Raw genomic sequence first — 64,897 nt, 5'->3', positions numbered from 1 at the left:
CGTACACACACACACACACACACACACACACACACACACACACACACACCTATTCACCCATACACATACATCTATACCCTGTGCCCCCAGAAGTCATTTCCTGCTATTTAGTGGGAAAGTGAGAGACATAGTACGAACAAGAGCAGACATTTCAGACACACAGAGCCAATGAGCTGGAAAGAGTCTCTGGAAAGACTCCATCACTGCAGGTGAAGCCACATCTAAGCCAGCCAGACTCGAGCCAAGACCTTCACTCACATATGGCTCTTTCATTTATACCAGAGCATCACAAGCTCTTCATTGCTGGGTAAAATTCTGCCTTATATAAGACTCTACAGGGTCCCAAAGAACCCAGGGACAAGACTCTACAAGGTCCCTAGGAGCCCAAGGACACACAAACCCTGAGACACATAGGGTTTGTTCTTCAAGCACAGTAGGTCCTCAAATCCTTGTAAACACCACTCAGTATTTTAGAGTCATTACCTTTCCTGATGAGTAGCATATAGACCTGACTCGGTCACTCAGTTCAGTTTCCTGCCACTCAGCAGCTTTTTCTTTTCCAGGCTACATAGACTCAATCCTGTTTGTGCTTCCTTATAAAAATGTCCTCTTTTAGTCATTTTGAGGAGTAGCAAAGATTCTGAGAGAAAAAAATTAGGAATTGAAACCCAGATTTAGTTTTGACTATGCTATTCTCCAGCCATGTACCTTTGGGGAGGGGGAGGGGAAGTTACTCAATCACTATGAGTCCTGGATTCTTCATCTTTAAATTCAAACTGAAAAAGTACTTCAGAGGACTGTGGTATGGATGAAATAAAAGGATATATGGGAAAACAGAAAGTTAGGGGCTGTGAAATACAGGAGGGAGCTTCCAACAAATCTGTGCCTTCCTCTTTTCCAGATCCTTTGCTAAACTATGTGTAAAGCTGGTGAGTACGACACCGTGTAGTGACTAGGAGCTCAAGCTTTGCATCGGAATTGGATTTAACTCCCAATGCCTCCATTGATTTGCTGTGAGACTTCAAACAAGTTACTTAACCTCTCAAGTGAAGTATCACTTTTTGTTCAATGTGCCTACAATAATAGATAGCTCTGTAAGAATAAATAAGATAAAATACTGTAGTGGCATGTGCTAGATGCTTAATGAAATATAAATGAATGCATTTATTAATAATGCATCTAAGTAGAGCTCTTATCAAAGTGTCTGCACATAGTAACTGTTCAATTAAACGTTGTTTTCCAAGTAGTTTAAAAGAGCATAGCAGAAGAGCTACTTCCCAGGCTGTTCAGGGTCTACATATTTTTCAAATTATTATTCTCTTTAAGTAGTTGTACAAGGAAGTGTCATTTAAACAAGTAGTATATAATATAAGGCAACCTGATCTATGTCACACCTTCAACAATCTCATCCCCCTTTGACCCACCGTTTCCCTTCCATTTCTCAATTTTGCAGTATATACAACGAATTCTTGAATACATTCTCCCCCACCCCTCATTTTCTACCTCTCCCTCCTCAGCACCACCTCCCCTTGCAAGTCGCCATTTCTTATTTTGTCCAACTTTGGCTTGGTCTTTCTAAAACATTGTACTATTTAAGCACTCCCTAGTGTCTATTATAATTCAGTTAATTCACCCAGTATGTTTGCTTACAGATTTATAGGCACATTCTATCTACTACTAATAAAAGAAACCATGCTATGAAACTTTGTTGGGTACAATCTTTGTTTCTCTGGGTAGGGTCTATATTCTTACTGAACTTTTATCTTAGGAGTTCATACTGAGTTTTTACCTTAGCTACACTTTTTCTCCCACTAGTACTGGTGTTTGAACTCAGAATTTGTACTTCCACTGGGCTTTCTTGCTCACAACTGGCACTCTGCCACTTGAGACACACCTCCAGACACACAGCTGTATTTTCTTATTAGCTCGTAATCTAAACTGATGTTGTTGTTTCTAATATCTGTTCTGTTCTCTCACTAATAATCGGCTGCAATCATAGTCTAGTCTTCTCCAGATTCTTGTCCTTGGCTCCTTAGTTTTATCTCACTCAGTGATATTAGTAGAGTATGGCCACTTTAGAAGCAATAAAAGCAAGAACAGAAAGGGTAGGAGATTTCTCCAAATTTACTCAGCGCATCAGTTATTAGTCATCAAATTGAGAAAAATCAACCTCAGGACTTCCAGCCCGATACTTTTGTTCAAAAAAAGCATACTGTTTGGTAATCACCATGTAATATATTTGACACAAAAAATGATATTTAAAAATACATTAGGTATACAATGGATTACAACCTTTAATTCTATGTGAATACAATGATTATAGCCTTCAAAGTTCTCATCCTATATAAACAGATTCATTCAACTTCATGACAGACAGGTAGGTAGGTAGATAGATAGCTATTTAATGATAAAAATAAGAACTGAAAGATAAATTTTTGTATTTTCTCCTTATCCCATTTGTCAGCCAATAAAATTTCACAGCACTTTCTGGTGTTCTATTCCTCTGCCCACTGTTCCATGTACAGAAATAGCCTCTGTGTGTGTGTGTGTGTGTGTGTGTGTGTGTGTGTGTGTGTGTGGTGCAAATGTAGACTCGTGGTTTAGTGCCACCGAGTCCCTTGTTCTCTCAGTTTGGAACAAGTGCCTGCAGACAGAGCCACGCTCAGCAGGAGTGCTGTTCTAATGCTGAATTTAGCACATCAGGGCAATTTCGGTAGGAGCCATTTATGGTGCCAAAAAGCAAAGTTCAAACTCCAGCTTCTAGAGGACAGGGAAAGGCATGACAAAATGTTGGAGACGTTTCTTTCCTAAGCATACATGTCTGCTGGCCTCAGAAAGGGGATTGCTGAAGTTCACTGCTTCCTGGGAACATCCCAGAATGAATGCTGTGGGTTCTCAGCATGCTGAGTGAATCTCGCCATCCCTGACATCGTGTCTGTGGGATCGCTTCTGCCCAAGTGTACTGCAACTATTCTCTTCTACATTAAGGTCCTACTCACATGCCCTGTGACATTAATGACATGACACTAGCCGCTGGTAAATAGCAGGTGCTATTTACTGAATAAACAATGTCACCAACTGACTCTAACCGAGGTAGAACTTGATCTCTGAGAGAATGAAAAAAATTCTTTCAATAAATATTTTAATTCACTTACTCATTGTAATAAAATGATTTTCCATAGTTTCTGGAATTGATTGTTTTCTTTTGTGCTGGACTGGGGCTTGAACTCTGGACGTAGGCACTGTCCCTTAGCTTTCTTACTCAAAGCTACTTGAGCCACAGGCCCCATTTCCTTTTGGTTATTAGTTTGAGACTAGGATTACAGGCAAGAGCCACTGGAACCTAGCACTTATAATAGATTCTAAGCTCCAAACTATATAGAAGAAACCCAGAACAATCCAGGCTCCCATTTAAAAACCAAGAAATGGGTAAGAACAACAGCATACTTCACTCACTGGGCATCTACTGAGTGTCTATGTGCCGAACAGCATTTTATGTGTTAAGTTCAACAAATAAGGTGAAGTTGTTCCTTTCATTCTTAAGAGTTTGCTTTCTAATGAGGACACAGACAAGGTAACAGGCAATTCCAGTGGCACATGCCAGAAGAGGATGACAGTAAGAAGCAGCTGAAATGCATCACAAACACGTCAAACCTAGTCTGGAAAGGCTTGCAGCAGAAAAGTAGCCCCAGCTGACACCTGCAAGATAAGAGCGCATGGTGCTGGAATGATGGGAAGGAGAACAAGAGAGATTGTGCTTTGGGTAGAAAGGAGGATGTGATACAAGCTCAGGGTAAAAGACTTGCTCTATGCACAGGATCACCAATGGATTAAGTGGTTTAAGTCTAGAACACAAAGAGCAGTATTGAGACTTGAGATTGAAGAGACCATCTTAGCTGCTTTGCTAGTCCCAGAGAAAGGAATGCTCTTCCCAATACCTAGGTTGCTTTCACATACATATATGGTGAATATGTGTTATTTCTTTTTGCATCTAGGAATAAATTATCCATTTTTTCTTTGATGCACTGTCCTATCCCTCTCTGGCTGTAGGTCATGTGTGGGACCTTTGTTCTAAGAATGTACACAAAATTCAGACTGGATAGTAAGAGTTGCCAATTCCCTGGCCACAACAATGCATTCTTCAGTCAACATGTGTCCAGAGGTAAATCCATGAAGCATGCACCTAGAACTTATTCTCAGAGTATTAGAAATGAAGAATGCTCGCCACCGGATTGACGGAGACCCCAGGATGTCACCATGGTGCTGCAAAGAGCCATATGTCATTCATGTACTTAATAATAATCAATCATTATGTCCCTCATGTTGTGGTAGGAGCACAGAACTTTTAAAAAAAAACAAGCTTAAGTCTGTTTCATAAATTATCACCATCAACTGAAAAGACAAAGTAATGAAAGTCTGTAGTAAAAGGTGTTAGGATAGAGATTACACAGGTTATTAAACTTTCAGAGAAGGCACAACTGGGCTTCCTGGGGGAGAAAGCACTCACTGAAGCTTATTCAATAATTAGGATTTAACTGGTTATATTAGGGAAAGGGATGAGTCCAGCAGACAAATCAGGCCATCCTCAGACAAGTAGAAAGTAGAGTAAGTTAGCGGGCAGGTACCAGTGAGCCGTCCTCTTGTCAGCCTAGAGGATAGTGCCTATTCAGTGGTAAGGAAAAGAAAAGGCCAATCAAGCTGAGCCTGAAACATGGTTGATTTGAATCTTTGCTGAAGACGATGAGAGGCTTCTAAAAGCAGATGGATCACATCATCAAACTGGCATTTTAGGAAATCACACATGTCACAATGTAAAAGTAATAGTTTTGAATATAGCAGAAACAAACAGGGGAGAATCTTAAAGGCATGGCTGTCAACCTCCTTAGTCCATGAAGACCAAACTAAAGCACAGGAGGAGAAGGGTAAGCAGGATGGGTATCAAATTCAAGAGACAGAAAAGAGGCAGAATAGCTAGGATGTACAGATTACTTAAATTTACTTAGCCCCACCCTGGTGACTGTGAATGGTACTGTCTCTGATCCGGATTGGAATGCACTGGGTGAAGCAGGTTTGTTTTTTTTTTCTTTGAAGCACATTTTGTGAAGAGAGTTAAATTCAGGTTAGTCCATTTCCAGCTGAGTTGCCTATAGGACCATGTACTGCAGGTGTGTGAGAGACCAGGTACTGGAGAGGGGTCAGGAGCAGACACACATTGGGAGTGGGTGGCATTCATCCGTTGATCCATTGCTTCCTTCCTGAAAGTTTAATTTAGGCATTATTGACCCATATGTCATCATTTAAATCAAGGCTATGAATGAGATTGTCAAAGATGAGCACACACTCCAAGATGAAAATAGCAAGGTAAACAGAAGCTGGGTGTCTGTGACTCCCAGCTATATCTTAGCTACTCAGATGGCTGAGATCTGAAGATTGTAAATTTGATTGTAGTTCAGGTTAACCCTGGCCAGACAAATCCATAAAACTCTTTTTTTTAATTGCCCATTAAAAATCTAGAACTAGAGGTCTGACTCAAGTGGTAGAGTATGAACCATAAGCAAAAAGTTTAGCTAGAGCACAAAACACCCTGTGTTCAAGTTCCATGCACACACACACACATATACACGCATACATGCATGCATGTACACGCACACACAAGTGAGCATACATACACACATGGTAAAAAGCAGAAAGAGAAAAGTCCATGAAGACTGAGAAAGTATAGTCAGAATAGCATCAAGGTGGCCAGGGAAGAAATAGTGTGAAGAAAGAAATCAGACACAATGAAAAATCAAGTTATATATGAACTTATATGTAGGTGAAAAGGTCAGGAAAAGGGGGAAAAATAATGTGGATGGTGTGTTCCCATTGGCTGATTTGCTGATTGGCTAGAAATGACATGGAAGACATTCTGATGTTTTTATTTCACGTAGAAACAAAGAGGAAGGAGGGCTGAAGGTTCATGGTAATAAGGGAACAGGTGGGATGAGGTTGGCTCTGAGGATCCTGACAGGGATGGATGGATGGATGGGCGGGCCAAGAGAAGTGATAGTCATGGACGGGGAAGCATGTCCCTGCCTTGACAGAGAGGGAGACAGGAGAAGCTGTGTGAAGGCCCATATTGGTAATTTCCCCTACAAAGTCGGCAGGGGAAATATAAATACATAAGACTTATTTTTAAAGAATTCTACTTTATCCATTATTCTATCAACACATATTATGAACCCAGGCACCAGAAGCTCACATCTATAAGCCTACTAACTCAGAAGGCTGAGAGCTAGAAGATGACAGTTCAAGGCCAGCCCAAGTAGAAAAGTCCAGGAGACTCCATTTCTGAAATAACCAGCAAAAAGCTGTGCTGGAGGAGTGACTCGTGGTAGAGTACGAGACAATCAAATATAAAGCCCTGAGTTCCTGTCCTGGTACCAAAAAAAAAATTTAGTAAAAACCATGGTCGATACTCCCACATGATCCCAGTGTCAGCAATGCTGGAACTGATGGGAATGCATTTCAGGAAGCTAACTAGGATGTACTGCATCATCATAAACGATGGGTATTTCCTATTCTATTTGAAATCATAGCCTCAGTTAAACTTCCTTCATACTTCAGCTCAGAGGCCACCCTTATTTTAAGCAATTTCATTTTCCTTAGTCATTTATTCCCTAAAAGTCAGCAATAGCGAGAGGACTTCGTCTAACCACTAACCAGGAAAAAATAAAACCCAGTATTTGAGAGCTTTTTTATGGAAGACCTCTTTTTTATGTAAGACTTCTTTCTCAGAAGCAACTTTTCTTCCTACCCGTATCATACTGCAAGTGGGTTCCTTCCAATTTGTTCCAGAATATCACAATCTGATGAGGCTTGGTTGGTGAGCTCCATTACATAACTGAAGCACCCATCTCTGAACTAGATGTGGAGACAATCCAGCACTGTGTGAGAAGCTATTTAGCAAGCAGAAACTCACACTAGGTGAGGAATCAATTACTGAAATGGTTCTCCATCCCAGTTCATTCATTTTACAGCACATAAGCTGAAGCCCAGAGTGCCATATGGTTCATTGGGATCTATGCCAAGGACCCAAATCCAGGTCTCCAGTCTCATAGCCTAGTGTTCACTCCTCTCTCAAAACATGTGTTTCTCCTTCTGGGCCTCAGCCTCCATGGGGCCCGCAACCTCTTTCATCTTATTCAGTTAGGTAGTCCCAGGATAAAGGTGACAATTAAAAATACCTGTTTGTTAGTGAGTTAACCATACTCAGAGTGGTTATTTGTGAAGTTTCCTGCAGAGCTAAACATGAGTGAAGAGTCAGAAAGAAAGAAAAAAAATCACCAACCCATGAATGCATGGTTTACGAACTATGCAATATCAGGGACTCTGAACATGATTTCCAGGGTGTAAGCCTTGAGAACATCAGCCAGAGAACTATCTCTTTACCAGAGGGATCTGTGCCAGGGTTTCATCTGACACAGAGCTGGCAGGCACTATGGTCCTGGTCATCTGTATAGCTTGAGAACACAAGTTTCCACATTGCCTGAAAGTCAGTTTTAGCCAACTTGAATCTTCCTTGAAATATTTAACTGGCTCTCTCTTTTGCCCCTGTAATTGCTAAGCCTCCTTTCATCTTCCCATCATCAGACCTATCTTAATTTCTATGTGCGTTGAAGTCACATGTAAATTAGCTATACATTCCTTCCCCACAGGGGACAGCTCCTGCTATAGTATGCAGGAACTCTACAGAGTGAGGGTATAAAAAAAAAAAAAGCAGCATTGGCCACAGCTGAAGTTAGTTTTTACAAACGAGTTTGTTAAGTTCTTCGTTTTGCTGAAACCATGTGCTGGCATAATGCCTTTCTCCTCTGGTTAAGACCAAATGCTTCTCAAATGAATCTACTAGAAGGGTCTCTAGTGGGAACGGTATAGTCTCTCTCAGCATTCTTCAGTTTGGGTTTGGTTTGCGTTAAATGGTTAATGGTGAAAATAAGTACTTACATCGTTTGCCCCTAAATCAGGAGCTGCTGCTGCTGCTGCTGCTGCTGCTGCTCCATCCCATCATGACAGCCTGCTGTTGGCACTGTACACTGTGATGCCACGTCAGCCACACAGAACCTTTCTGATTGAGCAACAGTTTCTCAACGGCTGATTTAGGATGTTGCTCCTGGGCTGGTAACTTGATCTAACCACCATCTTGAGAAGGTCTTATTGAAAGAGAACACAACTTAAAATTACAGGAAAAAAAAAAACTACACATATCCCTCCAGTGCTGGAGGAATATAATTCCAATATTATATTGACTTTCTAAACAATTATGGCACCAGGTTAATAAATGACCAAAATTGATACTTGGTTTTAAAAAAAAATACATTTAGAATGGCAAAAAAATGAAAAAGGTTTTGGGAAATGACTGAATATTAGAAACATTGAAAAATAGAATATATTAATACATGAAATATATTATAATTTGAATATATACAAATATTTTCTGAATATATGAAAAACTATGTGAAACATTAAGCTATCCAATAACTAATAATGAATTAGAGCTATATCCATTTATATATTTGCTTATGTAAGTTGTATATTAATGTGTATAAAAGTAATAGATAAAACTACAGTAAAGATTCGTGTCCAGTGGTTTATAATACTTCCTTGGTTGGGGGGAGAAAGTATGAAAGGGAGTATTGATAGAGGTGGAAGTAACTTTTACCATAGGTTTTGAAAGGAGCCCTTCACATTCATTCCACAGGAGCATGTGGAGGCAAGTAGGCACAGGAGAAAAATTATAAGGCTTATTAGAGGGGCCATGTTTCCCAGGAGAGGGAGCACATGGCACCTGTTCCTATCCAGGTAGCAGGAGGGGCTGGGGGCAGGAAGTGAGGTAGGTGTGTGCGCAGGTGGGTCTGGGTGGAGAGAGGGAGGGGCCAGCTGTACAGTGGGAACTCCAGAGCTGGAGGAGCTCCGGTATGAGTGGAGCTGAGGACCAATGGTGGGCATAAGCTAACAGGTTTTATAACGGAATAGCACTTATTATATCCTACTTCTGTGAATTTGGTTCTTTGTGAGTGGGGTGTATGCAAAAGTGTTCATTCAATATCTCAAAGTGGATGGACTTTTAGTCTCAATATTTCTAAATGCATTCCCATTTTTTTCCCCACAGTAAACTAGGAACTCAGAAGAAAACACAGAGGTGTTTTTATGCGAAAATCATTCACAAGTGGTAGCTTGCCTGAACTCAAGCTCTGAGTCCTATGCTGAATCTTAAATAGATCCCCCACCCACACCCCTTCTCTGTTCCAAACACACTCACGAATTCTAAAGATGTTCTTGTGCTTATCTGGAACAGATAAGCCATTCCAAAGAGAATGTAAAACACTCAGCCTGCGCAGACCTCACACAGCTGCACCCTCCCTAGAGATAGTTGTCAGAGGTGGCCATGTCTTCCATGTCTTACGTGATGTGTACCCGGGTAGAGGGCAGCACAGACCCACAGAGATACAACTGATGGAGGTATTCCACCCATCCTGCCTCAGATGTACTGCCAGTGATGACCCAAAAATTACTTATGAAAAATTGGTGATTGAGGAAAGAAGGGGTTTGAAATTGAACAACCAATCCCTTAATGTCAGCAACAAAGCCAAGAGTCCGAAAATAAAAGCTCTTCTTATTAATAACCAAATAACAGACACAGTTTGTATAATTAGATAACAGGAGAGGTCTATTTGTATTTCCTAACTATATTTTTTTCATTAAAAGGAAGGGAGGTCAGTAGAATTTTATACAGCCATTAGAAAGAATAATATGTCATTTTCAGGGAAAAGAATGGACCTAGAACCAAGTGAGGGAAGCCAAGTTCAGAGAGACAAAAGGTGCATGTTTTCTCTCATATGTGGAAGCTAGTTCTAAAAAACACCAGGACAGTATAAATTAGGCATTCACACAGAGTGAGACCAAGAGAGGAAACTCTTAGGGGAGAAACACAAAGTGCAATGCCTCTGTGCCCCTGATCAGATAAAATAATATTTACCAAAATAAACTCCAAGAAATGGAAACAAAAATATGAAGGGAGGTATATGAAAATACTTGGACACTAAACAATCTTGTATATATGAATCATGCAGAGTTGTCTTAATAAAGGAAACTTAGAAAACTCAAGATGTTCTATCAGCATAGGAAATAGGTATCAAGTGGATTCCTGTATGAAACAGAAGGCGTGTGTTGTATGTGGGGATGTATTACCTAAAATAGAGGAAGCCTTCATTTCAGAGTTATATAGGGAGAGGCCTTATTTCAATAAAATTGTTAAATTATAGAATTGTTCTTAAATAGATTTTTTGAAAATGTGTTGTTACTTGCAGCTACAAAAAAAAGTAACTGAAATAGCTGGGTGTGGTAGTTCACACCTATAATCCCAGAACAAGAAGGCAGAAGAATGAAGCAATTGAGACCAGTCTATACTATATAATGAGGCCCTATTTTAAAAAGGGGAAGGAAGAATAATGAAAGGAGTGACACTGACTAAGAGTCATTGTACTTATAAATATGTTGAACAGTAACCCCTTTGTATATCTAGAAATTTTTAAATACAAAAAATCAGAGTTATTGAGATTGATTCAATAAAAGAAATCAGAAAATGCTACAGTCTATGGTCCACGCTGTAACCTAATAATAATTATTCTATTACTTAGCATTTGTTGTGTGCTTGCAGTGTGCAGCTTTGCATTGTGTTTTACATACCGTCTTTTTTGGCAGTACTAAGGATTGAATTTAGAGCCTGTTGCTTGCTAAGCAGATGCTTGCCTACTTGAGCCACACCACCAACTCTTTTTGTTTTGATTATTTTTCAGATAGGGTCTTGAATATTTGCCCAGCATGGCCTGGAACTGAATGCCTCCTACCTATATGTTCCAAAAGCTGGGAACATAGGCATATGCCACCACATTCGACCTGTGTTGTATGAATAATTATTACATCATCTATACTGCAGCCCTAGGGAATAGCTCCTATTGTCTAGCTCTTTTTATTACAAGTGAGGAAACTGAAACTCAGAGAGAGTTAGTACTTTGTTCATAGTCTTAACAGCTCGCAAAGAGAAAACCAGTTTGAATCCAGGTCCTAGCATGGATCAAGAACTTGACATTTGAGTCACTGTTTACACTCCCTTCCAAGTCGACAGTTCGAAAGCACACAGTGTATATCCACTCCTTTGTTCATTCATTCTCTCATTCATTCACTGAGAACTTGCTGTGTGCCAAGCACTGAAGTTGGTGTCAGGCAGAAAGGAAATAAATCAGTCAGAGGAGGAGGGAATCTTCGCAGAGCCTACATAGTAGTGAAGGAGATAGAAAAACCAGCACAAATCAACCCGCTGGGCAATACCAGGTGGCGTGAGTGCTATGAGTCTCATGATGCATGTCATGGCCTCAATAGGAGACTGTCATAGGGAGAAGAGTCAGGGAATAGTTCTAGAAGATGAAATCCATTCAAGGTCAGATGTTCCTGGCTCACCTGAAGAGTATCCCCCAGGTTCTCAGGAACAAGCCAAGCATCCCTCAGAGCAGAAAGATGAGAAACATATTCACAAAGAAGTTAGGATAGCCATATTACTCCTGGACATCTACCCCGAACATCATGAGCCTGGATATGATAAAGACACCTGCACATTCTTGCTCATTGCTGCACTAATCATAATAGCCAAGGTATGGGAACGGCTCAGATGCCCCACAATAGATGAGTGGATCCAAAAACTGTGGTACCTATACACAATGGAACTTCACACAGCCATGATAAAGAATAAAATAATGCCATTTGAAGGGAAATAGATGGAACTAAAATAAATCGTGTTAAATAAGGTAAGCCAACCTCTGAGAGACAAAGGACACATGTTCTGATATGTGGAAATTAGATCAAAAATACACTGGGATAAGATAAATTATACAGGATTCTAGATAGTCACACACAGTGAGAACAAAAGAGAATACTCTTAGGAAAGAAACACAAAGGTGCAATGCCTAAATACCTCTTCATCTTTACATAAAATAATATACATATTGAAACAAACTCCAAGATATGGAAACAAGAGACCTCTCTCTTTTTTCTTTTTTTAGTTTTCAGTTTTTGATGATTCTGTCTTCCTTACCTTATGTATGGTGTATTCAAGTGTACATCTTTGGAAAGGTTGGGGGGAGGGTATTGAACTCGAGGGGAAAAGGGTGAAAAAAGTACAGCAGTAGAGCTTACTGGACACGGATGCTAGTACACTCGTGGGTGGAGATGGGAAGGAGGGAATGGGAGAGAGTCAGAGAACAGAAGACACCGTACAAAAGGAAAGGTACTCATTACCTGACTCATGTAATTACAATCCCTCTGTACATCACCTCTATAATAACAATCAAGTAATAATAAAAAAAGAAGTTGAGGATATCGAGGTGAGAACAATAGGAATGAAATTAAATAAAGGGCTAGACAGATCTGTGCAGGGAGCAGGGCCTGGAAGCCTTCTACTTAGATAATCAGCAGATAACAATGAAAGGATCAACACACAGCCCTGGAGGGAAGTTAGAAGAATGGATTTAACTAGAGCTTCCTTTTTGTAAGCTATGTGTTGCTTAATGATGAGGATATGCTCTGAGAAATGCATTGTTAGCTGATTTTGCTGTTGTGAAAACATCAGTGTCTGAACTTCTATGAACCTGTATGGTGTAAGACTGTCCCTTGGAGAGACCTCCTGTTGTAATCTAGAGCTACAGCAAACAGATGTGTGAGGTAGTTGCCCATGGAACCCGGCATGTTGTTTACAGGAAACTCCTCTTGTAAGTAGGAGTAGATTCTAGAATAAAAATAAAAGTATAGTTGCCAGGTACCAGTGGTTTAAGCCTATAATCCTAGCTACTCAGGAGGCTGAGATCTGAGGTTCACAGTTCAAAGCCAGTGCAGGTGGGAAAGTCTTTAAGACTTTTACCTCCAATTAACTTCCAAAAAGCTAGAAAGGGAACTGTGACTCAAATAGTAGAGTGCTAGTCTTGAGAGAAAGAAAGAAAGAAAAAGCAAGCAAGGAAGGAGAAAGAGAAAGAGAGAGAGAGAGAGAGAGAGAGAGAGAAAGAAAGAAAGAAAGAAAGAAAGAAAGAAAGAAAGAAAGAAAGAAAGAAAGAAAGAAAGAAAGAAAGAAAGAAAGAAAGCGTGCTCAAAGATGTTGCCTAGGCCCTAAGTTCCAGTCCCAGGACCAGCACCAAAAATAAACAAACAAATACATAGTGCAGTGACTGTATGAACTAGTCACACAGATAATGCACTGTGTTACCAAGTATTATGTGCTGTGCTTAATTGTATTGCTGTCCTTTTAGTCAGCAAGCAGCACAGTGGGCATCACCACAAACACATGAGTAATATACATTACCCTGTGATGACATCATAATGGTACAAAGTCCCTAGGCAGAAGGAAATTTTTTAGCTCCATTCTAATCTTATGGAATAGTTATGGCTTCTGTGGTCTGCTGTTGGGCTGACAGTGTGATGTGGCATTTGGCATGTTTTATGTAGACTCAGGCAGCATGTCATTTTCCTGCGGCTGCCATAACAAATCTCCACCAACTTGGTGCCTTAAAACTGTAATAATTTATTCTCTTACCTTTCAAGAGGCTAGAAATCCAAATGGAATGTCGACATCTGAAGGGCCTGGGAACCAATCCTTCCTACCTCTCCCTTGCTTCTGCAGGCTCCCCACAATCCTAGCATTTCATGACTTCTAGCTGTATCTCTCCAACCTCTGTCTTCCCTCTGTGAGGGTTCAAATCTCTCTCTCCTTAGAATGACACCAGATATTGGACTTAGCATTTAGCACATACGCGTGCATACAGACACACAGAGACAGAGACAGACAGACAGACAGACACACACACACACACACACACACACAGAGTGTTATTTTATACTAATTGATTGTCTCTGCAAAAGACTCCCATGTTCAAACAAGGTTGTATCAATAGGTATCAAGAGCTATGGCATCAACATATCTACCTTTTAGGGGACACAATATTATGGCACTTGTGGTGGTGATATCAGGCTCTTTGGGTCACTATCAAATCCACTCAATACTTTGGGTCACCATTGCCAGTCAGAAGAGAGTTTGTAACAGCTTTCTTTTTAGACCTCCATGCTCAAGCAGAAGAAAGAGTGATCCAAACAGAGGTACACACAACTTAGTGGGCTTCCTCAAGCATGCCTGAGGGAGAGAACAGAGCTGATTCAGGGCAAACCCTGAATGATGGGTAAAAAAAAACTCAAACAAACTTTCTTTTCATGACAGGTCAGCATTCTTCAAATACATATATAGTACATATTTGATGAGAAGCTGCAAATTGACAAGATAATGAAAGCCTGAAAGATTTTCTGCTGTCTCACCATTAGCAGAAAGCAATGCAACTGGAGAGATAAAGGCAGAGAAAAATGACCTATGCTATGCTACAGATCCCAAATTCAGTTAAACGGATAATGTACTCTACTAATCAATGCTCAAGGATTAAGTGCCCATTATTACAATGTTGACACAGGAAAAAAAATAAAATGGACAGTATATCCTGCAAAAAATAAATTTAGCCACCAGGTGGAGAAGTGAAAGTCTAGAGGCACATTCTAAACATGAAGTACTTAATTATTAAGTTATCTAATGTAGATAGATTCACCAATGCATAAACTTCCAAAATAGCAGAGAGTAATTATTCCAACATTATCTGAATTAGACTTTCTGAACTTAGGTATGCCTTTGGCTCCTGTTCTCTGTATTCTAATCATGAGGTTGGCTGGACACAAATCCCTCCGCTCTCACTCCTTGAAATCTCAGCATCTCTGTCTTGACAAACCAAGTACACGGGCATGAAGTGACTCACCCAAGGCCAAAAAGCTTTTAAGTTAGGAGTTGAGCCCAAGTATTTTTCCCTAAGTCCATGGATGAAGCATGGGTAGGATCTGAAAAGGTAAGAAAAAAAGCTAGAAGAGTGATTTGCATGTGGCAAACAGGATTAATATTTTATCATTACATTTAGCTCCTTGGCTTTTGAGAATCAGCCTCTGTGCCCAGATGCGAATCTGTTGTCTGTCTCTTAAAATATCTGCTCTTAAACTATCTGGGTCAGTGAGAAGAGGATCAGAAGGTCTCCTTGTGGTTATTTTTAACTTAAAAAATAGCCTTTCAAGGAGAGGATAAAAATTAGATAAATTAATAAGTCAGGAAGTTTATCATCTGAAAGGGGAACTGATCAATAAGTAGCTCTAGGCTGCTGATGCAGGTGAGGAATTGCAGGGAGGGTCTTGGTGGGGGAAGGGCATTCTGGGGGGGGGGCTCCCAGCTCCATCAGAACTGAGAACTGGCCAGGAACGTACATCATACAGCAAACCTGAGATAAGAGCAAGAATGGAAGGCAGGGGTCATGTGGATGCTGTCGTCTCTTCCCCACATCAGCCTGCAGAAAGGCATGGCCCTTGATACAATAAGAAAAGCAGAAGGTAACTCAGCAAACTTGTCTCAACTTCTAAGGGCACCTTGAGACCTTCAGAACCAAAAAGAAAGCACGAGGCAATTTTATATGCCATCACCCTGTGCTAGTTGAAAGTGACACCAGTTAACATATGAATGCTGCTTTTCTTCCTTGAGAAAAAAAATATATTCTGAGTGCTACAGTTTTGAGACATCATCAGCAATGATACAAACCTCCTGCACAGTTTTTAAAAGCAACACTAAGATACTCGGAATGAGGAAGGAATCCTACCATTTACAAATATGCTTCCTGGGACCCAAAGTAGGAAGCATAGCAGCCTACTGTCATGTGTCAGCTGAGAGCAGGTCATTTCCCCCAGCTCTGAGCCAAGACACACACCTGGAAACAATAACAGATATGGGCCCTGAGTCTGTGGATTTGACTACCCTAGGAGCTGGGTTGGTGTTCACAATGTGTGTGTCGATCATCACTGAAGGATTAAGCTGACACCAGGCAACACGACAACGATGCAGGTGTATGGCTGTCTGAGGGCTGAATTGGGTGCTATGGGAATTCTGAGGAGAGCAAGATTAGTAGGAGCACTTCACTGAGGAAATGAGCCTTCACAACGCAAGTGACCCAGAAAGGAACAGATCTGGGACAGAGAAATCTTGTCCTCAGTGATGTGATTGCACCACAGATACAGTGGTAATCAGAGCACATCTGGCCTCTTTCCTATCCATCCCAGAGTTGTACCTCTCTAGGGCAGACAGCACTGAAGGGTCGGTCTTGACAAAGCTGGCACTTACTTAGAGTCTACAGTGTGCATAGCACTATGCTAAGTACTTCACAAATCCACTTTGTGGTCTGATGCTCACTGCAGCTCAATGGTGGAGGTAGGGGGCAGCTATTACTGCAGCTTCATAGATTAGAAATGGAAATCACACAGTGAATTAGTGGTGCAGCCAAAATTCAAATCCAGGACTGCCTGACTTGCCGTTATCTTTCTATTATTACAACACATGGGAAATAAGGCCTAATGGGGTTGTGGGAAATAATGTTTGAAAGCCAAATAGAATGCCTTCTGTTTGCTATAGGATGGTATTTGCAATCAATCCTTTACCAGAATCAAGAGTCCCAAAAGATAACATGTGGATTTTAGACCTTCCAGGCAAGACATGCTCTCTCTTCCAAAATCCATATTAGCTGTTCCACCATAGCAATCTACAATGGCCATCCCTAAAGGAAATTTCATGGCCAAACCTTTCCCCTCTCCCCTCAATCCTAAACCTGCAAAAAACCATAAGAAACTGATCTCCACGGTTTTTCCTACCTGACCACTATACTGGCCATTTGAGCATTTCTAAAATTTATAAAAAATCTCAAATCATCAAAAAAAAATATCTCCAGGTTTTAGGTGGCATCTTACTACCCCCAAACATCTGAAGGAGAGGAAAGATGTTTGCAGATATTAATGTTACTATCCTTTTCTTCCTTCATTTTTTTAACAGATGTATAAACTGCAGTACATGGGAGACAAATGGTTCCCAAAGGTCCTGTCCCTGGAGACAGATTCTCTGAGACCCAATTCTGTGCTTCTACTTGGAGCACATCTACTCAGGAATTCTGATTTGGACAAGAAAGCTTAATGGTCAATCTCTATGGTAACCTTTCACAAGTAGGGAGATTTCACTAAATCACTATCTTTTCATTTTATAGTCTGCTGTGAATATATCCTCTAACAATATAAATCTTTCTCATAATTCTTTTATTTTAGTCTCAGCAAATTTTAAGAGTAATAAATTCAATGTTCTTACTAGTCCTATGTAAAAAAAAAGTGCTATTTTTACTTTGCCCTAACATGGTTTCTTTAAAATGATAAAGCTGTCCCTAATTCTTGTATTTTCCAACTTTAATAAGTTCACATTTTATCCTACGATTTTCATTATTTTATAAATTTCGATCAGATTTCTCTCTCAGCCTGTGGCTTTCCAGAATGAAAAGCCTAATTCTTTTATCATCCCTCAAGAAAAAAAAAATCCCTCTACCCTCGATCAAATGAGCTGCCCTTCTCCAGACCTTGTCTGGCTCGCTCTACGTATCTTTGAAGTCCATCAGATCATCAAGTGCCATCACTTTGTCTATTATTCTGAACAAAAGAGCACAAGGACTTCATTGAAAATGTAAAAAAAAAATTGAGACTTAAAAAAATCAAATAAATCTTTTGCTCTGTGTCAGCACAGCACATACTGAATAAAAGTATTATATATTTTCATTTCAACTCTGAAATGAATTTAAACACACGGGCACGAGGCAACATTGTAATCCTTTATGAAAATGGCAATTTGCGAAGCACCTTCACCTACATATCTCATTTGACTCTCACGTGAAGCATCTGAGGAAGAAAACCATACTATTATTCTTCTGCTTTGCATGCAAAAAGCAAAGAGATAAATCCAGCTCAGGATCAAAGAGCTGGAATTAGAGCACCAGCCTCTGACCCTTCAGCCAGAGAATGATACCTGAGGCCCTGAACAGTACAACCTTTCATAAAACCACTTGTCACTGACTGTTTTCTAGTACTAGGGTTTGAATTCAGGGCGTCTAACCCTGACTTGGCTTTTTCTCTCAAGGCTACCACTCTGCCACTTGAGCCACACTTTCATTTCTGGCTTTTTGCTGGTTAATTGGAGATAATAGTCTCACAGACTTTTCTTCCATAATTGGCTTTGAAACACAATCCTCAGATCTCAGCCTCGAGGAGCTAGGATTACAAACATAAGCCATCAGCTCACAGTATTGTCACTTATTTGAAACCTGAAACTATGCCCTCTCTAAGTCTCTTTTGGGTGGTCCATAGTAAGCCAGGAAATAGTCTCCATTTTATGGAAAGGTAAAGTGTGCCTAGTTCCTCTATATATTCTTCCTTCCTACACACATCCTTGGATAATCTCAGATACACTCTGGACATCAATATCTCCTCCATGCAAATGGCCGTCATATTTGTACCTCTAGGCCACACCTCTCCTATGAGCAACAAATTGATACCGAACACTAGTTAGATACGTCAAGAGATACAAAAGTTAATGTTCTGTTCAGTTATACCACCACGCCATCCCCAAAATCTAAGTCTCATTCAATATTCCTTTTCTCTAACATATATCCAGGAAGCTAGGAGTCACTTCGGCTTTCCTTCTCTCTACCCCTATTTCCAATCCAGCATCAAATCCTTCCACTTTTATCTCCTACACAGCTGTCCTGGCCGTCTATTTCTCTCCTTTCCCATCTTCACCATCATAGCCCAAGCTACAATGATCTTTTATTTAGGTTTGAAAGGACACCTTCTTCACCTCTTCACCTCGCACACAATGTCATTTGGTTGTGTCCTTGCTGTTGCATTCACCTTGCTTCTGGTGTGAAGTCAAAACTCCTACAAATCCCCATTTGATATGGCCTCTGCCTCTGACTTCATCTCATAGCACTCTGCTTCTTTCATTTTCTTTTACTCACCATGCTTTTGTTATCCATAGGATCCTAGGCTATTCCTCCTTCTTCCCTGTTTAAATTCCTATGGGTTTCCATCTGCAGATGGAAGCTTGGAAGTATTCTAAGGGAGGCACTCATTATACTTTACCTGACCCTGATGTAGCATGGTTCTGGGTACTTGACTAATGTTCTTCTTTCTCAATAGGTTCGTAGATCTGCTCACCAGAGCTCCTTGTGCTGTGCTAGGATGCCATTTAAAGGCAGATCAGTAAATGTCTATGTGAATAACCACTTATTGTGAATAATATTAAGGATATAATCATGCATGGAAGCCAAAGGTTACTAATAGAGTGCATCCCTTGCATGAAATACTAGCCAGCTATTAGAAAGCACGAGGTTAGGGCTAGGAATGTGGCTTAGTGGTGGAGTGCTTGTCTAGCATGCATGAAGCCCCAGGTTCGATTCCTCAGTACCACATAAACAGAAAAAAGCTAGAAGCGGAGCTATGTCTCAGTGGTAGAATGCTAGCCTTGAGCAAAAGAAACAGGGATAGTGCGCATGCCCTTAGTATAAGCCTCAGGACTGGCAAAAATAAGCATGAAATTATATTTGTAAATATTAGTAATATATTATTGATTAAAATAATACATTAAGGCTAGGAATATAGCTCAGTGGTAGGACATGTGCAAGGCCTTGGGCTTTAGTACCCCCCCCCCACACACACACACTCTCTCTCTCTCTCTCTCTCTCTCTCTAGTACATTACAGAATATTATGCATAATATTTTAGGCAAATATATGTATAAATTTTAAGCATATATATATATTTATATACTTTTAAAGTACATACATATTTCCTTTTTTTTAAACTCAATGCATATGTATGTGTGTGATTTTAAAGTTCTTTAATTCTAACTACTTTTGGGAGAGAGTGAGGGAATGAAAGACATTGTATGAAAGGAAATGTACTCATTACCTGACTCATGTAATTGTAATCCCTCTGTAAATCACTTTTATAATAACAACAAAGTAAACTGAAAAAAAAAAGACCAACTACTTTCAGTGCTTTCCCCAGAGAATGAGAATGAGACAGGGGTTTAAAGAAATAAAATAACAATTGCTCTTCATAAACTGCTGTGTACTTTGATTCTTTTGATGACTATAAAACTTTACTATAATTATGTTAGCAAAGCCATTTGTAAAAAAATAAAATAAAACACAAAACTAGGCACTTGTGGCTCATGCCTTTGATCCTAGCTACTCAAAAGGCTGAGATCTGAGGATCTCACAGTTCAAAGCTAGACTATGGAGGAAAAAAAGCTGGAAATACAGCTGTGGTTCAAGTGACAGAGTATTAGCCTTGAGCAATAATAATAATAATAATATAAACAAATAGGTAAATAAGTCATACTTGGTAGTTCACTCCTGTAATCCTAGCTAGGCAAGAGATAGAGATAGGAGGATCACCATCTGAGACTATCTTTGGGCAAAAAGCACTAGATCTTATCTGAAAAATAACTAAAGAAAAAACCCTAGGGGCATGGCTCAGAATAGTAGAGTATGTGCCAGCAAGCATGAGATTCTGAGTTCAAACAAGAAAGGAAAAAGAAAGAGAGAGAGAGAGAGAGAGAGAAGGGAAGGAAGAAGGAAGGAGAGAGAGAGAGAGAGGAGAGGAGAGACTCAAAACTCAAAACATCACTCTTACTTCTAAGTAAGTAGAACCCAGTAGAAAGAAGGAAGGAAGGAAGGAAAGAAGGAAGGAAGGAAGGAAGGAAGGAAGGAAGGAAGGAAGGAAGGAGAGAGAGAAAGAAAAAGGAGAGGGGGGAGAGAGGAGAAACTCAAAACATCACTCTTACTTCTAAGTAAGTAGAACCCAGTAGAAGGAAGGAAGGAAAGAAGGAGAGAGAGAAAGAGAGAGAGAGAGATAGGAGAGGAGAGGAGAAACTCAAAACATCACTCTTACTTCTAAGTGAGCAGAACCCAGGGTGGATAAGGTGCTGAGTTTAGACTGAATCAGCCCAGTGTCTTCCATGTCCTGGTCTAAGGGGAGAGGTCCTACACTTTTACTGGATACTAAACATGGAACAGATGGTTTGATGTAGGATGTTTCCATTTCATGATGATGTCTAAGTGATGTGCATTTAGGAGAACTTTTGCTTAGAATTTTGGTATTTGGTCTTCTCCTGTGCTAACAATACATAGTATAGTGCTCTCTTTTGAGGCACTATTACTCTACCATGTACTGAGCTACTAATCTGTGAGGTTCAGGAAATTAGATGAATTAAATATATTTTGACTTACAATATTTTCAACTTGTAATAGTTAAATAACTATAACTTTCTGAAAGAAATTGACAGATTTACTAAGATTTACTCCAACATGATCTCTGACAACTACTATTCTCCTGTCTGTCTCTATAGTTTAACTATTCTCTATATCTCTTTTGTGTCTGGCATATTTCACACAGAATGTCCTCAAGGTTCATGTTGTAACATATATCAGAACTGCATTAGCTTTAGAGGTTGAAATATAATCCAAAGTATGCACATTTTATTTTATTTATTCATTCCCCTGTTGATATTTATTGAGCTGTTTGCAAGACAATATTTTTATTAGCATCAATTAGTTGTACAATTACGTTTCATCTTGACATGTCCATTTATAGATACATTTTGATCAGTTATCTCCTCCATCATTCTCCCTCCTCCCCTTCCCAAGTCTCATCTCTTTGTTCCATTTTCATGCCTATACACAGATTATTATCACAATGTTCAGCCTCTTTCCCCTTCTCTATTCATCTGTCCCCCTCCTACTAGTACCCACATCCCAATCCAGACACAATATAGTCTTAATTTAATCCACAATTTTAGACTTGAATGTAATTCAGTTGCAATTCAATGTGTTGCGTATTTACTAAGAGTAACTCACTATGGTAGGAAGGGTAAGAAGTCACAAAGGTGAGCCAACATGGTACCTGCTCTCAAGGAACTAACAACACATTAGGAAAAGAAGAGAGAAAGAAGTGAAAGGAATTAGCATTTGCTACTTTGCCTCCAGGTGCTTTACCCAACTACTGCATGCATTGCTTACAACTGTGAGGTAGATATGTAATACCCACATTACGTTATAGTGAGAAAAAGAGTATAGAGCCCTTAGTGGCCACCTCATCGTAGTGAAGGTGAAATTCAAACCCACATCCCGGATTCAGATGCCTGTGTCTACTCCCTTGCACATGATTCTTCCCGTGACAAATTAGAATGTGCATCTGAAGCTAAAGGTTATACTCCCCTGGGGATAAAGGTGCATGGGGAATGTAGGCCTTAGAGGTAAGAAAGGCTTATGTCTGGCAGAGATAAAGGGAAAGAGACACTGTATTGTGGAAAAAACGAGATAGGCAGAGTATGTTTAGGGACTGATGGATCACAGTGTTGAAAATGTGTAAAAGGGTAAATTAGAGTCATAATGCAATGGCGCTAAGGGTGTGAACTCCCCCACGTGGGTAATGGTAAGCCACCGGAGGTTTTCCAAGTCAAGAGATGGGGAGAGCTGTGCTTTGGGAATCATGTGTAACATGGATGGAGAGAATGGAAGAAATTTAAGGGCAAGACATTCACTTAAAACTAGCAGTCACTCAAGCAGAAAAGGTCAGATAAGATGAAGAAGCGAAATGAACCCCAAGATAGGGACACAAGTGGTTTTTCCTTTCTTGCTATTGTTTCTAACGTATTTATAAGGTACTATGGGATTTTTTTTGTTGCTTTGTATATTCTTCCCTACAGTCTAACCCCTGTTTTCACTGTATTTGATGTTAGTATAATTGGGGAGGGGAAGGGAAAAAACAAAATGTTTAAATAGGGATACAGGTTGACCCACTGCAACAATGAGATGTACAAGACGCTATGTGAAAAACGAACTTTACAATTTAGGCGTGGAGGAGGGGAAAGTAGTTGAGGAGGTGGGAGGGAAGGGATGGTAGGGGAGAAACAAAGGAGGAGGACCCCTCTGTACAGTATTTTTCACAATAAAAATCTTATTTAAAAAATAGCAGTCACTGGAAATTGATGATGATGCATAATTAGAATAGAGAAGATGGTATGGAGGGGAGTAATATAGAAAAGGTGAGAATAAAAGTTAGCAATTGTTGCTATACATCCAGACAACACATCCTGGTTTGGGGGAAGATAATTACTCTCAAAAAGGCACAAGTTTGGGCAATAACCTCTCTGGTCTTATTGGTTCTGCAATAAGAAAGCAGAACCAAAGATGACTGATCCCTAAGATTTTAAAGATGAGTCAGTAAGAAATTCAAGTTTGGAGGGAGGATGATGAATTTTGAGCCATGCATGTTGAGTTTGCTGCTGAGGTGAGGATCATTTAAGAGACAGAAGCACCTTGCCAGTGGATTTGCGCTGTATCACATGAAGGAAAGCATCATTGACCTAAAAAAAATGCAAAACAAAATAGGGTCAGATTTGCATATATACATATTTCTATTTCTTGATGTAGGTCAAGTGGTAGAGTGCCCACAAAGGGTAAGGCCCTCTATCTAACCCCCAGTACCACAAGTGATATGAAATAAAATCAAATATCTAAATATATCATTTTTTGGCTAGTGATGGCAATCAAACCGAAATATATCTTAAATATCTTAAACATCTGTATCTTAAATATTAAGATACAATTCCAATAAACTATATACACTAGCAATACCACTGAATAACCAATTACCACAAATGTAAAGAAAAATAATACTTAAGGATAACGTATCCTTGGTATTTCTCTATCTAAACCTATGACTTTCAATGTTGTCAGTTAAAGGTCACCAGTTAAAAAGTCCAGATGCCAGCCCAGTCGTCCTTGTGATAATTCTGCTGTAGTTGTTCCATTTTAGGACTGCTCCAGCTTTGGAAGAATGGAGCCTCTGGCAGAAGAACCAATCATTTTATGTGATTTTTATCTTTTTATTAAAATTGTCTTATTTCCCATGTAACTGAAATTACAATCTATCACAAATCCTTTTTCATAAATGCAAGGTTATAAAACAAATTAAAAAAGCAGCTGCAGTAATCATAGCAGTGTGATATTGGTGAAAAATAGAAAAATAGATCAATGGAGCACAATAGAGAGTCCAAAAATAGACCTGCACAAATATAGTCAAGTGATCTTTAACAGAGACGTGAAAGAAACTTAATGGAGAAAGGATTGTCTTCTCAACAAATACTGCTAGAAATGCTAGCTACCACATGCAAAAAGCTTTTACCCCCTCAAAAAATACCTGAAAATAGATCACATACCTAAATGCACAATGCAAAGCCAGAGAGCTTCCAGAAGAAAACATAGAAAAGAAAACTAGGTCATTTGGGGTTTGGCAAATGGGGTTTTAGATATAGCATCAAAAACACAATCCACAAGGGAAAAAATTGATAAGCTGACCTCATTAAATTAAAAAAACTTCTCTACAGAAAACATTATTAAAAGAATGAAAAGAGTCCAGGTACCAGTGGACAACTTCTATAAACCTAACTATGTGGGAGGTGAAGAACAGGAGGATTGCAATTTGAGGCCAGCCTAGGTATGAAACTTGAGACAGCCTACCATCTCAACCAATAACAAGATGCAGTGGTACATGCCTGTTGACCTACTACACAGGAAGCTGGTATCAGGAGAATAGTGATTCCAAACTAACTCAAGCATAAACTTGAGACCCCCATCTCAACAGCTAGAGCAGTGTCACACTCCAGTCATCCTAGCTGCATGTGAAACATAAATAGGTGGATCATGGTCTAGGTATACACATGAGAGGTTATTCAAAAAGTAACAAAGAGCTGAGTGCTCGTGGCTCATGCCTGTAATCTTAGCTACTCGGGATGCTGAGATCTGAGGATCGCAATTCAAAGCTAGCCAAGACAGAGAAGTTCATGAAGACTCTTAACTCCAACTATTCAGGAAAAGCCAGAAGTGGTACTGTAGCTCAACTGGTAGATCACTAGGAAAAGAAACTCAGGAATGGCACCCAGGCCCTGAGTTCAAGCCCCAGGACTGGCACCAAACAAAACAAAACAAAAAGTTACAAAGGCAAGAGAGAGTTTGGGAGTGTGACTCAAATGATAGAACACCTACATACCAAGCACAATGCCCTGAGTTCAAAATCTCAATATCACCAAAAAAAAAGAATGAAAAGCAAAATCCTCATAGAAAAATCTTTGGAAAACAGATATCTAATAAGGGCTTTGTATCTAATATATACAGAGAATTCTTAATGACTAAGATCCAAAACACTAATATCAAATGTTGCTGTGGAATACAACAGGGACTCTCATTCATTGTTAGTGGACATACAAGATATTACAGCCACTCTGGAAGAAAGTTTGGCAATTTCTTAACTAAACATACCACTATCATACAGCCCAGCAATAGTATCCCTAGATATTTACTCATAGGAATTAAAAACTTAGGAACACACCAAAAGGTGCATGGGAATGTTTGCATCAGGATTATTCACAATTCACAAAACTTGAGAGGAATTAAAGTGTCCTTCAATAGGTAACTGAATAAACAAATGAATTCATCCATGCAATCAAATAGTATCCGATAGAGATGCACTATCAAGCCATAGCAAAAAATAAAAGTCTTAAATGCATGTATTACTAAATTAAAGAAGTTAGTCTGAAAAGCCTACATACATGATTCCAACTATGCGACATTTCAGAAAAGGTAAAACTCCAGACATTAGAAAGATTAGTGATCACCAAAGATAGACAGATCAGGGTAAGGAAGAATATATGGAGCCCGTGGTTTTTCTTGGTGCAATGAAGCTCTTCTGAATGATACATAAGAGTGGGTATGCATTGAGCAAAACCCACAGAATTCAACACACAGAGTGAAGCTGAAAGTGGACTATCCATTCCAATACTCTTAATGTCTTGGCATTGATCCATTAGCTATAACAAATGCATAACACCAGTGCACGGTGTTACTAATAGTGGAAATTTAGGGCAATGAAAGAACATATGAGATTTTTCTATACTTCTGGTTGATTTTTTGTATACCTAAAACTGCTCAGCAAATAGTCCACTTTTAAACAGAATAATCAACATATGAAATTTAAAAAGCAATCAGAAATGAAATAGATATGTTTCATTGCCTTCAGATAATATAATTTACAGAGAAACACTAATCAAAGCAGCACACAAAAACAGGTCATCAGGCTGGAATACAAAATCATCTTACAAAAATTATTGCCATCTCTCTACATGAGAAATAATCAAGTAGGAAATATATCAGAAATAAAATACTGTTTTTGTCAGATGCCAGTGGCTCACACTTATAATCTTAGCCACTCAGAAGGCTAGGATCCAATCTAAGGACTGCGATTCAAAGCCAGCCCAGGCAGACAAATACAAGAGACTCCATCTCCAATTAACCAGCAAGAATTGGAAATGTGGCTCAAGCAGAGTGAGTGAAAAAGCCAAGCAAGATCATGAGGCTCTGACTTCAACCCCCAGGACCAGCACAACAATAAAAGGAAGAAAAGAAATAAAATACCATTTCTCAAAGATAACCAAGACAGTAAAGTACTTACAATAAACATAAAGACTAAGACACAACCTCATCATCTTTATAATAACAATAAAAAAGAAAAAGACACAAGCTAAGTACTAGTGGCTCATGCCTATAATCCTAGCTACCTGGGAGACTGAGAATTGGAGGACTGAAGTTCAAGTTCAGCCTGGACAGAAAGATTTGTGAGTTCCCTTCTCAACCCATAGTTTGGTGCAGTATCATGCACCTGCTATCCCAAACCACACAGGAGACTCATAAGGTGTTAGGCCAGCCCCAGTATAAAGGTCCACAATACTCATTCTCCACAGAACAGAAGCAAGATGTGCTGACTTGTGGCTGGGAAGTCTAAAAGATGGCTTGATTATGGCTCAGGTGCATCAAGCTCTGCATAGCAGGGTGGGCAGTGAGGCCTTGTCCTAAAAATAAACAATGGAAAACAGGGCAGGGGGTACGGCTTAGCAGTATAGGATCCATCTGGCAAACACAAAACCTTGAATTCAAACTCCTAATACTGCCAAAGATACACTATATTCATAACACTGTTTTGCTGAATGGTAACTTCTTTGCACATCTACTTAAAGATAATTTTTTAAATTTAAGCCACATAACCCTATGGAGAAAACCATGAAAGTCTATTAAAAGACATGAAAGAGTGGGATAAATGCACATATATCCCATGTACAGATTGAGACAATTTAATACTGCAAAAACATAGATCTTCCTCAAACTAATACATAAAATCAAAATAGTTCCACTGGAGAGTTTAGCCAGAGTTGTTAAGAAACTAAACAAATTCATTCTAAGATTTATCTTAAAGGATAAAGATATATAAATATATAAGTCAAAATTGAAAAGGAAAAACAAAGGTCTAAGATTTACCCTTCTATGTATTGAACATACCTCAAGATTGCACACAAAAGGCACTATGCTGCTGGTCTAGAAGTATGTATGTGAACCAAAGAAATAGAATAGAAAGCAGAGAGCAAAGTCATAGATATCCTAGAACTTAAAATAAGATGAGTGGAGCACCACAAATCAATGGAGAAACAATATATTATTTGTTTCTGGGAAACTAAGTACTATTACCTTATATAGCCCAGTTCAAATGTGATTTCAGATATATTAAATCTTTAATAGATCTATAAAAGTATATACTCTATAAAGGTCCTGGACATAGCAGTCCATGTCTATAGCTCCAGCTACTTGGAACTTTGAGGTAAGATCATGGCTTGAGCCCAGGAGTGCAAGGCCAATCTTGGTAACCCAGCAAAAATAACAATAGTAAAATCTACAAAGTTAATAGAGAAGAGAATCATTGCAACCCATGAGGAATGAAGGACTTGTGAAACAAATCCTTGATTACTTAATCAAGTCTTTGATTACCTAGACAAGAAGAGCAATAACATTACAAATTTGGAAGGAGTCTTTTGTTTTTTTTTTTTGCAAAGTCTCAAATTAGCATCTAGAACCTAACTACCCAAAGCATGGGTTCAAAGACAAAGGTTTCTGAAACACCTGTGCTTATTAAATGCACAATCCTGAGCCCCATCTACCTTTACTGAATCCTAACCAGATCCTCAGGTGATTTTCAGGCACCTCGAAGTTAAAAACATGCAATGAACTTCCCAATATAGAAAATTGTACACAGAAACTAAATTGCTATTCAAAGCACCGGAAACTTGAATAGCATTGTACATACAGGTAAGTGTTCTGTCACTGAGCTACATCCTCAGCTAGCTAGCAAATACATAAAGAGATGCCTCAATTTATTAGAGACCAGGGAACTTCCAATTAAAATACCATGCTACTTTATAATTTATCATTTGGGCAAAAGTCAGCAAGTTGGACATTGTTACATGTCAACAGGATAACAAATGAATGAGGATGCTCATATACTGATAGTAGGGGCATTCATTGGTCAAGTCATTCTGGAGAGTAGCTGGCAGCCAGATGAAATATGTTTGGACATATCCTATGACCCAACCACCTCACTCCTGGGAAAACGTTTGCATAAGTCCCTAAAGTCACCCACATGAAGCTGCTTGTTACCTTACTGATTATGGTGGAATGGAATCAAAGTTTGTCACTAAGGAGCATATTTGGAAGCTATAGGAGATGCATGCCATATACTCTATGTAACAGGATGAAACAGTGAACTAGCTACAGGAAACTTAAGAAATAGACAAAACTTAAGAGCACACCACCAATTATGGAACTCAGAAACAAATTAGCATACAAAATAAGCTCTGTGTTTTATGAGGAAATGTAAGTCCACATCTATGTAGTAAACATGTCACAAAAACTGCTCTGCAGGTGGGTGAGGAGAGTCTGTGGGGGAGGAGGTTAAAGAGCACAGGGAAATACAGACGTGTAAATACACAGACATAAAAGCAAAAGAGAAGCCTTGCAAGGTGCAACAATAAAGATGAGCTTTGAAAAAGAGAGTTGTGGTTATAACTCTCTCCATTTGAGATCCTCCACAAAAGCTTCCAAAAAGGTAAATAAGTGAAAACTAGAAAAGGAATAAATCAATTGTGGCCACCGCCGTGCAGCATAAAATACTTGTTTTCAAAAATCTCTGCCCTGCAGGACTTTGTGCCTTACCAACCTAAGCAAACCTGAGGCTCACTCCAAGGAGGTGATAAAAGATCTTGGACAGATGTGACAGATGCTGGAAACACTCATTCCCCTGTTGATTATCTCCAGGTGACTCACAGCTGCATCACTCTCCCTGTCGGTTGAAAGTTGCTTATTCCCAGAGATTTGTCATAGCCCAGCAATAGAAAACACTTGGAAAAATGAGAATTATTCACAACAATGACACTGCTTCCCTAGGCATCCAAGTGATATGAAGTATCTCCTACAAGCAAATGTTAAAATAAAAAGAAAGCCATGCCTTCAAGGGCTAACACTTAAGGCTTACTATTCTATGAATAAATCCTCACTAAAATGTACCATGTTTACCTGCCTTCCTTAAAAGATAATACTGTGGGGGAATGCATAGGTTTTGCTCCACGAGGATCTCCTGATTGTGAACATCTGTTATCTCATTCCCTACTTTACAAACATTTTGGCATCTCTCTACGTCCAGTTGCCGCTTATGTTGTGATTGTACCTGCTTCTAAAAATAATTCAAGTCTGTCCCTTCCTACCTGGTGGTTTCTGTCTGAGCTGAAAAGCAGACAGCTGGTGGTGTTAAGGACTGCAAATACAGAGTCAGAGACTAAAAAGTGAAATGCACAGCTTAAAGTCAGTCTTCGAAGAGCAGGCTGCATTTCAGAGAGGGAGTCTGCATCATACTAATGTCTAGATATACAAGCTGTTCCCAGCACCGCAGTTCTCTGCCCTGAGGTGGAAGAAGCCATAATTAAATTTGTCTCTAGAGATATACAACCTGAAATTTGAGGCAGAGTAAGGATACTGCTTTTGTTTTAGGATGTAAAAGTTCTGCTATTGGAATTTTTAATTAGCTCATCAAATTGGAATAATCAGAGTTCTTATAGTCCCTGAATATATCATGCTGATTCATGCTTCCCATTAGAAATTGGCTGTTCCTCTGTTACAGCACTATCCTGAGATCTTTCCAACTAAAAAATAAACTCCTTAAGGTCAGAACTAAATCTTCCGGTTTTTTATTGACTGTCATACAGGATGTGTTCACTGAGGGTTTGATGAATAGAATAAATTCATGAAATAATGAATGAATCTATCTGAGATTATTTATAAAAGGTTAAAAAAAACTTTTGATTAATGATACACTATTGTAGCTGAATTATATCTTACTCCAATACAGGTAGCTCTGAATCTTCTTTTGAGTCAATCAATGCATTTCACCAGGAAAAAAATGAGAACACTGGTAACAAACAAGAATATGAATACATACTTATATTATTGTTCACCTGGAGTTAAGCTCACCAGCAGATATCACTACGCCTCTTACAGTGGCTAAAATTAAACAACTGACAAAACTGAATTCTGACAGATACAGAGCAACTAGACCTTTCAGACATAGTTGGTAATGTTGCAGAATGGCATAACCACTCTGAAAAATACTTTAGCAGCTTGTTAAAAGATTAAACAAATCAGTAGAAGCAAAATTCCAAAAGACTAAAATAGACAGCTTGATGTTGGGCGGTCTGCACCAGTTTCTAGACCAGAATTCCATCCAAAAGAGAAAACCTGGGTGCTCTGGGGCTTTGATAGAAGGCCAGTAATAATGGCCTTGTCTTCAAAATCGTGGGATGCAGATCCTTGAATAGAGATGTTTCTGAGCAACTAAGGCAGAGAAAAAGAATTATTGATATGGTCAAGTTTTTCCCTTTTTAATGAGCATCAATTCTAAGAGCATCATTATTTTTAGGTTTCTGCATCCATTTCTTTTATATTCATCATTTAGAAACAATTATAATCAAGCTTGGGCTCTATCATTCTTAGCTAATGATAAAGACTGGGGGAAAATAAGGCAAATTAAATATCTGTCAAATGTTTATACATATACTTAGCATATTACCTATTAATTGGAGTCCTACAACAGACAAAACCATGTGTCTCCACAAAATATGTATATAAATGTCCACAAAAGTTTTGTTCATAATCTCCAAAAACTGAATTCAAGCAAATATCTACTAACCAGTGAATGAATAAACTCACTGTGGTACTTCCATACAATGAAATAGTACTCAGTATTAATAAGAAATGGACTACTAATACACTCAACCACCTGGATGAACCCCAGAAGCCTTATGCAAGGGTGCCAACCTTGAGTGAAAACACTAAGGAACAGTGCACAGGCCCTGAATTCAACCCCAGTACTGGCACAAAAAGAAGGAAATGGGGACAGCCAAGTGCCAGTGACTCACACCTGTAATCGTAGCTACTCAGAAGGCTGAGATCTGGAGAATAGAAGAAAGCCAAGGCAGAAAAGTCAATGAGACTCCATCTCCATTAACCAGCAAAAAGCTAGGCTGGAAGTGTGGCCCAAGTAGTAGAGCACTAGCTGCGAGTGAGCAAGTTGAGCAAGAGCATTAAGTGCATGAAGCCCTAAATTCAAGCCCTGGAACTTAAAAAGAAAGAGGAGAAAGAAGAAGAGGGGGAGGAAGAGATAATGATGATCATCCTTCCCCCAGGAAAGCAGAAGAAATCAGTGACATAAGGAAACATAGCCTAAGGACAATGGTGTCGGAATACAGCTTAAACAAGCAGCCAGGTGGCCAGGACTGGGTCAGGATGTGGATCAGCAGATATGAGATACATGTGAGTAACAGCAGATATAGGCAAAAATGGCTACAACTTAACAGACCATTGCAATTGAAAAAATAGTTTCAGTGTTAAAAATATTCCACCTAGGCTGGGTGTCAGTGGCTGACAGCTGTAATCCTAGTTACTCAGGAGGCTGAGATCTGAGGATCATGGTTCAAAGCCAGCCTGGGCAGGAAAGTCTGTGAGACTCTTATCTCCAATAAACCATCAGAAAACAAGAAGTGGTGCTGTGGCTCAAGTGGTAGAGCGCTAGCCTTGAGCTGAAGACCTGAGGGACAGCGCCCAGGCCCAGAGTTCATGCCGCACGACCAACAACAACAACATATAAAACTCAAGCAAACAATTGCTATTAAATCTGTTCATGTGGCAATCTCAGCTGACCTTTAAATAATACCCAAGCTGTTTAAGTACCGTCAGATGAAGAAGTGCATGGTAGATTCATACAGAAAACACTCTGCACATCTAAACAAATACCCTCTTCTGACACAGAAATCAGGGCAATTTATGACTTGCCCAGCACAGCATAGTTATAACTACAAATAACAATAAATTCTAGTTAAAATTCAAAACCTATCATTCTAATCTGCCCTCTGATATGACAATGCAAAAAGTATTATCATTTAAAGAAATAGAAAAGGCTCAATTCTATATCTTATAGGAATGGCATATGATTCATAGAATAGTTACTAAATTCACTATGTTCTACATTTCATATCTCATTTAATCAAGGTAACTATTGTAAGAGGTGGGGTAAAGTATTGCCCCATTACAGTTAAGGAATGAAGACCTATAATTGAATGTAGCCAATGTCTGAACTCTGGTGGTCTGAACTCATGGACTCCATGCTCAGTCATTCATTCAACAGATACATGAATGATTGCTAAAACTGAAGATATTGAGATATAGATACTACATGCCCCTGATTGCATGTTTACAATCATATAAATATGAACTATCAAGGTTAACTCTGTAAGACACATTTAGGAGAAAATACAAACTAGGATGCACTGGTCTTTCTTTTTTCCATGTTACTTTTATTTTTTGTATATGTGTCAGTCCTAGGCCCTGAGTGCTGTCCTTGGGCTTTTTTGCTCAAGGTAATGCTCAACCACTTGAACTTCACCTCCACTTTTGTCTTTTTTGTGGTTAACTGGTGATCAGAATCTCACAGACTTTCCTTCCTGGGATAGCTTTGAACCTGAGTAGCTAGAATTACAGGTGTGAACCACTACTGCCAGGATCACCAGTCTTTCTGATACCATACATATTTTCTAAATTCAGTGCATGTTTCCCAAGCCCAAACTAGTCCTGATAAGTAATCTGTATAATGACTAATTTACATGGAAAAATATTACCAAGACCTTAAAGCTCAGTGAAATTAAGTATACATCCATTAAACAATCTCTTTCTTTGTAGTAGTAGGGTTTAAACTTAGGACCTTGGGTTTTCTATGTAGGCACTGTTCCATTGAGCCTCACCTACAGCTCATTTTGACACTGGTTATTTTTGAGATAGGATCTCTTTTCCTGCTCTGATGTATGTCTAGACTATAATCTACCTACTTACACTTCCAGCAAAGCAGAGATGAGCAGCTCATGCCAATACATCCAGCATTTGGTTAAGGAGTTTCACAAACTTTTTCACGTGTATCTTCCCTATTTCAACCTCCCAAGTAGCTAGGATTACAGGAGTGAGCCACCAGTGCTACTACCTTCATTTTCAAAGAACAAAACACATAAGTTCTGCTCAGGAAAATACACTAGTCTTAATCATTTGTAACGCAAACTTTCAAATTTTATTCTTAACTTATTCTTATATTAGTTGATGCTGCTATCAGTAACTCATAGATAAGAAATGTTTTTGGTTTTTGCTTCCTAGTATAATAAAGATACATATAAGGTAGCATTTTCATCAGCTAAAACTTGCTTTTTCTGTTTCAGTGAGATGGCTACATAACTTCTTGAACAAAATGACCGGGCACTATACTAATAAAAGCATCTTTGGAGGGAGTGTTTAATAAACATATTAAATAAAAACTAACTCTCGAGTAAGAAATTGAAAATGCATTGCCTTTAACTTAGAATGCTGTGTCAATAGTTATCTGTCAAATTTGCATGTGCTAACATTTCCTTACTGGAAACATCAGTATTTCTATATCACAGTTCCCAAAAGGGCTTAAGAGATACAAAATTCTGTCTCTCTGCTGGCTTGCTTCTCTCTTGATCATTTCGCCCTGGCTTTATTAATGGTTTGCTTCATATCATCATGTCCATCTTCATAAATTTCTTTAGAACATTCATTAATCCCTCACTAGGATCTATTTGGTGTCCTAGGAAGGCTTTTCTCTCTCTTTCTATTCTTTTTCAATGAAGTCAAGTCCAGTCAGTTTCTTAACCAAAAGATTTGCTATCTTCTCTGTGAGATGCCCCTGAACATTCTCAATGGAACTTGATGGAATCCAGTTAGGTAATAAAGATTTTCACAAACGTATCATGCCTAATAGCACCAAAAAGGAAAGAATGAAAAGAAAAAGAAAAGAGAGAGGAAGAACTTTGATGTGGACAGTTATATGATCATCTATCTCTGGCTTTTTTTTTTCATGGCTGAACAGCACCAAAATACATCAATGGTGAGAATATTGTGGCCAACTCAACACTTGGCTTCTACTCCTGTACTGCCTGGACATCCTTTGCCTCTACCAACAAATCACACGATGATGAAACCAACAGATGGAAAGAGGACTCAGAAAACCCAAACTACTGGTTTGCAAGTATTTATGCCACAAAACCTTTACTGCAAAGAAAATACATTGAAAAGTGAAAATGTAAAGTTTCTCTTGTCTCAGCTGAGATTAGGTTCCAGAACCCAAGTAATTCAGATGTACACTGGTCCACCCCATATCCACTCCATGACTTCTAAAGTATAGTCCAAAGCCACTGATAATGTCCTGCTCCTTCATTTTACAGCTGTGGAAACTGATGGTCTACAATTTCTCAAAAAAGGGGAATAGAGTAGCAAAGCTGGCAATGGAGCCCACAGTTTTCTAGTGATCAATCAGGACATGCCAAGCACATAGCTGTCCTTTTGACTCACACACCAAAAAGATAAAGGATGGAAACTGTAATTGAAATTCATGTGCCTCATCTCAGGACAAACCTTGACGATGGAGGGATTGGTAAGCAGGGAAGTCTGGTAGTGACAGCTGCAGCCCCACTAATTCACAGTTGAATAAAATATGGCCTCCCTCTAAGGCTGACCAGAGAGATCCAAACAGTTTTGCTCTTTGTTGGCATGTTTTTTTCTTTTACTTCTGTACCCTTAGTCTTGTATATAAGTGTATCTGATTTGGGAAAGGAAAGGGGAAACACAGAAACAGTGGGACAATGGATGAACCAATTCAACAGTGATACTCACTAGACACTATGTTGGAAATGTACTTTACAACTTGGAGGGAGGGGTCAGGAGGAGGGAAAGTGGGAGAAAATGAGGGAAGGGTTACATTGCAAAAGGAAATGTAATCATTACCTGATTTATGTAACTGTAATCCCTCTGTACATCACCTTTGCAATCAAATTTAAATTAATGGGCTGGGATGTAGCTCAGTGGCAAAGCTCTTGCCTAACAAGTGCAATGCCCTGGGTTCGATCCCCAGTACCAAAAAAGAAAAGACAAAAAAAATTTAAGGGGCTGGAAGGTGGCTCAGTGGTTGAGTGCTTGCCTGGCATGCATGAGGCCCTGGGTTCAATTCCTCAGCACCACATAAGCAGAAAAAGCCAGAAGTGGCGCTGTGGCTGAGCTGAAGAGCTGAGAGACAGCATCCACAACCGACCAAAAAAAATTTTTTAATTAAAAAATAATTAATAAAAAAGAAATAAAACAAATTAAGCCAAAATAAAAAGGCTTGACGGTGACTGCCCAACAGATTCAAATTTATAACTACATTGCATATGCACATACACAATTCAACTTTGTCAGAAGTTTAAGCCACATTAATGAGCCTGTGGGAAAAGGAGTAAGGGAGTGAATAATCAACAAAGATGATAACAACAGTGACTTATCGATGAATTATAGTTTTATATTATCAGGTATGATCTGTGTTCTGTGCACAGAACCCCAGCTTAGATCATCTGGTTGCACTTTGAAGTAGCTGTATTTGAAAATCAAAGGTCAAGTCAAGTGCTTCCATCTTAGGCTTGGAGTATGTTGTGGATTTCAAGGTTCATATCAACATGTATAAATTACTTTTAAAATACTGTAACTTACCTCTGTTTGAGACATCAGTGACACCAAAAGAGCCCTTAAAATTAAGTTTCACACTGCCCCTAACTCGCCAGACATTTGCCCAGAAGATGGCTAGCAATCCTGTCACTCTGAAGCCTGTAAAGCCTCCCTTCTCTACATGGCATTGCCTCTTTTTAGTCCACGAAGTGTGGATTTATGGTAGCCAAAGATAAACTTGCCAATAGTTTGACAGATTGTTTTCTGGATGTATTTGTAGCATATTTCTTCAGCGTGTCTCACCTCCTCCAGCTTAAATGTGGCTCCAACATGTGGCTTGATGCGCCCTTGCTGGCAGTACTGAAGTGCAGAGGACAGGCTCTTGGAAAAGACAGTAAAGTTCTGTTGCTTGTAGCGACCCCAGTAGAGACCCATGGCACAGATGTTCTTCAGGAGCAGCAAGTTGGAGGGAATAGATGCAATGTTTCCTCCAGCAAATCCCAACACCACAATCCTGCCCTCCCATGCCAGGCTGAAGAGAAGGAAAAGAAATGGTAAAGACCAGTGGACATTTACTTCCATTAAAATGGTTACTATGTGTATATACGTATATATACATATGGAAAAGGAAGAGAAGGAAGAGCAATGAACATTTACATCTATTAAGGTGGCTATAGATGTATTTTAAAAAGGGGGGAGGAGGCTGGGAAGGTGGCTCAGTGGTAGAACGCTTGCCTTGCATGCTTGAGGCCCTGGTTCGATTCCTCAGCACCACATAAGCAAAAAGAAAAAAGCCGGAAGTGGCGCTGTGGCTCAAGTGGTAGGGCACTAGCCTTGAGCTGAAGAGCTGAGGGACAGCACCCAGGCCCAGAGCTCAGGCCCCACGACTGGACCCAAAAAAAAGGGGGGGGAGGAGGAGAAAAGTTGGTGAGGATGTAGAGAAACTGAAGTAATCCCATCTACTTAATAAGTGGAGGTAAGAAGACCTTAGTTCCATTTCCTGGTAAAAGCACAAGATCCTACCCTACAACAAACTAAAGCATAAAGGGATGAAGGTATTACTCAAATGATAAGAGTACTGAGTACTTATCTACGAAGAATGAGGCCCTGAATTCAAACCTTAGGGCTACTATGAGAGAAAAAAATAGTCCAGTTTGAAGATTTTGAACTTGAGCTGTAGAAATAAAACAAACACTAGAATTAAGGATTATTGCTCTATACGAAGTTTAAGACTCTTTCATGTCATGGTGCTTCTTGAGAACATTTTAAATAATCTACAAAAATTCACAAGTTTTCTAAGCCCATTACTGACAAACACCAAAGTACATGCTACACAGTAAATTATAAAACCTTTGTGTACATTTTTGCTAAAAGAAAATGTTTGGTTTTTGCTTTATCTGCTTTCCTTCTTCAGAAGGGAACTGAGAAGCTGTTTCAAAACATTATCCAGAAATCAAAAAGGGAAACAAGAAGGGTAAGTCTACTTGGTCTACATATTCCTTCTTTTGCTTCTTCTTTAAACACAGTACCAGGTATTTTACAGTGCTGATCAGACATGAATACAGCCTGTCTCTCAGCTCAGAGGCTTTGATTCCAACTGGATTCCTTCTGTGGGTAGGCTGCATACTCTCTCTCTCTCTCTCTCTCCTTCTGGTTTTCTCCTTTAAACTGAAACAAACTACAAAATGACACTTGTCAAGATGATACAAAAAATGAAAATAGGCAAGACATGTTTGGTAAACACCACCTCAACATTCAGAAAGCTGAGGTAGAAAGATCACCAAGTTCAAGGCCAACCTATGCTACATAGTGACTTGCACAGTTAGGGTAATATAGCGAGACCCTGTCCCAGAAATAAAAGAAGAGAAAGAGAGGAAGAGGGAAGAGAATGAGGGCAGAAAGGGATGAAGGATAAAGACATGGAGAAATAGAGAGAGAGAGAGAGAGAGAAAGGAAGAAAAGGAAAACTAATGCTCTCAGAATAGTCCAGAATCCCTGGTTGGAAACAAAATAAGAACTGGTATTGTATAATAACCACACTAAATTTTTAGCAGTGTTGTTTTTTAATACAACAAATCCTGGAAACACACTGCTGGCTGCAGAAACCAGTAAGAGCTGGACTCTAGTGGCTCACGCCTGTAATCCTAGCTACACAGGAGGCTGAGACATGAGAATCTTGGTTCGAAGCCAGCCTGGACAGAAAAGTCCTTATGAGATTCTTATCTCCAATTAACCACTCAAAAACTGGAAGTGGTGCTGTGGCTCAAGTGGTAGATTTCTAGTCTTGAGCACAAAGAGGCTCAGGGACAGTGCCCAGGCCTTGAGATCAAGCCCCACAACAGCCCGGGGGGGTGGGGGGGGTGGGCAGGTAGGAAGAGATTGAGAAGAGAGAGAAACAGCAAGATCAGGAGAGCTTATACCTCGATGCGCCATGAACTGGGGGAGGAATGATTGCCACCCTAGAAATTCTAACGTCTGAACAATGATCTCCTAAAGAATGCCCCATGAACATAAAATAGAAGGGGTTAGCATAGCTGAATTAAACACATGCATAATTTCTAAAGCACTTAACATTGCCAACTGGAAAGTCTGCAGTCATTTTTTGGATATTTTCCAGTTGGGTATTTTGTTTTTGCTATATTTAAGCATTTCCTGATTTTCTCTGCTTCTATTCCTTGTCATCCTCCTACTCAGCTATTCCTGTTGATGTCTACAGGAGAAGTGAACAGCAAAGACAAGAGAAAAGAGAGAAGCAAGCCAGAAGGAAGACAGAAGTACAGAAAAGTTCAGCAAGCCTCAGCTCCAGCCCACTCTACACAGACAATGGCACGCACCTGCGGAGAGCTTCCAGAAAGGCATCTCCTCCCACCATGTCGATGGCCACGTTCACCCCACCACTGCCCACCAGATTCTTCACTGCATCCTTCAGACTTCCCTGACTGTAGTTCACGCTGTATTGTGCACCCCTCTTCATCGCCAGCTTGCATTTCTCATCACTTCCAGCTGCAGCTATTACCTGCATAAAAAACACAAGATTTCCAATGGTTCCAAACATTATTCTAAGAGGATGCACCCAGTCTCCCTAGACTCCAGCCAACATCAATGAAACCAATAGCTAAGATCATTCAAGAGATACTCTGAAAGTTTTCTTCAACTGAAAATAAAACCCACCATTTACTAAGTACCACCATGAATCAACTACTTAACATACAAGCTGGCTAGCAACCTAGAAGTCAAAAAAAAGCAACATATAGCAGTATGATGGGGGAAGGACCTAAGTTCGAACAAGAGCTATCCAATCTCCATCCATAAAGTCAGGGAAAGCTTCCCAGACCATAAAACCTAACACAGTAGAAAGAGCTTGAGGTCAGAGAGATCATGGTTCAAATCCTACCTCTGCCACTTACCCAGCTATGTTATCATAGACAAATTACTTAGCAATAATTAACATAATATGTCATTATTTTACATACATTAATGGCTCATTTAGTCATAATAGATCAATAGAATATGTTCTATTATTGCTCCTGTGTTATAGATAAAGAAATTAATATAAAATAAGCTAAGTAAGGTGTCCAAGGAAGTTCACAGAGTTAACAGGAAACAGGGCTAAGATTCAAACCCAGTTAATCCATCTCTAGAGTTCATGCATTTGCCTTGTACTTCCTGGTAACACTTCCAGGTCTGGTTGGTAAAATACACTTATTTTAAAAATTAAATGAGCCAGGCACTAGTGACTCATGCCTATAATCCTAGGAGGCTGAGATCTGAAGATCATGGTTCCAAGCAGCCAAGCAGGAAAGTCTGTGAGACTCTTACCTCGAATTAACCACCAGAAAGCCAGATATGGAGCAGTGGCTCAACAAGGGGTAGAGTACCACCTTTGAAAAAGCTGAAGGAGAGCTCCCAGGACTCAAGTTCTAGGCCCAGTACAGGCATAAATAAATCAATAAATCACTCTACTTACAGCATTTGAGAAACAAAGAATAAAATAAATTAGTGTCCTATACATGTAAGCATTTCTTCCATTTAAACTTCAGAAGGACATTTTCAGAAAGGGTTGATTATTTCCAAACCACAGAGAGAGGCAGAGGCATAAATTCAGATACTTATCAACCCAAGGTCATCCAGGTAGCAGGAAAAACAATTAATTCAAAGCCAACACTGCCTTACTCCAAAGTCTATCCTTTTTATCTCAACATCCAAGAAGAAAACAGTGCCTAAGGTCCCATACAGATGGCAGAGCTGGCTGCCGGCCACTCACAGAGAGATAGAGGGTTTGGAAATCTGCACAAAAGATGCAGACCCTTCAGCATCATTCAAAGGCGCCTCATTAGTGAGCAACCCTATCACCCAAACATTTTGTCCCAAGTGATGCTCAGAACCCCACTCACTCCAAGAACATCATTATCCTTAAAGGATTCTAAACTCACTGGCAATTGTTTGAAACTGAAAGCTCCTCTTCAATGCCCCTCAAAATAGTCCAGCTCACTGACGGCTATTCACACACACAGGACCACAGTGGAAAGACACTAGATGAGGGTCGGGCCCCTGACTGCATCCCAAGTTCTCACTATGTCTCAGTGAGACCTTCGGCGAGTCAGAATTCTCTTGGTGCCTGGCTGTCTTGATCTGTGAAACAGGGAAATAAACACTTACATTTCCCCTCTCCCAGGGGCTGTGGGAAGGTCCAGTGTAAGATAATTACTTCGGAAGCAGCTTGAAAAACTGAGGATAGAAGGTGTGATCAAAATGACCTATTCTGAGTAGGTGACAAGATATCACATTTACTTCTGTTTAAAACCATTTTTCCTGGGAAAGAAATGTTCTCGATGCGTGCATATAGAATAATATCATGTCATTCATTTGGGTCAATTTTAATACCCAAATTGAAATGACTTTTCCATTTCACTTCTGAGAGAACTTCTTGAAAGAAATGGTACCATTTACCTTTCTAGAAATGTTAGTCAGTGGATCTAGACAAGGGAAATTCTGATCCCTCCCCTCCAAGAGGAGCTAAAATCCATTTCACTTCACATGAAATGTGTTAATGTTCCACGAGAAGCCTCCTAGAGCCGAAGATTCCCTGTGGAACTTTCATGCCCTTCCCAAAAGAAGTCAGAAATGAAAAAGGAACAATAACTCCCCACAGAAAATTCCAAGACAATTCAAGTATCTTCAACCCTGTGTGTACATGCACTTGCCATCTCAATCTGAGTCGCTTGCTTTACAGAAACCCTGCACTTGACTGATCTCACCAGCCCCAAAACTAAACTCTCCATTTCCTCCTGTGCGCTCAGTCTCAATAAGTGGCAATTCCAGAAGTTAACCTAGTTTGCTCCCTCCCACTCGCTGTCTAATAATAACAGGATTCGCTCTTTAAGAGATTCTTACTGACATGCCACACCTTGTAATAGGCACACTGCACATGTAATCTCAACACTGCCCAACAACTCTATAAAGAAAGCAGCATTTTACAAATGAGGAAAGTTATTAAACTAGAAGTAGAGCTGGAATGAACACCTTTGTCAGGCTACCTTTAGAGTCTTTGTTTCTCTGACCAGCCAGATGTTCTATGGTCAGTAAATTTTCTATTTTTTTTCCACTTCAGTCGGACTTTGACTTCCTTGATTCAGGCAATCTAACATCTGGCTTGCACAACAAAAGCCACCACCATTATTCTCTCTCTCTCTCTCTCTCTCTCTCTCTCTCTCCCTCCCTCCCTCCCTATCTCTCTCCTTTTTTCTTCTTCCTTTTCCTCTTTTTTCTTCTCCTTCCTCTTAACTCGTCTCCTCCTTCTTCTCATCCCTCTCTTTCTTTCTCTCTCTCTACTCTCTCCCTCTCTCTTTGCCTTTGCCCCTATCCCTCATCTCCACAAGCTACCAGAGTAATTTCCTTTTAGTGTAACGATGATGCCAGGCATTTGTGATCTTAGCACTTAGGAGGCTGAAGCAGGAGGATCCAGAGTTCAAAACCAGCATAGACTACATGGTAGGACCTTGCCTCAAAAAAGCAAGGATAAGCATGCCAGCCAGGCACTGGTGGCTCACACTTGTAATCCTAACTTCTCCAGAGACTGAGATCTGAGGATCATGGTTCAAAGCTGGCCATGGCAGGAAAGCCCATGAGACTTTTATCTCCAATTAACCACCAGAAAACTGAAAGTAGCGCTGTGGCTCCATGTGGTAGAATCCCAGCTTTGAGCAAAAAAAAAAAAAAAAAAAGCCCAGGGACAGCGCCCAGGCCCTGAGTTCAAACTCCACAACTGACAAGAAAAAAAAAGATGATCATGTCATGTACTTTTTTAAAATTCTTAAGAGCCCCCATGAGTCTGCAATAAGCATTCCAATTTCACAGCTACGAGACAGACCCTCATGATCTTGTCTCTTCTTACATCACTAATGCACCACTCATCATCCCCTGAATCAAGTCTGTGTACAAGAGATGCCATTTGCAATTCCCTGGATGCATGATGTCTTCTCACCACGAAAATGCCCTTTCACCTTCCATCGCCATCACTGCCATCTATTCAACTACCAGTCCCTCAGGAGACATGGTAAATGTCTCCCTTCTCTCTGACACCTACAGCCTCAGACTTGATTTATTCACCTGTTCGTACATTCATTCATTAGTTCTTTCATTCAAAAAACAGTTCTTGAGTGCCCACCATATTCCAGGTACCATGCTAGGTGCCAGGCCTACAGTGATGAACGACACAGACTTCTTCCTGCCTTCATAGTGACTACAGTCCAGTTGGAGGGAGATATTAATGACACAATTGAAATTAAATGTTAATGACACAATTGAAAGAGGCACCACACAGTGAGGTATGCACTAAGAAAGGAAATACAGGGTGTTGTGACATCATATATAAATAGTGGGAGAAGAGACTGGCCTAGCCCAAGGACAGAGAATATACCTCTAAAAGAGTCACATCTGAGTTTAACTCTGAGTTGCAGAGGGAGACTAACATTTAAAAGGCCCAAAGTGAGGCAGCCCTTTCCAGATTCTAGTAACTGAAGTGGTAAGTGATATCTTGTTAGGTCTCCTCCTACTCGATAAACACATGGCAAGGCCCTCATCTGTGTGTGTGTGTGTGTGTGTGTGTGTGTGTACGTGTGTGTGTTGGTCCCAAGGTTTGAACTCAGGGTCTGGGCATTGTCCCTGAGCATTTTTTTTTGCACAAATCTAGTGCTCTACCATTTGAGCCAAGGTTTCCCCTCTAGCTTTTTGGTGGTTAATTGGAGATGAGAATCTCATGGACTTTAATACCTGGGCTGGCTTCAAACCACGATTCTCAGATCTCAGCCTCCTGAGTAGCTAAGATTACAGACGTGACCCACCAGCGCCCAACCCAGCACACAATTTTTAATAAATGAATAGATAGATTCCATGTCTGAAAACTAGAGGTGTTTTTCTAATAGAGACTCTAACATGCAAATACCTTGGCCTGAAGCACATTTGTTGCCACATCAATCACTGCGAGTCCTGTGGCTCCAGCTGCTGCCGTCACTAACACAGTTTCTCTGTGCCAGAGAAGGATAAATGTTACTGTGGAAACCTTCAAACTCCATCCAAAAACATGACTTCAGGAACATGTTAAAACTAGACCAGGTAGAGCAAGAATGTTACAGATCATTTCATTCAAACCCTTCATAAACATCTACCACCAGCCTTTAGAGATGGAAGATTTATGTAGCTTCTGGGTCAGTGCTAATTTGGTCCAGTTTTGAAGATGTCCTGGGACAAAATCCCTTGATCTCTCCAGGCAGTCTCTCCTTCCCGGCAATGGCCTTTGCACAACCATCCAATTTACACTTCAGAAAACTTGTCCTAAAATGGTTTTCATAAATACTGCCTGACTTTAGAAGGCAATAGTCACAGAATGATTACTGTTCAATTAATCCCAATAGTTGGGAGCAATTCTGAGAGTTAGCTTTCTGAAAAGATCAAGAGGCATTTTCCCAGGTAAAAGGGGAAGCTTCGCCATTATTGAGTTGGAAATGCCCTACTTGGCACACCCGACCACATCTCACAGAAACAAATACCACAGGCCTCCATGAAACTAACATGAAGGAGTTTAAATAAGACAGCTCTGAGCTAGGCATGGTGGTACACTCTTGTAATCCTTCATTCGGGAGGCTGAGACAGGAAAATCATGAGTTCAACGTCCGTCTGGGCGACATAGTGAATTTCAAACCAACATGAGGTACATACAAAGATCCCATCAAAAATAAAGAAGAATAAATCAACTCCCTAAACTTTTAAGATTTTCCTATGGAACGATCCTTAATGTGGTTAGGTTTGAGAGAACCATTTTTCCAAAGTCATTTTGACCAAATTCCCAGTGTCCTAATCCCAATCAAAAGGCTGCCCCTATCATCTGCACACCCCAGTCTCAGTGATTGCATCCCTTTTTGCCTTTCCTCAACCAAAATGAACATGACCTGATGAAAAATGGAAGGGAAAGGTAAAAGCAAAGGTGAAGAGAAGGCAAAGAGAAGGGAAAGCCTTATAGGGACACCTGTACCTTCTAGCACTCTATCATCTACAGAGTCCTTACCCAGGCTGTGTACAGGCCCGATGGTCTAGAGCCAAAATTGCAGTGCCATAAGATACAGGTAGGACAGCAGCCTCTTGTAGCGAGACCTTTTCTGGAACCTGCCATAGGCTCTGTGGGAGACATAACAGTGAGTTAGAGATTAAGCATACATACCTAGAGACAGCAGCTGCTGGTTTGATTGAATGACTAATTGGAAATGAGAAAATACATGCCTGCAACCAAGTCCAGCGGAAATTCAAGCCGAAGCAAGCCATGGTAGAGGACTTGGGTATCTGTCCAACTTCAAGATTCTAAGACTGGAATCTGGCTTCAAAAAGAAGCCAAATTATTATGGGAAACTATGGCCAGCACGGATGAACTCTTAACCTCAGTAAAGCTGGGGTGTGGGGCAGTCCATGTAATGGATACCACCAGGGGGCACCATTCACATCCTGCTCAATCATAGCCACCTTGGCTGGCTACATTCCCAAAGCTATGAATTTCAAAAGCTATGAGTGTGGGGACAAGTCCATTATGTTCAGCTCAATTTTCCAAACCAGTTTTTCTACCAAAACAACCTAAGTTCCAGCTGGACATCTAGCCAGTTGCTCAAGCACTAATAATAATAATAATAATAAAAGCCCCTTTGCACTGAAACACTCCACACAAATGAAACTCCATGCCTGGATAGTTACACCAAGAAGAGAGGAGATTGGCATTTGAAAAAACGAAACAACACTGCTTGACTGAGAAGCAAGATACCACCAAAACAACTGTAAAAAACAAAAGTGGGAAGAGTAGAGTGGATGAGGAACAAGGGAGGGGTGGAAATTAAAGAAAACAAAAGGGAAAAAAGATTTTAATGTTGAGACATAGGAATACCTTCTGGTCAGTGATGCATTCTTCAGCCATAGCATTTAAGCCAGTCACACCAATAACTCGATCTCCCTAAAGGGAAAGTAGCATTAAGAATATTCAAATGTATGCCCCCTTACATTTTATCACCTCCTCCTGAAATAATCAAAGAATGAAAGAAAAAAAATATACCTCTGACTCCATAAGACACAGATTAACCCTAATACATATTCAGAGTTAACATTCATCAAATAAAACAGCTGGTTACCAAACCTATGTGAGCAGATTTTAGACAACAGGGAGGGAAAGGAAGGAAAAAGTTGCCATGAATTAGAATTCCAGTACTAGCTTCTTTCATTTAAGACTCAAACTTGAGAATCCTTGATCCTCTCAGTCACTCGAAGACTGAGTTGCTACTTTTTCTTCATAATAAAGAGTTTAAGGAAACTAGAAGCCCAAGAGATTTCTTCCCCCAATTCAGAATCTGTTTCTTACCCTCCTACCTCAATTTCCCTTTGTTGTCTGCTGGAAAAGCTCAGAGCAGCAAGACTTTGAAGGTACACACGAGGTTAACACATTTCTCATAGTCCCCACACATTGGTTACCTCTTTCACTGTGCTGACATCTGTTCCTGTCTCCAGTACTGTCCCAGAAAACTCCATTCCTAGAACATTTAAAGATGAGGTTATCTTAAAGTCAGTACATGGAGATATGTAAACCCAAATCCATAGGCCAGCTCACCAGTTTGTTTAAGTTGAGGGATAAAGTATTGCTCCTCAAACAGAAGAGTGAGCGTAAGATTTCATGCTCACACCCGAAAAAGCTATGGAAGTACCATTCTTAACCTTGACCCAAATGATCATTTCAAGAAGGTACACAAGCACAAAGAAGCACAAATGTACAGGTACTCTGACCCTGATCACCAGGGCCTTGGGACCCCAATGTCATGCTCCTCAAACTGTATTTATCTGTTTCTATGTATCCTGTGCTGAGCTATGAGGCCTCAAGTCCATGAACTGTGTTTATTCAGCTAGTTCTCAGTTCAACTGGGTAAATTAATGTTCTCTGAACTTCCTTCTTATATCTCTGAAATTCCTAGATTTCATGTTCACACAATTCCTACTTAAGGTGACAGGGAAATAACTCAATTGTGTGAAATCTTCCTCACTATGCAACATTGTAGCAAATACAAACAGAAAGAAATCATTCAACTCTTAAGACACAACCAAAGTAGAACATGGTGGTATTGGAATTTCACCATGAGTCCAGGCTCAGGATTAAATACTCTGGAGGTAGAGGTAAGATCATAGTGTCTGGTCAGCCCTAGGCAAAACTGTAAGACCCTATGTGAACAACAAACTAAAAGCAAATAGTGCTAGGGTATGGATCAAGTGTAGGTTACCTGTGCCTCCCTAGCAAGCTTGATACCTTGAGCTCAAACCCCAGTATGGCCAAAAAAAAGACAAAAAATATTCTAAGGCCAAAATATAGCAACTATGTGGCAATTAGTATGTCTCTAATAATATATTCACATAAAATATACATGTAGCTGGATGCTAGTAGCTGAATAGCCTTGCTATTCAGAAGGCTGAGATCTGGGGATAATTGAAAGCCAGGCTAGGCAAGAAAGTCCATGAAACCCTGACCTCCAATTAACCACCAAAAAGCCTGAAATGGAGCTGTGGCTCCAAGTGGTCAAGTGCTAGCCTTGAGCACAAAAGCTCAAGGACCATGCACTGGCCCTGAGTTTAAGGCCCAGGACTGGCAAAATAAGTAAATAAATGGAATGAAATGAAATATGCATGTACTGTGAACATCCTAAGCTCTTCTTACATCACTTTAAGAAAAAGACTTCCTCAACAAGTTATTTGCCTATATATTCAGGATCTAAAAGTAATCATATTGGGTAAAATGAAAATCAGACCGAGAACTGCTAAAAAAAAATGAAAACACTCTTTTTTTTCTTTTGGATACTCTGGCATTAGATTTCTTTGGGCACATGCTATGAGGCTGAAAGTCTTACCAGCAAATAGATTTTTATGATCCTTCAAAGAAAAAACAAAACTGAGGCAATATTAAAGAAAGAATAGGAATGACTAGGGACCGTTAATGATTCAGGATTATGGTTCAAGGGCAGCCTGGAAAAAATTAGCATCCCCTATCTCAACAAAACAAGCTAGGTATGGTAGTGCACATCAGAAATACCAGCAACTCAGGAGGTAAAACAAGGAAGATTGCAGTCTGAGGCTGGTGCAGGCAAAAACCTGAGACCTTGTCCAAAAGACAATCTAAAAGCAAAAGGACTATATTGTGGTTCAACTGGTAGAGCACTGGGTATGGCTCAAGTGAGAGAGCACTGGGTGTTACTTGAGTGGGAGAGTTGGTAGGGTATTTGTCTAGCAAGCACAAGATCCTGAGTTAGATCAAAAATGATTCTGATGAACACAATTCTAGTGAACACCTGAGGTATGAACATTTGTTATTTGTATAACTTTCTTCAAGGATTCATAATCTAGTGATCCTAACTAACAATGATGCTGAAATATCTCACAGATATCTCACTGATGGCAAGACAAAACCCACCAGAGCGTTGTCTGGAAGGGTGGTATGGCACTTCTGAAAACGTGCAAGATCTTTTCCTGAAACAGTCCTTCATTTCCCCCTACTCACCAGGTGTGAAAGGAAGATGGGCCATTTCCTGATACTGACCACGGCAGGCCAAAATATCAGCAAAGTTGACTCCACAGAAATGGACATCAACTCTGACCTGTAAAGAAAACAGAGCAGCAGAACAGAACAGGATGTACACTAAAGACAAAGCTCACTCAATTATTCAAAAAGATTGAATCAATGAATGAATGAATGACAACTAAATACCAGGCACCGGAAAGATCCAGCATGCCATCAGGAGGCAAAATGGACACAATTTCTTTGTGAAGCTAAAAATAGAGTTGGAAGACAGATATTATCCAAATGATAATGAAACCATATGTATTAAATTATAACTAAAACTACATTTTAATAATAGGAATGGAGGGGCTAAAAAAAGCACATAAATGGGGTTATGTGACCATTGGGGAAGTCAAGAAAAACTAAGAAAGTAACATTTGAGTAACAGCTTAGAGTTAACAATAGAAAATAGGACTGGAGGAAAAAACTGACACAGACAAAAAACAATGGTGTGTGCATGTGGGCAAAAGAAAATAAAAACCAGGGAGCCTAGAACACAGAGAAGAAAGAGAAGGGGGACAGGGCAGAAGTCAAGGGCCCACATCATGTAAAGACTTGTAGGTCTACATTGAGGATCTTCACCTTTATACTAGGAGCAATGGGAAGCTAGAAAGGGATTCTAAACAGAAGGATAACATAATCAAGCTGGTTTGGGAATCTGGAATCCTGGAGGCAAGCCTAGATCTCCAGCTTCTATGCTCAGGACAAAGGCATCATGAGGTACAACTATAGCAGCAGAAGGAAGACCAGTAGTTTCTCTACATCTTGCAAAGCCAGTGAGTGAGTGTCAGAAGACGGCCCAAGACTACCAGAATCAGATCACCTGGGACCTGTTAGAAATTCCAATTCTTGTGCCTCACAAATCAGACACTCAGGGCAAAAACAAATTAATCTGCTTAACCATCTCATGTGATCATGATGCACTTCAGAAAACCACTGGACTAGATGACATCTCAGCAGGGACTGGAGTCCCAGAAGAAAGTGTCATGATGGCTGGGACATGAAATTGACAATGTTTGTCAATTTATTTCAGAAATGGCCATCTTGTCAAGAATGCTTTTTTTTTTAATCTACAAAATTCATTGATTTTGTGATTTTTTTAAAGCCTCTGCCTCATGCCAAGTCTCATTTTAAACCACAGGATTTAATGGTGAATAAAAATAACCTAATTGCAGCTCTCATGAGCTAATTCCTTACAATGCAATATCTGGACAAATAAGAGAAACAAGGAGCCCAGCCTTAGCTAATGCATGCTGGATAAATGTCACATTCATTATTCAGACCTACAGCACACTCCACCTGGATTTAGAATGACTCAGCCCAGAGGTCTCACACATCTATCATCTCGGCATTCAGAAGGCTGAGACAAGAAGAGAGAGAGAGTTCAAGGCTGGCTTCAGCTACATAGGAACAGATCGTATCTCAAAAAAAACACCAAGGAGAAGAGGGGAGACAAAGGCATGCGCTTTCCCAGCATGTGAATCCTAAGAAGCAGACTTCCCGCTTGTGTTCATACAAATAATCCTTTTGAGTGACCGGATGGGGCTCCCGGCATGAGCCTCGCTGTGTGCTCCACGCAGTGGAAGGTTCTCGTTCTGCACACCAGGTGACACTGTGTCACCAGACCGGTCAGCAGGCCAGGCCAACGTGACTGACTCATTTCCGTGAAACTAAGCTAGTGCCAGCCCACAGCATCGCAGGGCACAGGGCATGTGTTCACAGGGATTTCAGGCTGCTTTGGGGCAGATAACTTGACCTTGACACTGAAGAGGAACGAAGCAAAAGTAAGGATCCGTTTGTGGGTGTGAAATCAACAATTTGCAGGCAGTTATGCAAAGCCCTGTGTACATCGGAATTCTCTTGTTTCTAAGGCAACAGCCCCCGGAGCCTTCCGGGGAGAGCGTCCTAGCCATGTGTTTGGGGGGCACTCTTCCCTAAGCACCTGTGACCCCCACTCTGTGAACTTGGAGTGACTCTGACCTGGCAGCTCAGGACCAACTTGGGCCCCCCTAGCTTGGGAACGGGGACGTGATTCAGGCGGGAAGCCTGCGGTGGTGGAGATGACTCGTGTGTGGAGGGATCCCCACGACTGGGGCCAGGCACCCTACCTCGTGAGGCTGGACAGGGCGGGGGGCCACTTCTTCAATGGCCAGGGGCCGCTTCAGCTCGGTGCAAAGCGCGGCTCGGTAGTGCCGACCGTGGCCCTGCCCGGGTCTCCTGTAACAGGGAACGAGAGAGAACTTACTGGGGCTGGGGCGCAAGGTGCGTCCCGGGGCTGCCCAGTGGGCCTCCGGGGAGCCCCGGGACTGCACCTGCGGAGCCACACCCAGGGAAGGCACCGTCGGCCGGCCAGCGCCGCCATGGCTGCGGGAGCGAGCCGCAGGCCCGCGGGCACAGCGTGGCAGGAAGGGCCGGACAGCGCCGGCCCCGCCCCGAGGAGAGCGGAAAGGCGTCCCGGGGACGCGCCCCGACCCCGGCCCCGCCGAGGCCGGCAGTCTGCGCCCAGCCAGGGGCAGCTGCTTTGGCAACACTCCTGGCTTCCCTGGCTCAGTCCTGGAAGGTCGGATCCGCTTGGCTCCCAGGCCTCCCTGGAAGGGAAAAACCAAAGCCCGAGTGAAAGGATTTCCATTGCGCGAAGGTTCTTCTCCGTGGTCATTTTGAAGAGACAAAAAAAAAAGTCCTCAATGCGTAGATAAATCTTTTGATGTTCCATTCTTGTTACCAATTCTTGTTCAATTTCTCACTTTTCTTACACAGGCTCAATAACAAAAAAAATACTGAATAGTTACCAGTGATCTTATGTTCAGTGATCCTACACAAATCCAGAGTACTTCTAATTAAAGTCAGGCCACAGTCTTGTGTTTTTTATAACTCCAAACACCTATATTAGAGACACCACTTAGTAGATTCTCAATAAATGATCCGATGGCCACCTACTTCCCAAGTGAGCAGGCACATTCAGGAAGGACCAAAAATATAAGACTGGGTAGACTCTGTTAACAACAGTAAACAAATATTTATGAAAGCTGTTTGCCATGCTGGAAAAAAATATGTCTCTGCCCTGGTAGACATGGGGTCAAAGAGTTTAGGTCTTTAAACTGAACTGGAGGTGTGGCTTAATGGAAGTATGCCTAATTAGCTTGAAGCCCTGAGTTCAAACCCAAGTACCTCAAAAAAATTATATACATGCATGTGTGTAGTGTGTGTGTGTGTGTGTGTGTGTGTGTGTGTGTGTGAGAGGTTCAATTCTAACCCTGCCAGTTATTGGTATGGTTTTAACAGTTGCACTTAGTAGTTCTTGTTCTCAATGAACTCTTCCACAAAAGAAGGCATTGAGCAAACATGGTCAACAAAGTAAAACAGGAAGAATGGGGACCAAACAAGAAGTAGGAATGAACTATGAAGATTATGGCCTAGAGAATTTGGTGGGCAAGAAATCTAAGAAGAAATACCCATGTTGGGTATTAAATATAGGTCACTTATAATAGCACTTATAGGAAATCTGAGAAGTCATTTTAGCCTCTGCCCATACACAAACACCAGGAGAAAAGGGAACAGTGACTAAAAGGTAAGAAGATGAAAAATGCTTGTGCTTCCAATAAGATATGCGAGCATTTTGTAAAGTGTTAATTATTAAGTACATAAAACCAAAGGTTGAATATGTACATCAATGGTGGAACATTTGCCTAACATGTATAAAGCCATGAGTTTCATCCCCATTACTGAAAAAAAGATCTGATTACAGCCAGGTGCCACTGGCTCATGCCTATAATCCTCGCCACTCAGGAGGCTGAGATCTGAGGATCACAGTTCAAAGCCAGCAATGGCAGAAAAGTCCATAGGACTCTTTTCTCCAATTAACCATTGAAGAGCTAAAAGCAGAGATGCCTCAAGTGGTATAGTGTCAGAGTGCCATGCCCAAGCCCTGCATTCAAGCCCCAGTGTGCACCAGTAGCACACATGCACACACGCATGCGCCTCACATAAACACATCACACACACACACACACACAAATCTGGTTGCCAAACAACAGTGAGGAATAAGAAATCTAAAATTTATGAAGCTCCAATCCAGTATTGATTGATCTGAGTAGGAAATGAATTGTTATATGTGCAAAGTGTTTTGTAAAATATTTAGCTATATTAATGTCAGAAGATATTACTATAAGCAAGCAATAAAGCAATCAACTTTTAATTGAGCTGCTTGAAAGCAGCAACCATTTCTTAATCTTTATGTTTACAGTATTTGTTTAATGCCTGATACTTGTAGGCATTTAGCAGGTATACCTAATGAAATGTTGAATGAGCACTCAGGTATCTAGTATTAATTTTCCAGCGGATTAGAAGTATTATGTCTTGTATTTTTAATGAAATGCTTTTATGGGATAATTTTCTATTACAGTTTTCATAATATACTTGTCATTCTCAGGGACTATGGTGTACAAATCTATCAATACCTCATTGTACATCTTTGAAAAGTTCTGAAGAAAATAGCAAAACTACCCGTAAGAAGCATCTTGAAGGTAAATGAGGGTATTTTAGATAATTGAGGTGATTTAAGCATTTACATGTAAAATAACTTTCACATTTCCCAGGAGCAGTCAGAGGTGACAGGGCCTTTAATAGTAGTTGCTATGGTAGCAAATGAAATGTTTAAGCCTATCCATCAACATTCTGCCACCACACCTTACTGTCTACCTTTGGTTATTGTTTCTGGTTATTCTATTTGAGAGTGAAATGAAAAGAGGGAACAGGAAGAATAAAGTTTGAGTCTTGGGAGAGATTATGATCATGCAGTAACAGAGGACTGAACTGATCAGTCCTCTGGAAAGAAAAAAAAAAGATTAATAATTGCCCTACAGACCAGCTTGAAGTCTCATTAAGGAAGTAAAAGAGTAACAGATGACTCTTCCTTCTGGTACAGTGTGCATGAAGAGATAATATTTAACATCCAGAATCTGCTGGAGGGCTGAGGGTGGAGAATCAAGCCAAAACTGAGTACACAACAGCTCTGTTTTCATAGAATAATAGATAAACAATATATAAACAATATAAGCTAATAAAAATGTAAGTCCATATAGAACTAGGCTTAGAATGTGCAACTAACTATTCTCCATCGTGAAGATGTGCTATCCTGTTGATTCTTAGCTCACTGAGAAGAAAGCGAGCTGTCTCAGTAACTTCCAGGTTTACTGCCATATCTAGTACATTGGCAGGTACTTTAGGAAGGTTGGAAATAAGGAACCCTATAATCTCTGTGGGAAGGCTGTCAGCAGGACATCACTATCCAAAGCCACAAATCCAAAACATTTTAAGGGTCTTTGCACCCACTTACTCCTCTATGTTTACAAACCCTTATGCACAACCTGTTCACATTTTTGGTACAGTTCAGCACAGCCATTATAGTTACAAAGTATTATCTTCTGCCACAGTGATGTTTTCCAAAACTTTGGAGGTGGTAATATAGTTGGCCTTTTCCATGCACTTCCCTGGACTGCTCTTACTTGTTATTTGGGATTGAGATTAATTGCTGGGTTTTTTTTGTAATCACCCTTAGACATGTGTTTTAAACTCGGATCAATGTAATTCATAACAACCATCCTGATTTCAAGATGGGTATAAGATTTGTTATGTAAGTTATTTGCTCCAGTACTCATGGAATCATAGGATTTCTGAGCTGGGATGGATCTTCAATATAATCCGATCTAACCATTTATAAGAAGCAAAGGCAAGAAGCCAGGTATAACCAGATAGACTTGCTCAATGTCACACTACTACATGGTGTTAAGAGAAGCAGGATCTTATTTTCCCGATTCTCTTTCTGATACTTTTCTGCTCATTAGCTTTCCCTTCTTATTATTACACAATAAGAATAAGAAAAATGTTTTGTCTTTTCATAGTGCTTCATGGTTTAAATCACCATCAAGTTGTTTTGTCCTGTTCATAGTAAGAGTAATAATTATTAATATTACAAATAGCACTTGTTGGCTACTTATTTTTTTAAAAAAAATTTTTAAATTTGCCAAGTGCTTTTGCACGACTTTATATTAACTCTCCCAATGGTCCTATGCACTTTTCTTTTCACTATTTTATAGATCAGGAATGTAGGCTGAAGGAACTTAGGTAACTTGCCCAAAGCCACACAGCCACGCAATGGAGCCATTGAGCATCATCCTAATTGCCTGATGCCAGAGCCCCCTCCAACAGGCTCTGACCGCCCACTGTGCTTCCCTCACAAATGTCCTGGGAGCAGACAAAGAAGCTATTATGTAACATTCTTTAAAGCCATGCTTTGCTTGTAGTTTTAAGCTTAATTTTATAGGAATTTTACAGTCACTCAGGCCTAGAAAATAGATTAATTCCCTGAAAGGGAGAATCTAAAGCCTCCCAGGGATACCTGCAGTAAAGGGACAAAAGCAGAAAGAGATGCTAACACATAATTAGGGGCTACTACCTTATTCCATATAGCCATGAGGTGAAGTGCATTGATTTCATTTAAATTCAAAGTATATTGTATAAGATTAAAACTGTGATTATGTAAAGCAGTCACATTCACAATATGATTTTAATGAAACCATGTTCTGACTTGGTTGCCTGGTTACCAGTCGTTACTTAAGCAGGTACCAGCAGGCATTTGGGCTAAATTTCTGGCACCCAGATGGAGCAGTTTGGAAGCAGCAGTAACCTGGGCCATGGCTTCAGCAGCATCCAGGAGTAACCACCAGTATTTGATGCAGAAAACTATTTTCCACTTTGAACCATCCTTACAGAGCCAGTTAATAAATTCCCAAAAATTTCTGGCAATATTATGATGTCTTTCCAGCTCCCACCTCCCCCAGAGAGAACAAATTTTTCCCTTCCATATGTTCCCCCCACGACGGACTTTGTATAAACCTGTATTAGCTCACTGGTCTAATTTCAGGTAGCATCCTCTCTTTATCCCCACAGCAAAACCATGAGCTCACAGGTGATTTTGAGAACTGCTTAGTGAAGAGAAAGGAATTTGGGCTTTGGAGCCAGGTGGGCCTACACATTCAATTCCTAGCTTATCTCCACACTCATTGTGATCCTGGGGAAGTTATTAGACTTCTCTGAACCTCCATTTCTTCATCTGTAAAACAGGTCTAGGAATTCCCACCTGGGGGTAAAGCAAGTCCCTGGCAGCACTCGGTAAATAGCAGCAGTTATTGAAAAGACAGTCACTGCCCTTGAGCCTCGTGCTGTCTAGTGCAGCAAGGCTCACATGAATGGGCATCTAAATGCTTGCGATTTGGTTGGTGATGGAGGGCTGCAAAGCAGCCTGTGGGAGCTCAGAGGAAGGAGCATCATTTCGAGAGGACCTCACAAAAGTATTAAGGAAAATGAGCCCGCCAGAGGGCATATAGCTGAGTGTGTCTCAGGCAAAAGACTGCTTACATAAGAACTTGGCATACTTAAGGAATTGCAGGTGGTCAGATACGGCTTGAGTCAGGTGAAGGAAAAGGCTGGTGGCTACTTTTGGGGCCAGGCAACAAGGAGTTCCAGCCTTATCCATTCCCAGTTAAAGTGTATTCTCAGCCAAATAACTTCCAAGTTTCACTTGCCCCATTTGTAAAATGATCACAATTACGTGAAATTATGTATGCAAAGTGCCTGAAACAGAATATGCATTTTTTAAATGATAATGAGTGCTCTTTATCCTGGTTTGTCTAGGATAAGCTTAGTAGTTAGCCAGTAGTACACACGCATTTTCTATTGAATCAATGGAAGGATGAATGGGTGAATTCATTCACGTAACGCATATTTATTAGACACCACCATGTGCCAGACACTATTTGAGACACTGGGAATACAGTAGTGAACAAAAACATACAAAATTCTGCCCCGTGGGACCTCAGTTGCTGAACTGAGATAGAAAAGAGGGCCACAGGTGTGCCTGAGAAAAGAGTCTACTTTTTTGGCCCCCGTGGCTCCTTGGATGTCTGATGAAAAACTAATAAGCTGGCAAAGTAAAATTCCCAAGAGATCTCCATGTTGGTCGCTCTTCCTAATAACAATGAGGAGGCTCCTGTCCTTGTCTTAATCACGTCTCACTTATCAAACCCCAGCTTCCTGTTGTGAGCTACTGGAACTGGTAGGCTATGTTGTTTGGCAGGAAGAAATGTCAAGGAGGGCTCAAATCATTCTTGGACTCAAATGTCTGAAGTGGTGGCAAAAGGAAATAGGAAAACTGCTCATACAAAAAGGCTATGGAGAGGGAGATTTGCCTATCTTGGTGGCCAAGTGATAAGTGAGCTCAAATATCTTATGATGAAGCATGGGGGAGGGAGTATTTCAACAAAAAGATAATCATATGACACATGTGTATACCTCTTTAAGGAATGGCTTACTTCCTAGGAGATCTCACTTAATCCTCAGAAGGACTCTAAGAGGTAAGAATTAAGTCATTTAATCCAGCTCTCTCTCTCTCTCAAATTAACTCCTCCCTCTCCCTCTCCACTGCTTCCTTCCTTGTGGCTTATAACATTGTCCTATATAGAAATGACAAAAATCTTACTTCATTCCTTATTACTCTCTCATCAACAGCCTATTCATCTCCACTCAGCCATTCCATTAAACTTGAAGAATACCTTCAGTAACTTTTCTTCACTCATCCTACCATGAACATTCTTCCAAACACTACTGAAATTATTATTGCTAAAGTCACCAGTGACCTCCAGTTTGCCCATTCCCAGGGATGCCCATCAGTCGCCCTTGTGGCTAGTCTTCTGTAGCTTTGACAGTCATTCTCCTGCTCCACACCCTTTCCCCCCTCCTCCTCCTTCTTTTTGTTCTTCCTCCTTCTCCTTCTCTTCTTCCTCGTCTTCTCTACCTGCTTTTTTTCATCCTGATCCTCAGAGTCTCCTCCTCTGCCACCTCTTAATGTTGCCAAGTAGTGCTCCAGGACCACCTCTCTCCTTCCCCCTCTCTCTAAGTGAATTCTCTTTCTTTATCTTCAAAATTCTGCTCAGGCTTCTGATTTGTGAACCCTTCCCTACCCCCCCCCCACTTTTCTTCATACTCTTCTCCCCCCATCTCAAAAACATACACAATTCCCATTGTAGAATGATTCCTCCATAGACTTAATAAATCTTTATCACATTGTTTGGTTATTTTGATGTGTCTGTCTTCCCAGGGAATTATGAAAATCTTCAGAGTGGAAACAGCAACATTTCTGGCTTTGTATTGTCAATGTTTGGCTCAGTATTTGGCACATGACAAACACTGAGATTTAAAGGTATTGAGAAGTTCTTTAAAGTCAAGCAGCTATCCGGAGGTGCTAAACCCTAGTCTTTTCCCTTTCAAGGATGTAATTTCCCTACCTTAACATAGAAAATAACAATGTTAAAAGCATTTTAATTATAAGTGCCTCAACCTGGGTGAATTCTATCAACCAAAGGGCAAGATGGTGGGGAAGGATTTCCTTTTCCCCACAAACTTTGCCAAGTTACTCGGCGTAGAAGAATTCTTTGGTATTTGTAGCCTTCCTTTTGCACACTCCAGGATAAGAGAAGAAAAGAGACCCACTTCCCATCTCTTCCTCCCAGTGGACAGTCACCATCATCACTTCCTTTTAAATCAGAAAGCAGGAAGTCTAGCCTAGCTTGTGTAACTTCCGGTTTGCCTCAGGTTTCCTCACAGAGGAGCTGGTAGAGAATGATATAAGAAGACATTTTGTGCCATGAATACAAATATTCCTAAAGAACTCTCCCAAAAATCATCAGAGATGCACCTAGAAAGAAAGGAAATTCAACTTCTCCAAGAATAAAACAAGCTTTCTAGCAATCAGACAATGTATGCATTTGCCAATTACAAGCTCAAGTTCCACCCAAATACACACAATCAAAGGCTTTACCAAGGCCATCATTACATGTACAGGGCCCTCCTGCTGTTTGGACAACATTTTAGTGCTTCAGTGAAGCAAGAGAAATGTCATCAAAGCATAGAGGTAAAGACAGAGCCATTCCTCAGAGTCTTTTTCCAACCTGATGACTCACTTCACCTTGCTCGTTTGCAATGCTGCAGTCTGGAAAGGGGAGAAGGAAATGAAGAGGAAAAGAGTGGGCTGTGTTGTGCATGTAATTTGTTTCACCATTTCAGACCGCTTTTTAATGAGCTTTCTCATTAAGGGCTCTGTGAATCTGTGCTTAAAGTTCTCTAGACAAGCAAATAAGCAAGACTGAAATCAGATGGCATTAGCCCAGCGACTCACAGTTGGTTTTCAAGATATTATAAAGGGCAAAGGGGCCTTAAAAGAAAACATTATCTGTGAGAAGAGAGATTTACTACCTCTTATCCTAGAAAATTTGAACATTAAGGACATGATTTTAAACTAATCTCTGTGAAAATGCTAACGTTCATTAATTATTAGAATATTAGAGCTTTCTTTTCTTTTCTTTTCTTTTTTTTTGTCGCTCATGGAGCTTGAACTCTGGGCCTGGGCCCTGTCCCTTAGCTCTTCAGCTCAAGGCTAGTGGCACTGTTTTGAGCTACAGTGCCACTTCTGGTTTTCTGGTGGTTTATTGGAGATAAGAGTCTCACGGACTGTCCTGCCAGGGCTGGCTTTGAACCATGATCCTCAGATCTCAGCCTCCTGAGTAGCTAGCATTACAGATGTGAGCTACTGGCGCCTGGCATATTAGAGCTTTCTGTAATCAAATTTCTCTATTCAACCTGTTCCTGGAAAAGAGAGATAAATGCCTGGTGCCATCCTAACCCAGGGTTCATATTTCCATCAAGGCTCATCACATTGCATCAGAGATACTGTGCCCTCTTTGCTCAGCCCCTGTGGGATTGACATTGAGCCTAACATGATCTTATTTCTGGGATCTGGTACAGGGTCCAGAATGTCACTAAATGTGGTTTTACCATTGCAATAAATTAACAAGTGCAATTAGCACATGAAAAAGTACATAAAAAATAGACTTGAGTACTAGATTGCACAACAGAGTAATTTATCTATCACCTTGCAAGGTTCAACAAACCTTTAAATGTGCTAAGAGGTCCTAATTAAAGCAGCAGCAGCAGCCTTCAGTTAAAATTGTCTAGCAGGAGAGAAAAAAAAGTACCGGCAGGGGTTCAAAAAGATGATATAAGATGATCTGTTGTCACCTGCAGACATGATGTGTTGGGTTTCTGAGTACAAACTTGTCCTTTCCACAATCAAGCAAAAGATATGTTTTTCCCTTTCTCTACTTTTCTAGTGAGTTTACTTAACAGAACCAAAGCAATGACATACACAAGTCAATCTTAGCTGTTGCCTATGCTTGAGTCATTTGTCCAGCAATTCCTCCCTCTACTTGACTGGTACAAAGAACACTTCCCTCACTATGATTCCAGAGACTTCCTGCAGGGAGATATTTGTAGAATCTGGTACAGTGTTGACCATCGAGTGGAAACTCAACTGAAACCAGGTGCTTCCCCATCCCCACTGTCAAGAAGAGCACAAACAGACCAGAGGGAACTGTCCTTCATTAGTGCTTCACTGCATCAGGGACTGACATCAAAAGAGGATGCATGATCTTCCCTAAAATGTTTGCTCAATGATCAACCCCTGGATGGAGTCAGTAACTCACCCAGGAATAGAAAAGTGAACTTGCTGCACTCTACTTACATACCTGGAGAAGTTTTGTGTGTGTGTGGTGGGGCAGGGGGAGGGGTGTTGTTGTTTTTCCGGTGAGCATCACCTAGTCACTCTGAGGATGGTGCCTATCAGATTCCTGAAGAGCTGATTAAAAGGCTTGATCTCCCAGCTGGCTTGCCATACTCAGGAGAGAGCCTTGACATCTACGGTTTTACCAGGCTCGCCTGCTGAAGTCCAAGTCTCTGGACATGGCTTCTGACCCAGATGCTCCATGCATCACTAGAGGGCACCCTGGAACATTATTTTTCCCCAGCTGTAAGCTTCCTGCTTATGCCAAAGGCCCAGACCTTTGGTGCCCACAGAGTTCTGGGCTGCAGCTTCTGAGCCAATCCAGTAGACCAGGATTGCCACATCACCAAATATACCTTGAATTCATTTCCAAATGACGCTGTAAGAAATTCAATTCCTAAAGAAAAATGAGCTATTTGTGAATTGTGTACCGTGAAAGATCAGGTACTGCAAGAATTTAGACAATCTTCCTACTGCAAAATAAATAAATATGAAGTATTAAAGTAAAGCTATAAAATGACTTAAAATGAGGTAATTAGTAGCAATTTCAGATTCATAGTTTTGTTTTTTTTTTTTTTTTAAAGAATAAGTCAATGGATCAGACAGAGACAGAGACCATGCTGTGACAAACAAAAACCTCCAGAGTACCCCACAAGCTTACTGGGATAACTGCAGACTGAGATCCCAGAGAAGGGTCATAGAACAGGTCGGGCAAGAGAAATCCTTGGAACAAAGTAAGAGGGAGAATAGGAGGTCAGAATGCCCAATTCAACATGTCTTGCTAATTCAGTCCTCCCTTGTAGTACAACAGGTACTTAACTAAACTAAACACAGCAAGAGCAAAGCAAACCTGAGAAGTTCTGTTGACCATCATTGTCCTATTGACACTGTGTCCATTAATTCAAGGAATGCTTGCATAGCCCTACTGTATGCCAGGCATGGCCAAGCTCTGGGACTCACATTGGACAAGATGAATACTTTCATCTGTTCACAGTCCAGTAGAGACAAATAAGTAATTACAAAACTGTGCATTGACAGGTAGGTTTGTGGGTGCTTATAGGAAAAAAAAAACCAAACCCAGAACCAAAGTGGTGAAAGAAAGCTTCCCAGGAATGGAACTATATAATGGGAGCATTTAATAGAGGAACTAGAACCAGAAAGTAAAGGCAAGTTTTTATTGCTGTTTTGTGCCAATACTGTGCTTGAGCGCAAGACTAGCAATCTTTCACTCAAGACTAGCAATCTACCACTTGGGCCACAGCTCCAATTGTAGCTTTTTGCTGATCCATTGGAGATAGGCGTCTCCTCATGGGCTTTCCTACTTAGCCTGGCTTTAAACCACAATCCTCAGATCTCAGAATCCTAAGTAGCTAGTTGAAAGCTACGTTTTAAGAATGAGGAAGAGAGGAAGCAAATCATATTTGAAGAACTGAAAGGAAATCAGTAGAGTTGGCTCTCTGTGTGCATGCATGTGTGAGTGTGTGTATGTGTGTAGAAGGGCAGTAGGGTACTTAAAGTGGACAAGAACAGACCAGGGGGTGCTTATACCCTAATGGGAATGTCCAGATATAATCCTCAGGTCACTGGAAGGGTTAAGAGAAGCAATAGTGGTGGTGTTGTGATCAAGTCTGCATACTAGGAGATCCTGCCTGTGCCAGGGTCAGCACTACCTTGGAATGTTAATAAACAAGCAGAGTCCTAGGAATCAGTCTCTCCCTTTAATTGGAACTTTCCGGTTTCCTTCCTCTGTCCCTATTCACCAGCTTCCCTTGAAGCCTTTTCAAAACACAGACTTCTTTTTTTAAGGTCAGTTTCACATGCCAGATAGTAGAGGAGACAAAAAGAACCTAAAGTAAAATAAAGGAAGTGAAGGAAGGGATGACATTGTCAATATGTATATACATATATATATAATGACATTTTTATGTCATTTTATGACATAAAATGCTAGTTCCTCTGTACAACACCTTAATAAGAACAGTAATATTATTTTTTAAAAGAAGAACCTAACAAATGTGACTAGCACATGTCAGATTGCCTTTCTTCGTTACCTAGGATCCTTGCAAAGAGTGATCTCTGGCAAAGCAAAAGAGGCAGAGCAGACTGAATGCTGTTTCCCAGTTTGGCTTTCCTTAGCACTCATCATGGTAGTGTAGGCAAGGCAAGGCAGAAGGGAGACATCATGAAGGCCAGGCAGAAGGGAGACAGCTGATGCACCCTACATAAAACTTACCCAAGAGAGGCTTTATCTACTTCGGTAGCTGCTGTTTTATTACTCTTACTTCTGACTTAGGACTTTCACTTGGCCCACACATCAAAACATACAACTCTAAGGGAGCCTCCTGGGCCTTATCTACATGGTAGCTGAGAGGCAGTAGATGGCCGTAAACTTTAATGACCAAAGAAGCCTAATACTAGTGCAGCTGTTCAAACCTGATTTAATTAAGGTCTAGTTCCAAGCTTGTTTGCCTAAAGAATGATCAGAGAGGCACTTCTTCTTTTCTTTTCTTTTTTTTTTTAAACCAACTCCACCCTCAGGCTTGTTCCAAAGTAGCCCATGCTATATCCTTATTTCCTAAAATGGAAGCCTTGTGGAGAACAGGACTTCGAATAACATAGGTTCCTCAATTCTGGCCTCTGGAACCAGGAAGCCTCACACCCAGTTTCCTTTCCTTCCGAGCAAGGAAGAGTCTGTGTGCAGGGACTGGAGCCTCTAGGCACAAAAATAGAATATTTTGAGCATTTGGATTTTCCTCTCCTGACAATGAACTTACTCAGGAAGAGGCACTTAAACACTCCCCCCCTCCTCGGGGTTTTTCAAAAAGCATTCAATAGGGGAACAAAACTGTAGAGGGAAGACTTTTCAGCCCCATTCTCTTTGTTCCCCAACAGGCTCAGGCAAAGCAGTCCTTACCCACCCCCATAACTGCCTTTTTTGCTTCCACTCACCCCCCCCCAACCACCCCCACCCACAGTATACTTCCACACTCATTTGCACGATCCCTCACCAAGTCCTAAAAAACCATCATCTCTTTGATTGTTGGGCTCATAACTGAAACTTCCCACACAGTGATATGAAGAGACATATGATTCAAGCATCTCCATTCCAGAAATATTATTAGTCTCAGGAAAAAATAGGGGCCTGCTCTATGTCTGTCACCTGAAATAAACTCCTAGTTCCTTTCCTACTGCTTCCCAGATGCTCCATGCTGAAGATTATTCAAGTTTATTTGCCACCCCCAAGGTTCCTAACCACAGCCAGTGGCTGAGGGCAAAGAAGGAAAGGGGTGGGGGTTGGGGGCTCTGAAGTTGGCCACCTCTGGGAATGTGAGGCACATGCTGGTCACATGGAGCAAAAATGTGCTGGACTAACCTCTCAGGCTCCCTAGAGAATCCAGAGTTTGTGTCTCTTTGCAGAGCTCAGAACAGCCTGTATGTTCTCCTCTCCCTGTTGTGTGCCTGGCGCTTCCCCAATGAGATATCTCCTGTAAAAGCTTTTCCTGTGAGGGGTGGGGAGCTTTTGTTTTCTGGCAAATCTGGTGCAGCTAATTAACAACATTGCCCTGTGAGGGGGGAGATGGAGGGCTTCCAGAGACTAGTTTACATGTTTCTACCAGCAGGAGAGCATGACTGCCCATGGCTGCTGGAATATTCTTGATCTATCTGCCCTGCTGGGCTAAACCACTTGAGGGGCAGATTGTGATAAAGGCCAATAAAGTAAAAATAGACATGTGAAGGGGAATCTTTTCTTTTTGTCCCTTAACCTTTGCTCTGCACTGGACTGGGTTTCTATTACTGACTCATTTCAGAGAATGACCATCCAGCAGCATGGCTTTTGACTCCTACTCACCTGGTAGATACTGAAGTTCATAGGACAAATGCCCTTTTCTCGTTCACCGGTTTCCTACTCAATAACATGGAGACATGTTGCTAAAGTAAAATTTCTAGCTACAATTTTTATTTAGCTGTGGAATGTCAATTCAACAACTCTTCACTCCTAATTTGAAAAACATGGTGGCATATTTTATTTGAAGGATACAGCACCACAAATGTCTTAAAGTATCATCTAAGCTATGCTGGTCCCCATCATGACAAACCCAGTTAGATGCAGACTATGTGATATATCATTTACTTGGTCTATGTTCTCTGCAGTAGAGAATCTCCATTTATCAAATGCTACAAATATTTATTGAGCACTTATGGCAGTATGATAGATGCCTGGTATATGCAAGGGATAAATACAGATCTTGTAGGACTAGTAGCCTTGCCAGGGAAGATAAGCAGTAGTCAATTATAAAATTGTATTGTCTAATTAATCATGTACAAGTACAATTATTTGTCTTTTACTATTAATTGGATTGTAATTGTAGATTTATAGACATATTCTAGTTGTTACAAATGAGAGCAACTATGCCCCTATATTTCTTTGGGTCTTCTTATAGAAGGATAGAATTCCACTGTGTGTATATACCACATTTTCTTCATCCATTCATCCACTGACGTGCCTCTGGGTTAAATAATGCTGCAATGAACGTGGTTGTACTGGTAGCTTTACTCTAAGCATTCACATAGTGATAACAAAAGAGGATAGTCTTAGGATAGGATCACAAGGGCTCAATAGATACGTGCATATGACCATATAAAATGATGCTTATCAAAATAAACTCAGAGAAATGGAAACAAGAAGTTGTTTTATCATATTGTTTGCAGTTATTTTCTTTCTTTCTTTCTTTTCTTTGGTTTATTCTCTTTTGTCACCATTTTTTATTTCTGTACTTTTTGTATATGTTTATCGGATTTGGGGAAGGGAAAGAGAAGCACAGAAACAGTAGGACAAAGGGGAACTATGCTGGAAATGAATTATACAACTTGTGGGGGAGGGGTTCAGAAGGAGAAAAACTGGGAGAAAATAAGGGAGGGAATAACAGTGTTCAAAAAGAAATGTATTCGGGGCTGGGAAGGTGGCTCAGTGGTAGAGTGCTTGCCTTGCATGCATGAGGCCCTGGGTTCGATTTCTCAGCACCACATAAGCAAAAGAAAAAAGCCAGAAGTGGCACTGTGGCTCAAGTGGTAGAGCACTAGCCTTGAGCTGAAGAGCTGAGGGACAGCG

The 64,897-nt window shown here is 40.5% G+C and overlaps 1 protein-coding gene across 2 annotated transcripts; it reads right to left on the bottom strand.

The window, feature by feature from the left end:
• Positions 1-22,951: 22,951 nt before the first annotated feature.
• LOC105985284 (quinone oxidoreductase-like protein 2) lies at positions 22,952-50,500 on the bottom strand. Of its 2 annotated transcripts, none has more exons than XM_013015771.1 (10): positions 50,429-50,500; positions 50,225-50,333; positions 48,057-48,153; positions 45,992-46,050; positions 45,414-45,479; positions 44,553-44,662; positions 43,434-43,515; positions 38,824-39,005; positions 36,293-36,521; positions 22,952-23,388 (listed from the first exon to the last, which is right to left on the bottom strand). In XM_013015771.1, exons 1-10 carry the CDS (start codon positions 50,476-50,478, stop codon positions 23,320-23,322), a joined length of 1,053 nt encoding a protein of 350 aa, XP_012871225.1. In that variant the 5' UTR covers positions 50,479-50,500; the 3' UTR covers positions 22,952-23,319. The 2 variants fall into 2 exon arrangements, with proteins under 2 accessions (XP_012871225.1, XP_012871226.1); XM_013015772.1 differs by having other exon boundaries at positions 36,293-36,436.
• Positions 50,501-64,897: the final 14,397 nt, after the last annotated feature.

This window comes from Dipodomys ordii, unplaced genomic scaffold (genome assembly GCF_000151885.1).
Source record: "Dipodomys ordii isolate 6190 unplaced genomic scaffold, Dord_2.0 Scaffold27, whole genome shotgun sequence".
NCBI classification, from domain to species: domain Eukaryota; kingdom Metazoa; phylum Chordata; class Mammalia; order Rodentia; family Heteromyidae; genus Dipodomys; species Dipodomys ordii.
The sequence above is the reverse complement of the archived record's forward strand: the minus strand, read 5'-3'. Positions and strand labels throughout refer to the sequence as shown.

What these genes read in the sequence shown, in the direction of transcription:
- LOC105985284 (XM_013015771.1), bottom strand. Translation starts at nt 50,478, where the DNA reads ATGGCGGCGCTGGCCGGCCGACGGTGCCTTCCCTGGGTGTGGCTCCGC. An exon ending in GCCCTGTCCAGCCTCACGAG is followed by an intron (nt 48,154 to 50,224) that starts GTAGGGTGCCTG and finishes TTTTCTTTACAG; the next exon opens with GTCAGAGTTGATGTCCATTT. An exon ending in TTTCTGGAAGCTCTCCGCAG is followed by an intron (nt 36,522 to 38,823) that starts GTGCGTGCCATT and finishes CCTTCTCTTCAG; the next exon opens with CCTGGCATGGGAGGGCAGGA.